The 72,089-nt window shown below is 39.4% G+C and overlaps 1 protein-coding gene and 1 non-coding gene across 2 annotated transcripts; one reads left to right on the forward strand and one right to left on the reverse strand.

The window, feature by feature from the left end:
• Positions 1-13,742: 13,742 nt before the first annotated feature.
• LOC127130310 (uncharacterized) lies at positions 13,743-32,522 on the reverse strand. The gene is made up of 4 exons (XM_051059342.1): positions 31,623-32,522; positions 28,422-29,208; positions 27,863-28,034; positions 13,743-13,809 (listed from the first exon to the last, which is right to left on the reverse strand). Exons 2-4 carry the CDS (start codon positions 29,161-29,163, stop codon positions 13,743-13,745), a joined length of 981 nt encoding a protein of 326 aa, XP_050915299.1. The 5' UTR covers positions 29,164-29,208; positions 31,623-32,522.
• A 34,762-nt stretch (positions 32,523-67,284) lies between these two features.
• Positions 67,285-67,391, forward strand: LOC127133947 (small nucleolar RNA R71). Its single transcript, XR_007807739.1, has one exon. It is a non-coding gene; the product is annotated as a small nucleolar RNA R71 (small nucleolar RNA).
• Positions 67,392-72,089: the final 4,698 nt, after the last annotated feature.

Below are 72,089 nucleotides of genomic sequence, written 5' to 3' on the forward strand. Positions count from 1 at the left end.
TAGCATACGTTGATCCTTAATTGGAAATAGGCGTAGTAGTAGACGGTGATCCTTAATTGGAAATAGACGTAGCATACGTTGATCCTTAATTGGAAATAGGCGTAGTAGTAGACGTTGATCCTTGAATGGAAATAGTGAAATTCTAGTTATCAGACTTTCGATGTCACACGGGTCGTTATGACATCCAATTCTGCACAGACAAGAATTATGCAGAACTTAAAAGTAAGTGCAGTAAATAACACAAGTAATTGTTTACCCAGTTCAGTCCAACATGACCTACGTCTGGGGGCTACCAAGCCAGGGAGGAAATCCACTATTAGTAGTATTAATTCAAAGCTAAACTCCCCCGTTTACAACTCTTCACTTAATCCCTACCCAATGCAATTTCAATCTTACACTAAGATCAGAGTTCCTACTCACTCCCCCTCAATCACCTCAGTGATTACCACCTTTAATCAATATTAAAGACAATTATGAAGTCACACTTTAAACAACTCTTGATTATGCTTAACATCTTTAATCAAGATACACATCACTCACGCTTAAAAGCTTAGAGTGACACAACACTTACAACTCAATGAACACCCTATACCAATGCAATCATCTACGTGATAATAGCTTGGCTTACAAGATACGTCTAATACAAGACACACAAAAATACAGCAGTGAAGTATGATGAACACACTAAATCTTCACGCCTAAAAATCCCCAGTTCTGAATGAAGGATTGCCATCCTTTTATATTGCAGCACTTGGGCCTTGTACTTGTATTCTCCTGAATTTTAGGTCACGCGAGTTCCCCTAAATTCCATATCTAGGTTACTAACAAATAGGCTATTTGTTAGGTTCATTAAATGTAGCTTGGTTGTTGGTTTCCTGGATTTTCTCTCAGCTGTTGAATCCCTGAAGAATAGCCTGAGAAAAATGCTGAAACAGAAAAACTAAACAACCTACAATATAGCATATGCTGTCAGGAATGAATGTCACAACATTCAGTTTGACATCCAAATCAAGGACCATATGCTAAGTCTGTTTTTCCTGAAAACAGACTGTACAATTTGTTGTACTGTACAGAATCAATCTGTCCATGCTTCAGTATCAGCGTACATTAATAAATGTCAAAACATCCAATTTTGACATTCACACATAGAGACTTACATCAGGTCTGTTATCCTCTTGATAAGCAGACTGACAATAAATACTGAGTTATAGTAGAACATCACCTGTTCTATTCCTCAGTATCTACTGACAGGGATGAATGTCATAACATCCAGTTTGACATTCAATAAATCCTGTATTAGCTAATCCTGCAGTACACTACTCAGAATGTCATGACATCAGCCAAGACATTAGAGTACAGCTAGATATTCTAACATATAATGCAGTCAAACAAACATCTCCACAGCATGTCATGACATCAGTCAAGACATTAGAATCCAGCTAGTGTTTTACCATACAATGCAACCAATTAAACACCTACAAACTCCCCCTTTGGCAAATTTTTGGCTAAAACACTTTGGTCTCACAACAGAGTCCATAGCAGCGGAAATCTCACATCTAGCAGGGAATTAACCTAGCTAATACACTCAGAGTGGCAGCACACTCACACACATGGAAGTTAAATAAAAACTTCACATATCAGCACACATACAGAAGTTAAATAAAAACTTCTAATTGCAGCACACACATACATACTCACACTCATTAGAAGTGGAACAACAGCTGCATAGTAGGGGATCTTGAATCTGTCACGAACATCTGTTTTAACAAAACATCTGTTTTAACACCCACTTGATCTTTCTTCATAGCTTTGATCTAGTAGTCACACATTCTTGCTTTACAGTAGGTACCACCATATCAGATGCCATGACTTTGTGTCTGACATCCAGAACCACTCCTGCATGAGCATTGTCCTTAAACTCCTGCAGGTGCATAGGCTGCCTCAAGTTAGGAAATCTCCTTAACCTCTTGTTGCCACACTTGTTGCAAGTGACAAAGCTATGATCTGTTGACCAATCAGAGCACACTTCCAATTGTTTAATAGGCAGAGATATTAAACAATACATCCCAAACATCATTGGTTGCTATAAGTTCTCAGAGAGACATATTCCCAATTTGCCCCTTAAGTTTTCAAACTGAGTAGCATCCAGAGCCTTTGTAAATATGTCAGCCAGTTGGAGTTCAGTGGCTACATGTTCCAAGGTAGTCACTTTGTCTTCCACCAGATCTCTGATGAAGTGATGTCTAATGTCAATATGTTTGGTCCTGCTGTGTTGGATGGGATTCTTGGAAATATTGATGGCATTGAGATTATCACAGAACAATGTCATGACATTTTGAGAGACATTGTACTCAGTGAGCATCTGTTTCATCCAAACCAATTGGGAACAACTGCTTCCAGCTGCTATGTATTCAGCCTCTGCAGTGGACAGGGATACACAACTCTGCTTCTTGTTGAACCATGATATGAGATTGTTTCCCAAGAAGAAACATCCTCCTGATGTGCTTTTTCTGTCATCAGCACTCCCAGCCCAGTCAGCATCACAGTACCCAGATAGGACAGGCTCAGAACCCTGTGAGTACAGCATCCCATAATCACAAGTCCCATTGATGTACTTGAGAATCCTCTTGACTTGATTCAAGTGGCTCACTTTGGGCTCTGCTTGGTATCTAGCACACACTCCAACTGCATAGGAAATGTCAGGTCTACTTGCAGTTAGGTATAGAAGACTACCTATCATGCTTCTATACAAGCATTGATCAACACTTGGCCCTCCATCATCTTTGGTTAACTTTAGAGGAGTAGGTGCAGGAGTTATCTTGTGCCTAGCATTATCCATACCAAACTTCTTAACTATGTTTTTGGCATACTTGCTTTGGGAGAGAAACATAAAATCCTCCATTTGGTTGACTTGCATTCCAAGAAAATAAGTCAGTTCCCCAACCAGACTCATTTCAAACTCAGATTGCATTTGGTGAACAAACTGTTGTACCATTTGCTCTGACATTCCACCAAAAACCATATCATCCACATAGATTTGAGTAATCATGATTTTGCCATCTTCATCCTTCACAAACAAGGTCTTATCTATCCCACCTTTTCTGTATCCATTTGAGGTCAGAAATTCAGTCAACCTTTCATACCAAGCTCTAGGTGCTTGCTTCAACCCATACAAGGCTTTCCTCAACTTGTACACATGTTTAGGTTGGTTAGGATCACAGAACCCTTTCGGTTGTTCCACATAGACTTCTTCATTTAAGTAGCCGTTTAAGAATGCACTCTTCACATCCATTTGGAACAATTTGAACTTTAGAATGCATGCTACACCTAACAACAATCTGATTGACTCAAGCCTAGCAACGGGTGCAAATGTCTCATCAAAATCAACCCCTTCAACTTGAGTGTATCCTTGAGCTACTAGTCTCGCTTTATTCCTAGTAATTACTCCTTTCTCATCCGACTTGTTTTTGTAGATCCACTTGGTACCAATGATGTTAGTCCCTTCAGGTCGTGGAACTAGCTCCCATACTTCATTCCTTTTAAACTGCTCCAGTTCATCTTGCATGGCATTGATCCAATATTCATCAGTCAGGGCTTCTTTCACATTTTTTGGTTCAACCTTGGATACAAAGCAGGAATTTGAGCTAATTTCCCTTGATCGGGTAGTCACACCACTATTGGGATCTCCTATGATAAGATCCTTAGGGTGGTCTTTCTGAATTCTGATAGATGGCATTTTGGTGGGTGCGTCTACCTCACATTCAGTAGGAGTCTCCTGTACTTCTTCAGACTTGACTGGTATGTCTGTTGTAGTATCAAGGAATGTTCCAACATCATCTATGACATCGATTCCTTCCTCTTTATCATCCACAATAACATTTATGGATTCCATCAAGACATTGGTCTTGTAGTTGAACACTCTGTAAGCTCTGTTGTTAGTTGAGTATCCTAGGAATATGCCCTCATCACTTTTGGGATCCATTTTCCTTCTCTGTTCACGATCCGTGAGAATGTAGCATTTACTTCCAAAGATATGAAAGTACTTCACAGTGGGTTTTCTGCCTTTCCATATTTCATACAGAGTGGAGGAGGTTCCTTTTCTCAAGGTGACTCTATTGTGAACATAGCAAGCGGTATTCATAGCTTCAGCCCAAAAGTGCATAGGGAGCTTTTTTGCATGAATCATAGCTCTGGCAGATTCTTGAATAGTTGTATTTTTCCTTTCAACTATCCCATTATGCTGAGGAGTTATAGGAGAGGAGAACTCATGACTTATTCCTTCAGACGAGCAGAACTCATCAAACTTGGAATTTTTGAACTCCGTACCATGATCACTCCTAATTCGGACAACACAACTGTCCTTTTCCCTTTGAAGTTTGATGCACAGGTCTTTGAAGACATCAAATGTATCTGACTTCTCTCTGATGAAGCTTATCCACGTGTATCTGGAATGGTCATCAACCACCACATATGCATATCTCTTTCCACCCAGACTTTCAACCTGCATAGGTCCCATTAAGTCCATGTGCAACAGTTCCAGAACTCTGGAAGTTGTAGGATGTCCCAGCTTCGTATGTGACATCTTGGTTTGCTTGCCCACCTGGCATTCTCCACAGACTCTTCCTTCAACAATAAGCAGCTTTGGGATTCCTCTAACTGCTTCCTTGGATATGATCTTTTTCATTCCCCTTAAGTGTAGATGACCAAGGCGTCTATGCCACAACTTCACCTCCTGTTCTTCCTTGGCAGAGGAGCACATTATGGAGAAGTTTGAGAGCTTAGGTTCCCACAGATAACAGTTATCTTTGGATCTGGATCCTCTCATAACTTCTTGATTATCTCCGTTTGTCACAACACATAGCTCCTTAGTGAACTGAACATAGTATCCTTGATCACACAACTGGCTTATGCTGATGAGGTTGGCCGTCAGTCCTTTTACTAACAGTACATTATTCAATTCTGGGACTCCAGAGCAGTCCAGCTTACCCACACCTTTTATTTTTCCTTTAGCACCATCACCAAAGGTCACATAACTGGTAGTGTGAGGTTGTATATCCACCAATATATTCTCCATACCAGTCATATGTCTTGAACAACCACTGTCAAAGTACCAGTCTTCTCTGGTAGATGTCCTTAGAGCTGTGTGAGCTAACCTAGCATACCATTGTCGCTTCTTGATGGGGACATAGTGCCTATAGGTCTTATGCTTAGGCCTGACATGAGGGGCTTGGTTAGGGTAACCATGAAGCCTGTAGCAGAAGGCTTTTATATGGCCAAGCCTCCCACAGTGGTGACATCTCCATTTCTGGAATTTCCTCTTCTGATGATTATTCATCCTGGTTCCCTGATGTTGAGACATTGGATGTGACCTCCGCTTGAATTTCTGAACTTTAGCCTTTGGGCGTTTGAGTTCAGCTGAGGATTTTTTCACAAAGCCTAAACCAGATATGGTTCCAGACTTCTGTCCCACCTTTAGGATCTCTTCCAAGGTGTCAGTTCCTTTATTCAACATTCTGATGGATTTAGTCATTTGATCCAGCTTGGAGGTCAGCAGGGTTAACTCACCATTTAGACCCTCTATGATTGTCAGATGCTTCTGTCTCTCATCTTCCAGCTCCTTGATGAGCTTCTTCTGCTTTTCTCCTTGTACACGCACTTCTGCACTGGTGACACATAACTTCTTATAAGCTGCAGCAAGTTCATCCAAGGTCAGCTCATCTGCACTTGAGTCATCATCAGTGGCACAAACACTCGTTAGTGCAGTGACATGTTTAGCAGATTCTCCTTCAGATTCACTTTCAGAATCTCCCTCAGACCATGTGATAGCTAGCCCCTTCTTTTGTATCTTGAGGTAAGTAGGGCATTCAGCTCTAATGTGTCCATAACCTTCACAACTATGACACTGGATTCCCTTGCCTTGGTTGAACTTTTCTTCAAATGTTGATCTTTTCCTGATGTCAGACGAGATGTTCTTGACATTAGGTCTACCTCTTTGATCAATCTTCTTCACGAACTTGTTGAACTGTCTCCCAAGCATGGCTATGGCTTCTGATATGCTTTCATCACCTCCAATATATCCTGCTTCTGACTCCTCTTCAGTATTTGATACAAAAGCTACGCTTTTGTTTTTCTTTTCAGCATTCTCACACAAGCCCATTTCAAAGGTTTGGAGAGAACCAATGAGCTCATCCACCTTCATATTGCAGATATCTTGAGCCTCTTCTATTACAGTGACCTTCATGGCAAATCTCTTAGGTAATGACTTGAGAATCTTTCTTACCAGTTTCTCTTTAGCCATTTTCTCCCCTAATCCACCAGAGGTGTTTGCAATCTCAAGAATATTCATGTGAAAGTCATGAATAGTCTCGTCCTCTTTCATCCTCAGATTTTCAAACTTGGTGGTCAGCATCTGAAGTTTAGACATCTTCACCTTGGAGGTACCTTCATGTGTTACCTTGAGGGTATCCCACACTTCCTTAGCCAGCTCACAATGGTGCACCAGTCTAAAGATGTTCTTATTGATTCCATTGAACAATGCATTCAAGGCCTTAGAATTTCTAAGGGCTAATGCCTCTTGCTCCTTGTCCCACTCTTCTTCAGGAATCTGCACACTGCCTCCATCTTCACCTGTCTTCGTTGGATGTTCCCATCCTTTGTTGACAGCTCTCTAGACTTTGCTATCTAGAGACCTTAAGAAGGCTATCATACGAGGCTTCCAGTCATCATAGTTAGAACCATCCAACATGGGTGGTCTATTTGAGTGTCCTATATCCTTGTCCATGGTACTAGAAAGTAACTTCCCTAGATCTCACCTAGAAATTAACAGGCAGGGTGCCTGCTCTGATGCCAATTGAAATTCTAGTTATCAGACTTTCGATGTCACACGGGTTGCTATGACATCCAATTCTGCACAGACAAGAATTATGCAGAACTTAAAAGTAAGTGCAGTAAATAACACAAGTAATTGTTTACCCAGTTCAGTCCAACATGACCTACGTCTGGGGGCTACCAAGCCAGGGAGGAAATCCACTATTAGTAGTATTAATTCAAAGCTAAACTCCCCCGTTTACAACTCTTCACTTAATCCCTACCCAATGCAATTTCAATCTTACACTAAGATCAGAATTCCTACTCACTCCCCCTCAATCACCTCAGTGGTTACTACCTTTAATCAATATTAAAGACAATTATGAAGTCACACTTCAAACAACTCTTGATTGTGCTTAACAACTTTAATCAAGATACACAACACTCACGCTTAAAAGCTTAGAGTGACACAACACTTACAACTCAATGAACACCCTATACCAATGCAATCATCTACGTGATAATAGCTTGGCTTACAAGATACGTCTAATACAAGACACACAAAAATACAGCAGTGAAGTATGATGAACACACTAAATCTTCACGCCTAAAAATCCCCAGTTCTGAATGAAGGATTGCCATCCTTTTATATTGCAGCACTTGGGCCTTGTACTTGTATTCTCCTGAATTTTAGGTCACGCGAGTTCCCCTAAATTCCATATCTAGGTTACTAACAAATAGGCTATTTGTTAGGTTCATTAAATGTAGCTTGGTTGTTGGTTTCCTGGATTTTCTCTCAGCTGTTGAATCCCTGAAGAATAGCCTGAGAAAAATGCTGAAACAGAAAAACTAAACAACCTACAATATAACATATGTTGTCAGGAATGAATGTCACAACATTCAGTTTGACATCCAAATCAAGGACCATATGCTAAGTCTGTTTTTCCTGAAAACAGACTATACAATTTGTTGTACTATACATAATCAATTTGTCCATGCTTCAGTATCAACGTACATTAATAAATGTCAAAACATCCAATTTTGACATTCACACATAGAGACTTACATCAGGTCTGTTATCCTCTTGATAAGCAGACTGACAATAAATACTGAGTTATAGTAGAACATCACCTATTCTATTCCTCAGTATCTACTGACAGGGATGAATGTCATAACATCCAGTTTGACATTCAATAAATCCTGTATTAGCTAATCCTGCAGTACACTACTCAGAATGTCATGACATCAGCCAAGACATTAGAGTACAGCTAGATATTCTAACATACAATGCAGTCAAACAAACATCTCCACAGCATGTCATGACATCAGTCAAGACATTAGAATCCAGCTAGTGTTTTACCATACAATGCAGCCAATTAAACACCTACAAATAGACGTAGCATACATTGATCCTTAATTGGAAATAGGCGTAGTAGTAGACGGTGATCCTTAATTGGAAATAGACGTAGCATACGTTGATCCTTAATTGGAAATAGGCGTAGTAGTAGACGGTGATCCTTAATTGGAAATAGACGTAGCATATGTTGATCCTTAATTGGAAATAGGCGTAGTAGACCTTGATTCTTAATTGGAAATAGACGTAGTGGCTTTGATCTTGTCCGGATCGGAAGCGTGGCTTGGATTCTAGATATTGAATCGGAAAGCGGTGAAACGTTGGGTTCACATTAAGGTACCGCATGCATAGAGTCACATGTCTTGCGTTGAGTCACATTAGAGTTATGTGATAATTGAGTGTATGAATTATTGTGATTGTGATGCGTGTATGAGATATGGTAATTGAATTTGATGATGTTTGGATACATAACTTGGCAAAGTATATGATTATGTGATAATTGTAGTTATGTGTATTTTTGGGAATATAAGATTGGATTTGAATATTATACTCCTTGAGGTTTATGTGTGCTTGAAACATGTGAAATAAATGTTGGTTAATATTATTTACATGGTTATATGAAGTGTTATGGATTCCTTTAATTGTTGATTTAATCATTGTGCTTTATTATACTTCTTCATAATAATTTGAATTCTCACCCTTCTGTTGGAATGATGCTTTACACGGCATCGTGCAGATACGCCAGAGTAGTATTGCTGAAGTAAGTGGACGGTAGCTCGCTCGAGATTAGCCGGAGAGTTTCCGTATTTTAGTTGAAGACTAGGTAATGAGTCAATGCTCTGGTCATGTAACACTGGGTAGATAAGTAGTATTGAACACATGTCTTATTTGGATATGGTTTTATTTTATCTTGAGAAGATTATTGAGAGATGATCATGGTATGGGACATGGATCATTTTATGAAATACGTGAGTATTCATTATTTTCCGTTGCGAACGCGTATGCTTGAATATTCATGATGAGTGAGATGTGTTATTTTAAATGACCAGGTGTATTGTATATTGATGATGAATGATGTTGATTTTTGAAAGCTTTTAGTTTTTGAAAATGTCGATGTGACGCCCTTTTGTTTATAGGCATGCTTATTTACTCTGATTATATGTTAAGTTATTTGGGGTAGAAAAAGGGGTGTTACAGTTTCTACTATAGACTCTCATAGAAGGAGAAATGTGAGATAGAAATTCATGGTGTTCAAACTGAACTTGATCAATTCATGAAATTAAATGCACAGATCAATTGCCTCTCACATGAGGACTTCAGAGGAACCAACAAACACAATAAATGAGCAAGATCCAGGGAGTTTCGAATCAAAACAGTTTAAACAACAACCTTTGAAGTGCAACTTTACAAGGCACGATCTCTTCCAATTCTTTGATGCAGTGTGATCTTGAGATTGCAATGGAGCAAGGCTAAGGAATTGAAGCTCAATAATCAACCAGTGTAGTTGAAAATTGAACTTGAAAACTGAAAGAGAAAAGCAAAAATTCCTTTGAGTGAAGGGTAAGGATTCAGTTATGCAGCAATTCAGGCGCCTAAAGGTTAGAATTGAATGAAGCCAAGCATGTGTATTTATAGCAAGAGGTGATGCAAGCAATGGCAAACTCGTGTGCATGTGGAATGAGGGCCTCCATGCATGGGCCTGTACAGGCTCATGGGAGGCCCAAACATGATGGAAAATGCAAGCTGAAGTATAATTGAAGTGTTTTGGACGTGCAAATTTCATAGCATTGGCTTGTGCACACAGTTTTCACACAGTTTCCATAAATGAACACAAATCTTCTCTTCTTCGAAAATACCATTTACCAAATTTAAACATAGGCATGTGGGTGATGGTTGGAAAGATCTTGACATGAGGAACAAATGTTATGTTGAACAAAAATCCATTTGGAGTAGGGAAATTTATGAAAACTGATCATGAAGTTCAAGGTGCTAAACATGTGTATGAGAATTTTACCAAAATGGATCAACTTCAACCCCTTTAGTTTCAATGATGCAAGCCTCAAATGACAAAACCGTAAACATCAATGTTTTAGGTCTTTTCAAGACAATCAATTTGGACTTAAATGTTGCATCATTTGGATTTTTAATGAGAACGTTATGGGCACTTGAAGTTGGACTTTTTCACATTTCAATGGCTTTGGTCCAAAGTGAGCTATAATGTTTTGTATTATCACATGTGTTCCTTTTAGGATTATGAAACTTTGTCCAACATAACAATTGTATTAGACATGTTAAAATTTCCAATAAATTTGATCCCACCTCAAAATCATGAAAACTGAGGGAGTTAGGTTCTTAGGAAGTTGACCCAAAGTTAGGGTTTCAGTCAAAATGACCTATAATGTTTTGAAATGGATAGTTACCTTCCATGCTTCAAATCAATTTTTAATGAACATTAAAGTTGTTCATATGGTTATTAAGAACATATTTTATCTTGGGGTCATCATCATTTGACAAACACATCAAAGGTTAGGTCTCAGTGGACTTCAAAATAGTCAGATGAATTGACTAATCAACTTCTCAAGTCCAAACTTCAAATCTTGATGAATTGATGGTTGAGGACACTCACATAAGCTCAAATATGCACTAAATGATGAATGAAAGAACTTCCCTTGGTTTTATTTGATTATGGGTTGAGGTTTCTTCATGAGCAAGGCACAGTCAATGCACAATTGAATTAGGGTTTCCATGGGAAACAATCCTCAAGACCTTTGGTTTATCTTGATCAAATTGACAAATTGAGATACTTGGGAGGCATATATGATGATTGAGAGCTTTGTGAACCATTTTCATGCTTGCTTTCAACTTCATCTGGCCACCTCAATGAGCATAGGGGTCTCCTAGGAGCCTTGGATCACATGATCGCTCAAGCTACAAAACAAACAAAGTTAGTGACATATTTTTGTGCTTTTGGTTAGTAAAGAAAATAAGAAAAGAAATAATATACAATTCAGGCATGCTTGGGGGTCTCAAACCAACTCACACAAGTCCCAAACCAAAGGTTAAGGAGCCAAGATGCTATGATCCTTGAGGCAAATGCAATGTGCAATAATATGATGCCATGAGAGATCTTAGGGTCAAAATTAGGGTCGTACGGATATGGCCATCTTTATTTGATGCCTTGCTCTTCAGGATAATATAATTGTGCATTTGTGTGTTGCTTGATTCTAAAAGTCCAAGGGAATTCTGGGTTTCTATTGATATTCTTGTCTATTTGATTGCTACCCATTTGGTCAGATCTTTTCAATTCTAAGCTTTTAATTTTGTACATAGGATAGTGTCTTCATCTTATCCCCATTTCTTTAATTTCAAAATCTCTCCCTCTATTTTTTTAAAATCTTCTTTGTGTGAACTACTTTTGTTCTAAACTTTTACCACTTTTTTCAAAAAGATAGAAACTTTGGCCTTATGCCATTGCATTTTCAAACTTCTTTTCTTAAATCAAACTTGTAAATTGACTTAACTATACTTGACTTAAACTTTCAAAAAAGCTAAAAAGAACTAACTCATTCAAACCATTTTAGGCCTTTGTTCCTTTCAAACTTAATTTTTGTTAAAAAGAATGCATCCACTTTGAAATTCGTATCACGAACTACGAGGTTTTGATCCCTCATTTTTATGTTGGTACGTAGGCACAAGTCCGAAGGTCTTGTCAAACACAAAAGTATAACTAATGAATTCTTTTCTCACCCCCACTCTATTTGTTTGTAAACATCACTTTATACAAAGTACATATGCACACAAAAAGGGCTCCCTGGGAGTACCTAGGACACTTTGGGTGCTAACACCTTCCCTATGTGTAACCAACCTCCTTACCTGTGATCTCTGACTTTTTATTAGTTTTGATTTGAAAACTTATTACTTTTGGGTTTTGTTCGTACTTTTTCCCTTTTCCCTTGGAAACAATAAAAGCGCGGTGGCGACTCTTGTTATTTGATCTCTAGGTTATTGTCGCATCCTGCGAAAAATCAACCGGCGAGCCTAAAAATAAAAACACACAGAGCCGCCACTAAACGTAATTTATCCCAAGATAGGGAAAGGAAACGCTCAGAGAAACCTGGAAAGACATGGTCTCGCGACCAGAGAGAAAAGGTTCGGGAGTCGGTTACGCGAGGGGAAGGTATTAGCACCCCTCACGTCCGTCGTACTCGACGGGATCCACGCTCTAGAAAGATAAGGTTGCTATAAACATACATCACACACACACGCTACCGGATCACACAGGTGGGGTTAAGAAGAAGGGGCTCGGTAAGGTATCGCACCTTATGCCTACATATCTTGTCTGGAACAAGAATCAGAGCCACTGTAGTTCGGCTTACGCCCGCCGAACAACACAAAACAATCATACAAACACGCAAGGGTGGCAAACATGGAGCCCGACCACCACTGGATGGAATTACGTCGGCATCCGAACCAAAACACACTCAAAAGGGCAAACGTGGAGCCCGACAGCCAATCCTGGGCTTACGTCAGCATCCGAGCCAAAACAAACAATCAGATAACAAGTTAACGCACGCAAAAAAGAAAAAGGTTGCCCGGAGTGGTCTCGCACGACCACCTGCCTACATACCTCGTCTGGAACGAGGATCAGGGCGATGTAGTTCCCCTGAAAGGGACTGAATTGCTAACCAGAAACCGGGGAAAGATACACAACTAGGGAGCTGAGACTCGAGCCTAATGTTGTCATGCATCGTTAACCCTAAGTTCGGTTTTCTATCCTACTTGCATAAGCAAACTAACCTAACCAGGAAAGAAGCTAGCACACAAGCATACAATCATATATCATCAAATGAGAACAGGTATCTCAAACAAGCATGTCAATCAGATATCCACATAACACGCACTATAGCCAAACAAGGGGCTCAATCAATCAGGTTTGACTGCCTAAGCAATCGTCTGTACAGGCTGTGTTTGCTCTTAACCTTGCCATTACGAGGCTAAGGTGAAGCAGATGATGGGATGAAGTGAGGATCAGACCTCACAGCTCTTATCCCTAACCAGGGAGAGCTGACAAATGAGCATGGGTCCAGAATAGGGGAACCCTTCTATACTCGATGACTCTGACTCAACAGATCTTGGGCTTTTGATCTCAATGCTACAACCATGTAATGGGAGCAAGGAGAAGACTCACTGAATAGTGGGGGACAGGTTGCTTGTCCCTACCTTCCACCAATTGCCTTACTTGAAGGGCTTTTCCTGCTTGGCTTAAAAATAAACATACACAAGCATTGCCTCTTAAGGAGGACTTCAGACAATTTATTTGCCCGGCCCGGTAACAGCCGGGTCTCCAGACTACATGAAGCTTAGGAAGTCCTACCTCAATGCAAGTTGCTTAAGCAACGCAAAGCAAAAGTTCGCAAGGAATTGAGCAACTAAAGGTACCTGTACAAAAGTCAAACAGAATCAGCATCTACTTTCACAAACAGACAACAATATAATGATCAATTAACCAAGTACAATTATACACATAATGAGGTGCATAGCACAAGGCTCACATGAACCAACATCCTACAAAACAAATACATTAGTCATATGTGTCGAGTAACACAATCCATAATGTGGAGCAAATCTCCTTAATCATTATCTTTAACCTGAAAAGGTACAATCACACTCAAAGGTAAGTACTATGACCACTAGGACTAGCCTAGGGTCAAAAAGATGGAAAAATCCTAAAACAGCAGCCAATTCATGATGAAAACCAAGTAATATCAAATACAAAGGGATCCCAATTGGTCCCATATTCAAACTATGTTCCTATTTTAAATTATGCAACCTAGAAGGCAAATGAAGCAATGTTGAGTCTCATACAAACAACCAGCAAGATCATATCCAACCACATGTCAAAAAGGATCCAAAAAATCCACAAAAATTCTATCCTAACCAGAAGGCATTCAACAAGTCACCTATTAAATTTCAAGTCATTTGGCCTAATAGATCAATAGGAATTAATTAAACGTGGTACAGCATGCAAAAACTACATCAAATGAAGTCAAAAATTATACACCAACTTCCATCTAATGGCAAACAGCAATTGTTACCTTCAAAATTCATGGGACCAAAGCCAAAAGCTACCTTAACATGTTAAGAACTATCCTACAAAGTTTCATGTCCATTGGATTAATTATGAGGATATGGCAATATAAATGCTAAAGGTTACACCAATGGAATTCTAACATGCTAGGCAGCAAGAAAAAATATGAATCAAATCGAAAATTGATTGTAAAAAATCCACAAAAATTATCAATGATAGCTAACATGTCAAATAAACTTCCTGCAAAAAAAATAGGGCCATCGGCCAATGGGAAGCATAGGAAAATATTTGGGGAATTCAGCATACCAAACTATGTCACATATATACATGTCCAACTTCAATAATTCACATGTATCAAACCATAGGCTAAAAAATTCCCAAACCTATGTCAAAAAATCCAGAAGGATGTCTAGAACAAGTGTCTCAATTTTCAATTATTTTGGATATAGCATGTAGTTTCTATAATTAAAATGATAAAGCATATGGAAATATGTATACATTAGAATATCTCTAGGTCAATTTACATTTTTTCCAAGCAACATTTCCTTTTTGATTTTTATAAAATAATAGGGAAAAAATTATGATTAACAAAAAAAATATGGTATTTTTCGGATTAATTTTGAGCATTATATGGATTTTGTAAGTTTGTTAGATTTATTGAAATTTATTTAATTTGTATGTGGATTAATTAATTAGTGGTACAGTAGATCAATTAGCAGCAACGTTATTACATAATGCCAAGCCAAAACGCAGTGTTTCGCTCATGTTGGATGGACGGTGGAGATTCGTTCTGGGAAAAAAACACGGATCAATTTCCAGATTCATCCTCTTCGCATGCGCCGCCGGTGTGTTCTTCAACGGCAAGGACGATTTCGAGCGATTCTCGGCGGAAATGCATGGACGACACACCGATCGGAGCGGTTTCGTCTCAGGAGCATGAATCCATACTCGATTTCAACAATAGATTACCACCTAATGCGAATCGAAGGAAAGAAACTGACGGCGTCGAAACTCAAATTCGCAAGAACTCACACAATGGCGACGAAAATCAACGAGTAGCATACCGGTCGAACCGGTTTCGCCTCAGGAACTCAAATATACAACCAATTTCATCAATGGATTCATAAACAACGCAAATCGAACGAAGAAGGAAATTGCTACAAAACCTAAATCCACAATAGCTCATACAGTTTCCAACAATTTTCGATTCTATCAATTGATATACACTCTACGAAGTATAATCTACAACAGCCATAACTCAATTGAAGCTACTGCGAATTTCGATTTCCAACCTTTTCTTGATGACGGCAATGGAGTTCGCGGTTGAGCTTCAATTTCGCATGAAACAGATATGGCAAATCGCTGTAGAAGGTGCGTGGAGTTGTTCTTGAAGCTCGAAAATCTCCTAATCCCACCAATTCTTGGACTGTTATAGGAGATGCCGATGGATTCTACAGTTGCGATTTGTCGATGATTCTTGCGTTTCTACCTGCAAACAGAAGCTCCAAAACATCTAATAATGATGATTATGCAGAGAGTTATCCAAGATCCATCCAAAAAAACTAATTGATGCAAAAAATGTTATTGAAGTTTCTTGAGCAAAAATTGAGAAAAGAAGAGAGAATTTCAGTTTGATTTTCTGTTATGATGAAAAGTGTGTTTGTTTGTGAGAGAGTGATTACAGAAAAAATGATTATGAGAATTGTGATTAACCAAAACAACCTGTTAGAGATTAACAATATATATGGACTCTTAATCCATTCCTTAATCAAGATTGATAAAAAATGAGCTTTTCTCCAAATTAAGCTTATGTGCATTTTGGACTTTAATTCTTTTTGATTTTAGAAGCATGACAGCAGAAAATTGACACTTTGAGCGAGTCAAAAATATCATTTGGGAGCTGTTGGTGTAGGCCTTATTTTCAAATTCCCAATATTTTCCAATTTCGCCATGTGATGGCTTATGTGTCCATTTTTTCCAATTCATTTTCAAACCCAATTCTCAAACCATAAGGCCTAGGCATGTTGTGAATATTCCAACAAATTTCAAATGCCATTTGTGAGGTGTTGCAAAAATCCCCTCTCAAAAATTCCAATTATTTCACAAGTTGGACGATTTTGCCCCTGGTTCAATTAACAGTCCAGTTGAAAAGTGACTTTTTGCATTGGCCATTTTTGGAAAAATCCAATGATGCACCCTTGAAGTACATGTCAAATGGAGTTTGTGCATATAAAGAACTTGCAATTTGGGCAAAGTATGTGGTAGTTATGGCCTCCTGATTACGGGTCTTTTCTGAAATTCACTGAGCCATATCTTGCAAACCGTACATTGGATTTTCAAGTTCTTGGACTTTTTGGAAAGGTGAGAACAAGATCTACATCTGTCATGTTGAACAATTTTTCATTTGAAGCTTCCTTGGACTTCTGTTTTTGAGGTCAAAAACTTTCCATTTTTGGAAACTTCAGTTACAAGTCACTTGCTATTTTTGGCAGTGTTTGTCCTGACCTGATTTTCTTCAATTTTAAGCTTTGAGATGTCATTTAACACTTGTTCCAACATGAATGAAGTGTGTCTAACTCATTTCCACCTCCAAATTCACCAGATCATGTACAGTTGACCACAGTTGACTTTTCAACTGACAGATGAATCAGGCAATGCACAGATCAATTTGAACCCCAATCTCCAACTGAAATGGCTCAAGGGTGAAACCCTAGCCTCAATAATCACCATATAATCACAAAATGATCCTCATCTCCTTCAGAAACCTCATCTCCTGATCCAGCCCTGATTGGCCCAATGCAACTGATTAGGGTTGACCAGTGGTCAAAACCCTAATCTCAAGGAATCTTCTTCAATCTTCTGATGACATCCAACCATGATGATGATGTATCAATTCAATCAATATGAAGACCAATACCCTTGAGAATCATGAAACCCTAATTCACGGCCCAATCCTCAGATGGCCATGATCAGTCAGTAACCTAGGCTTGCACTTTTGACTTCCTCATCTTCTGATCAAGACTTGGGAGAATGGCTTGCATAATGTAACCACATGATATGCAACATGAACTGCCTAATGTCCTAAAATGCAATGCAAATATGTTAATGCTAGTCCCAAGAGAGGAGGGCAAATTTTGAGGTGTTACAGCTGCCCCTATTCAATCCACTGTGAACCTGTCGATACGAAATAGCCTCGGCTTTCGGATGATCAGGATGAAGAGTGATTGAATACCAAGAACAGGCGAACAATTTGCACTCTGATGGGATAATAATTAACAACGCCTGTCAGCATCGGCGAAGAAACAAACTTTGAACAAAAATCCGTCTGGTACGGAGAAAATCGGTCTGAACACCGCACATCCCCTCGGGAGTATTATTCTTTCTTCTTATTCTTTTCTTGAACCCCGAAATATTCTTTATCTTTTTTCATTTTCTTGAACCCCGAAACTTTTGATAATTCTTGGTCTGAAAACCCCTTCGGTCTGAACACCAGGACATCGGCCTGATCGCCACTTCGGTCTGGATACCGCCTCGGTCTGAACTCCGGGAAATTGGCCTGATCGCCACTTCGGTCTGGATACCGCCTCGGTCTGAACTCCGGAAAACTGGCCTGAATACCACAAGTACATCAACCTGATCGTCGGAAGCTTCTTCGATCTGAGAATCGGAAACTGGGCCTGAACGCCACTTCGGTCTGGATACCGCCTCGGTCTGAACTCCGGAAAACTGGCCTGAATACCACAAGTACATCAACCTGATCGTCGGTAACTTCTTCGATCTGAGAATCGGAAACTGGGCCTGAATACCACAAGTACATCAACCTGATCGTCGGAAACTTCTTCGATCTGAGAATCGGAAACTGGGCCTGAACGCCACTTCGGTCTGGATACCGCCTCGGTCTGAACTCCGGAAAACTGCTAATCGCGTAACGTCCTCTGATTTTATTTCCCTCTCCGCCCGACGGAAACATTTCCTCCAATATCGCACTACTGGGGAACATTGCTGATCTGACGTTCTGATGCTAGACTCCTCAGAATAACACATTTATCTTTCAGCAAAACCACCCCTCAAACGGTAACCACGGTTTGGGACTAGCTTATGCTTGCAATGATGCATGATTGATTTTTCTGCGTAATGCCCCATAAACATGGAAATGCTACGCGATTATTCATTTTTTATGCAATATGCCATGCTATTTTTTCATGATGAATGCATAAAAAGAAATATTCCCCTCTGGGGAATCCTCTGGGGGACACGAGACTCTCTGCTGAGGCTCTCGTCACTGCTCCGATTTCCACCCTGCCGGGGAATAGTACTGCTGCTGGGAGAATGCCACCCTTGCTGGGGAATACCTCCTTTGCACCCAACCCTCTCGAGGACCTGCTGGGGCAGAAGAACCATCATCGTGCTCTGTGGGGATACCACAATCTCTTTGTCTTGCTGGGGATACACGTCCCAACTCTGCTTTGGGAACCCTCACCGATACTCCCGTTGAGGAAATGAGCAATCTTCAACCTACCGGGGATGACCATCCAGACCATGCTAGGAGAAACGACTGCTACTCCGCTGGGGATTACCCATGCAACCCATAGGTAGAATCGGCTCAGCTGGGGATGCAGAAATTTGTCCACTACGGGAACTTGTCCAATCCACTGGTAGGATGAACACTGTTGGAGATATATTTCTTTGAAAAAGACCCGCTCCACTCGGGGAATAACAACCTTCTGACCTGGCTGCTGAGGAAACACCATTATAAACCTGTCTGGGTATAACCATACTGACTCGGCTGAGGAGCTAGTCCCCGGATTCTGCTTAGGGACTTAGCTGGGAAATAAGAATTCCCGGACTCATCCGGACCTTTTCTGCTCCATCATCTTGTATTTCAAGCCGCTCCGTGCTCGACGAGAACGTACTCCTGGGATTTATACAGAAATCTCAATTTTCCGACTTTGAAGAGTCTTCTTGGTTAATTCCAAAGGTCGTCGGACGTCTCTCGTCGCCTCTTCGTCGCCCTCCTTTGTGCACTCGTCCCTGATCGAACTCTGTGGGGAATTACAAACTTTCAAATCTTCCGATTTTGAAGAGTCTTCTTGATTATCATCAAGGATCGTCGTACGCCTCAACGCCTTCGTCATCTTTCATACACTCGTCCCTGACCAGACTCTCTGGGGATTTCTCTTGTCAAAGCTTCCACATCACAACCTGCAAGTGAGTGAAAAGTATCTAACAGTTCCTGCAAAACAGATCGTTAGATAAAACCGTGCCCCAGGCGTGTCAAGATTTCAACACTTGGGTCACTCAACCTTCCAAATAAGATTTCAAGCTTTCAATCTTATAAACATGCATTGGAAGGAAACCCGTATGTTTTTAAAAATGCAAGATTCTTTATCAAAAATATCTGGATGTTTTTGCAATCAAAGCGGTTATGAAAAACAAAAACAAAATTATATGCATTTTATTGATTGGAAAAGTGTGGCTCAAATGAGCAATACAAAAGAAGCAATTCCTGAAAAGAGGTAATTGCGCAAAAGGAAAAATCTATCCTAATGGCAATGTGAAACCCGTGATCTCATCGAGTTCCAACTCGGTTACACCCCATATGTCCTCAGACTCTCCATGCTTTCTGCCTTCTGAACAAGACGCTTCTGATTGATCCCTACCGGGTATTATCCATGATGCTTTAACCAAAGCGCAAACGATCACGCTAGACGCAGTTGTTCGTTTCAATCCCTCTTTTGCCTGGACCGCCCTTTCAGGTTTTCAGTCCACCGGGATACCCTTTTTTGCCCAAGTCGCCTCTTCAGGTTTTCGACTTGCCGGGTGTACATTTTTCATCTTATCCCTAATTTTTGCCCGAACCTTTTTTCTGTTTTTCGGTTCGCCGGGATGCCCATTTTTGCCTGGACTATTTTGTTCTTTTCGTCCAGCGGGTCAATTTATACGAAGTATTTTTTAACTGCGTCCGCATTCACAGGGGATGGAAAATCCTCACCATCCATGGTCGTTAGCAACAAGGCTCCGCCAGAGAAAACCTTCTTGACCACGAATGGACCTTCATAATTCGGTGTCCATTTGCCCCTTCGATCGTTTTGAGGAGGAAGGATCCTTTTCAGCACCATATCACCTACGTGATACACCCGAGGTCGCACCTTCTTGTCAAAAGCACGCTTCATCCTCTGCTGGTACAACTGCCCATGACAGATGGCTGCTAGCCTCTTTTCCTCTATCAGGCTCAACTCTTCGTACCGGGTCCTTACCCATTCAGCCTCTTGCAATTTTACGTCCATCAGGACTCTCAAAGAGGGAATCTGAACCTCGACAGGTAGTACAGCCTCCATCCCATATACCAACGAGAACGGAGTTGCCCCAGTAGATGTGCGTACCGACGTTCGATACCCATGCAATGCGAACGGCAACATCTCATGCCAATCCTTGTAGGTTACCACCATTTTCTGCACAATCTTCTTTATATTCTTGTTGGCTGCCTCAACCGCCCCATTCATCTTCGGACGATAGGGAGAAGAATTGTGATGCTCAATCTTGAATTCCCGACACAGCTCTGCCATCATCTTATTATTCAAATTAGAACCATTATCAGTAATGATTCTCTCGGGAACCCCATATCTGCAAATGATGTCTCTCTTGAGAAATCTGGCTACAACCTGCTTCGTCACGTTCGTATAAGAGGCCGCTTCTACCCACTTGGTGAAGTAATCAATAGCCACTAATATGAACCGGTGCCCGTTCGAAGCCGTAGGCTCTATCTTTCCAATCATATCAATGCCCCACATAGCAAACGGTCATGGAGACGACATTAAGCTCAACGGATTTGGAGGCACGTGCACCTTATCAGCATAAATCTGGCATTTATGACACTTCCGCACGAAATTAAAACATTGGGCCTCCATTGTCATCCAATAATAACCTGCTCTCAGCAGCTTCTTCACCATTGCATTCCCACTGGCATGGGTACCGAACGATCCCTCATGAACCTCTTTCATCAATTGGCTTGCTTCTGCATCATCAACACATCTGAGCAAGACCCAATCAAAATTCCTCTTGTATAAAACTCCATCCTTATTCAGGTAGAACACCATGGCTAACCTCCGCAGAGTCTTTCTATCTTTCTTCGATGCTCCCTCAGGGTACTCTTGAGTCTCTAGATAGCGCTTGATATCATAATACCACGGTTTCTCATCATCAGAGGCCGTATCAACAGCAAACACATAAGCCGGTCTATCCAGACGTCCCACTTCAACATGGGGGAACTGATTCCACTTCTGCACCTTAATCAAGGCGGCCAGAGTAGCCAAAGCATCTGCCAAAGGATTCTCCTCTCTAGGCACATGATGCAACTTCACCTCGGTGAAAAACGTCAACAATCTCCTCGTATAATCTCGATACGGAACCAAATGAGATTGATGCGTATACCATTTCCCGTTAACCTGATTTATCACCAGAGCTGAATCTCCATATATCACAAGGTTCTTGATTCTCAAATCAATAGCCTCCTCAATACCCAATATGCATGCTTCATATTCAGCTACGTTGTTGGTACACTCAAATGTTAGCCGGGCAGCAAAAGGAATATGGGATCCTTTCGGCGTAACCAAAACAGCACCAACACCGCTTCCATTCACGTTAACGGCCCCATCAAACATCAGAATCCATTCGGGTTCAGGGTCAGGCCCCTCCTCTGGGATTGGTTCCTCGCAATCTTTCGATTTGAGAAACATGATGTCCTCATCAGGGAATTCAAACTTCATCGGTTGATAATCATCAATAGGTTGCTGGGCGAGGTAATCAGACAATACACTCCCCTTAATTGCTTTCTGAGAGGTGTACTGAATATCATATTCAGTCAAAATCATTTGCCACCTCGCAACCCGTCCGGTCAATGCTGGCTTCTCAAAAATGTACTTGATCGGATCCATCTTGGAAATCAACAAAGTGGTATGAACCAACATGTACTGCCTTAGTCGGCGAGCAGCCCAGACCAAAGCACAGCAAGTTTTCTCGAGCAGTGAATACCTTGTTTCACAGTCGGTAAACTTTTTGCTAAGGTAGTATATGGCATGCTCTTTTCGACCAGACTCGTCATGCTGCCCCAATACACACCCCATAGACCCCTCGAGGACTGTCAGGTACAGAATTAACGGTCTTCCCTCAACAGGAGGCATCAAAATCGGAGGCTCCTGCAAATACTCTTTTATCTTTTCAAATGCCGCTTGGCAATCATCATTCCACCTGACCGTTTGATCTTTTCTCAACAATTTGAATATCGGTTCACACGTGGCTGTTAAGTGAGATATGAACCGTGAAATGTAGTTCAATCTACCTAAGAAACCGCGAACCTCCTTCTCTGTTCTCGGTTCAGGCATTTCTTTTATCGCTTTTACTTTTGCAGGATCAACCTCGATTCCTTTCTCACTTACAATGAACCCCAGCAATTTACCGGACCGCACTCCGAACGTGCACTTGTTCGGATTCAACCTCAGTCTGAACTGTCTCAACCGGTCAAACAACTTGGCCAAATCTACCAAATGCCCCTCTTCTGTCTGGGACTTTGCTATCATGTCATCAACATAGCATTCAATTTCATGATGAATCATATCATGAAACAAAGTCACCATAGCTCTCTGATAAGTAGCCCCGGCGTTCTTGAGACCGAATGGCATCACCTTGTAACAAAAGGTACCCCACGGTGTAATGAACGTTGTTTTCTCCATATCATCTGGCGACATTTTGATTTGATTATAGCCAGAAAAGCCATCCATGAAGGAAAACACCGAGAATTGAGCTGTATTATCTACCAACACGTCAATATGAGGTAATGGAAAATCATCTTTCGGACTAGCTCTATTCAGATCTCGGTAGTCCACACACATTCTCACCTTCCCATCCTTCTTCGGGACTGGCACAATGTTCGCAACCCATGGCGGATAATTAGTGACAGCAAGGAAACCAGCATCCCACTGCTTCTGCACTTCTTCCTTAATCTTCATCGCCATATCAGGTCGAGTTCTGCGCAACTTCTGCTTCACTGGAGGACAATCTGTTCTCAACGGTAGCTTGTGCACAACAATATCGGTATCCAACCCTGGCATATCTTGATAAGACCAGGCAAAGATGTCGACATATTCTTTCAACAATGCCACCATTCTGCTCTTGACACTTTCCTCCAAAGCAGCCCCGATTTTCACTTCCTTCTTAGCCTCGTCGGTACCCAGATTTACAACCTCTATCTGTTCTTCATGCGGTTGAATCACCTTCTCCTCTTGTTTTAACAACCTGACTAATTCCCCTGGCAGTTCACAATCTTCTTCGTCTTCTTCTTCGGCAAGATAGATCGGATTGTCGAAGTCATACGAGGGTGTAACAGGATCGTTATCAATGAGATCCGGAGAGGAATCGCATTCTTCGAGGAGAGTGACCCGGATGATTTCTTCGGCCTTCCAGTTGTGGATTTCCATCCCTGGTTCGCACGGCGTTATCCACCGGTCCATGTCACAGTCGCTGTCAGTATCTTCACCCATCATGCAGATGTGGTCCGGATCCAGCATTCCGGCACTCGTGAAAGTTACAGACGTACGACCCCCTCTTCCTCGTCCCAAGCCTCGGCCCGGTTGATATCCAACCCCAAAACGGTCTTTTTTCTCAGGGACCTCCATTATTCTGCCCCAGCCTGGAGCCTCTCCGCTTTTGACTACCTCAGCAGCCTGCCTATATGAAGCGATGGATGGTTTCTCTTCTTCCTGCTTAGCGAACAGAGCATTCTCCACCTTGACGGTTTCAAATGCCTGGCTCGGCGTCTCCCAGATCTCTCCGTCCATCTCAACATACTTGAACGAAGACAGGTGACTGACAAAGATGTCCTCCTCTCCGCAGACAGTAACAACTTGGCCTCCCCAGACATATTTCAGCTTTTGGTGCAAAGTCGACGTAACTGCTCCCGCAGCATGAATCCATGGGCGACCCAACAGGCAACTGTAAGCTGGTTGGATGTCCATAACATAGAAGGTTGACTTAAACACCTCCGGGCCAATCTTTACTGGTAACTCCACCTCTCCAAACACGGCCCGTTTTGACCCATCAAAAGCACGCACGATTAAATCAGTCGGGGTCAAAATCAGTCCGTCACAATTCAGCTTTGCCAAGGCCTTCTTAGGCAACACATTCAAAGAGGAGCCGGTATCAACCAGCACATGCGAAAGCACGACTCCTTTACATTCCATTGCAATGTGTAAGGCTCGGTTATGATTCCTTCCATCTACGGTCAAATCCATATCAGTAAAGCCCAACCCATGGCTAGCATGCACGTTGGATACGACCGTCTCTAACTGGTTGATTGTGATCTCCTGAGGCACATAAGCTTTCTTCAATATTTTCAACAAAGCTTCCCTATGACCCTCAGAACTCAACAGCAGTGAAAGAATAGAGATCTTAGAAGGAGTCTGCTGCAAGTGATCAACCAGCTTGTACTCTGACTTCTTGATAATCCTCAGAAATTCCTCAGCTTCATCATCAAATTTACTATCCGACCCCGCAGGCGTCGGTGTCGTCACAGGAGTACCTTCATTATTCACCACAAATTTTCCTTTTGCCCTGGCTAAAGCCTCGGCCTTTTCTTTTTTCTCTTTTTCTTCCTCTCCCCTCCTCAACGCGTCGGGAGCAAACAGCCTTCCACTGCGAGTGACACCGCTGGGACCGGCATTATCCACTTTTAGCACGGTGGTTTCACTAGCAGTCTGTTCTTCAACCTTCTCACCGTTACAGTAGACCTCTCCCCCATAATGCCATGGCACGGCATCATCTTTGTCATATGGAATTGGCCCAGGTACCGTGATGGTAACTGGAGCCTCCTCCACCAGGTTAGACAAATCCACCGGATCATAGTATATAGTTATGGTGGAGACCTCTTCCTTCTTTCCTTCAGTCCTCTCGACCACAATCTCACCACCGTCCATCAGACCCTGGACATGCTTCCTCAGAAGCTCACAACCTTTCGTAGAAATAGTGCACTCAGCACACTCAAACCCACAGCCCGGGTAAACCCCATTCATCAGCAGTTGTCTTTTCAACTCAACCAAAGGCGTCTTCAACTGATCGACCTCAGACAGCCCCACTCTATCTTCCACAGAAATAGCGTTTACTCCCCTCTGACCATGCGCAGGCATGGGATTTGCATTTACGTTGGGAGAAGGCGCAAAGTTGATTGCTTTGGAATCCACTAGGTCCTGGACTACGTGCTTAAAAGCTTTGCAGTCCTCAACATTATGCCCGGGCGCACCCGAGTGGAATTCGCACTTAGCATTTTCATTGTAACTGGGCGGCCTCTGATCAGGTCTCAAAGGCGCCAGCGTCCTCAGTTGCACCAGCCCGAGATCCAGAAGCTTCTTCAACAGAAACGAATAAGTCACCGGAGGCCTGTCGAATTGTCTATCATTTGCTCTGCCCCTGACCTGGTATCCAGCCCTCTGGGGCCTCTGTTGGAACGGTTGTCTTTGTTGCTGCTGTTGTTGTTGCGGTTGTGCTGACTGAGACTCAGCAGGAATTGTTACTGCAGCATTGTGCTGGAAGTAACGGTCCCTACTGGGTCCGCGCTGTGTATAAACTGCACTGGTGTCTCCTTCCTTCTTTCTCTGACCGTTATTACCGAACGGTTTCTTCGTTCCTGAAGAAGACGCAGATGCACCACCCTGGATTTTACCCAGCTTCAACCAACTTTCAATTCTTTCTCCTGCCACCACAATGTCAGAGAAATTGGTGACAGGACAACCCACCATTCTTTCTGCAAACGGCCCCTGCAGGGTCCCCATGAACAAATCGGACATCTCTCTGTCCACCAGAGGAGGTTGCACCCTTGCAGCCAGTTCTCTCCACCTCTGCGCATACTCCTTGAATCCTTCGTTATGCTTTTGAGACATACCCTGCAGCTGGGTACGACTCGGAGCCATATCAGCATTAAATTGGTATTGCTTAAAGAAAGCATCTCCCAAATCTTGCCAGCTTTTGATATCGGACGATCTCAACTTGGTGTACCATTCCAAGGAGCCCCCAGACAGGCTGTCCTGGAAAAAGTACATCCACAGTTTTTGATCCGCGGTGTATGCCGAGATTTTGCGGACAAATGCCTGGAGATGAGTTTCCGGGCAAGAACTGCCATTGTATTTGTCGAACGCAGGCGCCTTGAACTTCTGAGGAATGACAATCCCCTCCACCAATCCCATGTTGGACATGTTAACCACCCCTGGCGTGGCATAACTTTCAAGCACTTTTATCTTCTCAGCCAGCAGCTGGATTTCCTTGTTCTGTGGAGGAACGTTGTAAGGCACAAACGGCTCATTCTGTATCGAGAATTGATCCGCCTCTCTATCCTCTTCCTGATCATCATCAAAGCCATAAAACGGAGGCACAAAGTTGTCTTTCATATTCTGACTAGGCCCAGGTTGACCAACAGCACCAGCATTATTCACCAGACCAACTGTTGTCCTCTTTCCACCATCACGAGATCCCTGCCCCTGGTTGGAGACTCCATCCAGGTTGACCCCACTGCTCACAGCAGAAACCCGCTCGAGTTTCTCAACCTTATCTGCGAGAGCCTTCTGACCAATGGCAAAACCTTGCATTATATTGATCAGTTCGTTCATTTTCTCCTTCAGTTCCAGCATATCAGCACTGGGAAGCTCCATGAGTCTGGGAGTGTTTCTTCTTGTGTAATATCGGTGAGGGCGAGTTGAGTGCAGGGGTACTATTCTTCGAGCGCGAGCAATGGTTCCTGTTTACAAACAAGCACGTTAGTAATAGTCACCTGCAAAATAAAACACAAGTTATCATGATTAATGCATGTATGCAGTGTCTATCCATATGAAGGACACTTTGTCTCTCGACCCTGGCATCATCGAGACAAATAATAAGCCGGCATTAACATTTTGATTAGCAGTGTTTGATTTTGTTGTGCAGATCGGAGATATGTGATTTAGCAAGAATACCCCCAACCATGTGTGTGCTTGTGTAAGTGCATACGGTAAAGCAAATAAAGCTTGTCAACCAATCACTGAATAGAAACCATCATATAGCAAAAGTGCACAATCAGTGCAATAGTCATACATCAACCAGATAAGGTCAGATACAATCCTCAAGAATAGGAAAGAAATACAGACAAGTGAATTCCGTCAACAAGCCTGACGGTAATTCACAACGAAAGAAAGATCTAACTGGATGAGGGTCCCGCAGATGGCCCTATCTCGCCCTCCATCCTCGCGAACTCTGCGGCGAACCCGAGCTCTATGTTCTCCTGCTGTAGTCTTCCAACTTCCTTCTGATGAATCTTCATCTGTCTGAAGTAGTGGTCTCTCTCTGCCATGTAATGATCTCTCTCGGCCCTGATCTTTGCTTTCTCCGCCTCCCACTCTGCAGCGAGGACTCTGGCTCTCTCATCCCTCTGATCCCTGACTAGGATTTGCCTCCTCTTCTCATCTTCTATCACCTTTGATGCTCTGAACAGCTTCTCCTTAGTGATATCATGCTCCTTTGCTGAAGATGCCAAAGCCTGACTAACCTTCCCATAGTAGGCTGTATCCATCTCAAATCGCTTGGTCTCCAAAGCATGCCGCTTATCCTGATCTTCCATCTTTGCTTTGAGCTCCTGATTAGCTCTCTGAACCCGAGCGACACTCATCTCCAATTCCGTCTTCTCTGCAAGTAGCTGATCTCGTTCCCGCTTCACCTCTAAGAACTCATCCATGCTGACAGAAGAACTTGGACCCTCAATCCTAGGACACACTGAGTCACCTCCAGGGAACGGTAGAAATGTAGACTCAATCCTCTTCCGCAACCAATCCTCAAATAGTGGAAAATACCGGCAGTTGGCTTTGCCATAAGGAACCTTACCCCTCCTCTGGATATCTCGCCATTCGTCCAATACCTGCCTCAACTTGGTCTGGTTACCATCAATCGGGAAATAGAAGGACTCCTGAATCTCTCGCCCGAGAGGAGGACCCTCTATAGCAAACCCCATCTGTCTCCGGAGAAGCATCGGGTTGTAATTAATGCAACCCTGAACTCCCACCAAAGGCACATTAGGTAAACTCCCACAACTACATATGAGGTCCTGACCAGCTAAACCATTATGAGTCCAAGCAATGTCATCAGCCCGCAGACCCATCAAGCGGAAGGACCACTTGACACTAGGGTCAATCTGAACAAACGCACCTCGGGAAGGCAAATACCCCATGAACCATCTAAAGAGCAACTGAGAGCAGCATCTAACCAGACCACCCCGCCTCTTCTCATTCCTGTTATGCACTGAGTAGTAGACATCTCCAATCAGGGTAGGAATAGGGTTTCTCTGCATAAACAATCTGATAGCATTATGGTCCACAAAATTCTTCTGGTTAGGAAACAGAACAATCCCATAAATGCTCACAGCAATCAGAGCACAAACCGTCTTCCAGTTACCCGCAGCAGCATGTTCCTTGGCATTAGCCTCCAAGAAACTCAAATGAAATCCAGGTAACTTTCCCTTCTCCTTCCAACCTTCCTTGACCATTTCCGGACTCAAATAAAGAGCACGTGAAATCCCAAGGACATCCGGCTCCGCCCTAGTGACATGGAAAGGAATCTGATCACGGATCTGAATACCCAGGATGCTGACATAATCCTCCATCAGAGGTCCCAACAGATAGTCTGGAAAAACGAAACACCTCAACCCAGGGTCATAGAACTGAAGAAGAGTGTGGATGGCGCTCCTGTCGCAGTCAGTGAGTCTGAAAACCATCTTCAGAATACCGCCGTATGACTCTCTAAACATTCCCACATGGTCAGGAGTAATCAATGCTATCATATCCTTGAGCACACCAATCTCTGGATCAAAGAAACTGTAGGCAACATTGTCTTTCAAACCGGTCCTCATATTTGAACAGAAATCTCTCAACCAGAATCTCGATCAAAAGTGTCCCTGCATATGGGTAAACATGGGTTAGATGCAATTAATGCAAAATGTAATGATGCTGATGAATGAATGCAATGCGTTGCCATCCTCCAAGCCATCTGATCATTTGCACTGAATCTGGGCTCTGAACTGATCATAACCATCTGAGGAATGTACAATCCCAATTCTGACCCACGGGTTCCGAAATAAACAGAAGACAGATACATCATCATCACCATCATCACCAAACCATATCCGAGTAGACACATCACCCTTATCTGAATCGGCCCGGGGAACCCGAAATAAACGGATCCCCACTGATAAAATATCTCGGCCCGGGGAATCCGAAATAAACGGATCCCCACTGATAAGTCACGGACAGCACTCCGGCGTCACAGCAATAAATGACCATAAATCCGACTTATAATCATGTCTCTGAATCACAGATCAAAAGTCACCATCTGAAGGCTATCTGAACAAACATCTGACAGAACAACCCTCCCCTCACAGGTAAGTTCTAATCAAGTCATCCTAAGGCGGATAATGGTCTCGACAATCGGGCAGAGATACTCAATGGGTTTGCCCTTTCGGGTGTGCCATTGTAGCTCCCTTAAGATCGTCTAAACCAAAAAATCCGGGAAAAGATCGGTCACCAGAGTCAACAACTCAAATGGAGTGACTCAAACAAAGCGGAATATCCACAGAGATGAGCACTATCAAGTGAGCCTCGTCCGGCTTGTGGCACATCACGCCGCCAGGCACATGTTGACTTAACATGAAAGAGGCAACGTGAGACCACACTAGTCCTAGGTGTATACTCGGGCCTGGGTTTTAGCCCCACTCAGAACACCCACCCCACACAACAGAACCACCTGCAGAGGACAACAACAACATGATAGTATGATGCATGCAAACATTTAATGCAAATATATACACACTGGTTAGAATAATAAATGCAATAAATAATACAAAATAAGCAACCCAAACCAATCCTAAAACGCTAGGAGAGACTCGCTTAGGGACGATGGACCAGCATAGGTCTACATCAGAATGTCCCCAGCAGAGTCGCCAGCTGTCGCATCCTGCGAAAAATCAACCGGCGAGCCTAAAAATAAAAACACACAGAGCCGCCACTAAACGTAATTTATCCCAAGATAGGGAAAGGAAACGCTCAGAGAAACCTGGAAAGACATGGTCTCGCGACCAGAAAGAAAAGGTTCGGGAGTCGGTTACGCGAGGGGAAGGTATTAGCACCCCTCACGTCCGTCGTACTCGACGGGATCCACGCTCTAGAAAGATAAGGTTGCTATAAACATACATCACACACACACGCTACCGGATCACACAGGTGGGGTTAAGAAGAAGGGGCTCGGTAAGGTATCGCACCTTATGCCTACATATCTTGTCTGGAACAAGAATCAGAGCCACTGTAGTTCGGCTTACGCCCGCCGAACAACACAAAACAATCATACAAACACGCAAGGGTGGCAAACATGGAGCCCGACCACCACTGGATGGAATTACGTCGGCATCCGAACCAAAACACACTCAAAAGGGCAAACGTGGAGCCCGACAGCCAATCCTGGGCTTACGTCAGCATCCGAGCCAAAACAAACAATCAGATAACAAGTTAACGCACGCAAAAAAGAAAAAGGTTGCCCGGAGTGGTCTCGCACGACCACCTGCCTACATACCTCGTCTGGAACGAGGATCAGGGCGATGTAGTTCCCCTGAAAGGGACTGAATTGCTAACCAGAAACCGGGGAAAGATACACAACTAGGGAGCTGAGACTCGAGCCTAATGTTGTCATGCATCGTTAACCCTAAGTTCGGTTTTCTATCCTACTTGCATAAGCAAACTAACCTAACCAGGAAAGAAGCTAGAACACAAGCATACAATCATATATCATCAAATGAGAACAGGTATCTCAAACAAGCATGTCAATCAGATATCCACATAACACGCACTATAGCCAAACAAGGGGCTCAATCAATCAGGTTTGACTGCCTAAGCAATCGTCTGTACAGGCTGTGTTTGCTCTTAACCTTGCCATTACGAGGCTAAGGTGAAGCAGATGATGGGATGAAGTGAGGATCAGACCTCACAGCTCTTATCCCTAACCAGGGAGAGCTGACAAATGAGCATGGGTCCAGAATAGGGGAACCCTTCTATACTCGATGACTCTGACTCAACAGATCTTGGGCTTTTGATCTCAATGCTACAACCATGTAATGGGAGCAAGGAGAAGACTCACTGAATAGTGGGGGACAGGTTGCTTGTCCCTACCTTCCACCAATTGCCTTACTTGAAGGGCTTTTCCTGCTTGGCTTAAAAATAAACATACACAAGCATTGCCTCTTAAGGAGGACTTCAGACAATTTATTTGCCCGGCCCGGTAACAGCCGGGTCTCCAGACTACATGAAGCTTAGGAAGTCCTACCTCAATGCAAGTTGCTTAAGCAACGCAAAGCAAAAGTTCGCAAGGAATTGAGCAACTAAAGGTACCTGTACAAAAGTCAAACAGAATCAGCATCTACTTTCACAAACAGACAACAATATAATGATCAATTAACCAAGTACAATTATACACATAATGAGGTGCATAGCACAAGGCTCACATGAACCAACATCCTACAAAACAAATACATTAGTCATATGTGTCGAGTAACACAATCCATAATGTGGAGCAAATCTCCTTAATCATTATCTTTAACCTGAAAAGGTACAATCACACTCAAAGGTAAGTACTATGACCACTAGGACTAGCCTAGGGTCAAAAAGATGGAAAAATCCTAAAACAGCAGCCAATTCATGATGAAAACCAAGTAATATCAAATACAAAGGGATCCCAATTGGTCCCATATTCAAACTATGTTCCTATTTTAAATTATGCAACCTAGAAGGCAAATGAAGCAATGTTGAGTCTCATACAAACAACCAGCAAGATCATATCCAACCACATGTCAAAAAGGATCCAAAAAATCCACAAAAATTCTATCCTAACCAGAAGGCATTCAACAAGTCACCTATTAAATTTCAAGTCATTTGGCCTAATAGATCAATAGGAATTAATTAAACGTGGTACAGCATGCAAAAACTACATCAAATGAAGTCAAAAATTATACACCAACTTCCATCTAATGGCAAACAGCAATTGTTACCTTCAAAATTCATGGGACCAAAGCCAAAAGCTACCTTAACATGTTAAGAACTATCCTACAAAGTTTCATGTCCATTGGATTAATTATGAGGATATGGCAATATAAATGCTAAAGGTTACACCAATGGAATTCTAACATGCTAGGCAGCAAGAAAAAATATGAATCAAATCGAAAATTGATTGTAAAAAATCCACAAAAATTATCAATGATAGCTAACATGTCAAATAAACTTCCTGCAAAAAAAATAGGGCCATCGGCCAATGGGAAGCATAGGAAAATATTTGGGGAATTCAGCATACCAAACTATGTCACATATATACATGTCCAACTTCAATAATTCACATGTATCAAACCATAGGCTAAAAAATTCCCAAACCTATGTCAAAAAATCCAGAAGGATGTCTAGAACAAGTGTCTCAATTTTCAATTATTTTGGATATAGCATGTAGTTTCTATAATTAAAATGATAAAGCATATGGAAATATGTATACATTAGAATATCTCTAGGTCAATTTACATTTTTTCCAAGCAACATTTCCTTTTTGATTTTTATAAAATAATAGGGAAAAAATTATGATTAACAAAAAAAATAGGGTATTTTTCGGATTAATTTTGAGCATTATATGGATTTTGTAAGTTTGTTAGATTTATTGAAATTTATTTAATTTGTATGTGGATTAATTAATTAGTGGTACAGTAGATCAATTAGCAGCAACGTTATTACATAATGCCAAGCCAAAACGCAGTGTTTCGCTCATGTTGGATGGACGGTGGAGATTCGTTCTGGGAAAAAAACACGGATCAATTTCCAGATTCATCCTCTTCGCATGCGCCGCCGGTGTGTTCTTCAACGGCAAGGACGATTTCGAGCGATTCTCGGCGGAAATGCATGGACGACACACCGATCGGAGCGGTTTCGTCTCAGGAGCATGAATCCATACTCGATTTCAACAATAGATTACCACCTAATGCGAATCGAAGGAAAGAAACTGACGGCGTCGAAACTCAAATTCGCAAGAACTCACACAATGGCGACGAAAATCAACGAGTAGCATACCGGTCGAACCGGTTTCGCCTCAGGAACTCAAATATACAACCAATTTCATCAATGGATTCATAAACAACGCAAATCGAACGAAGAAGGAAATTGCTACAAAACCTAAATCCACAATAGCTCATACAGTTTCCAACAATTTTCGATTCTATCAATTGATATACACTCTACGAAGTATAATCTACAACAGCCATAACTCAATTGAAGCTACTGCGAATTTCGATTTCCAACCTTTTCTTGATGACGGCAATGGAGTTCGCGGTTGAGCTTCAATTTCGCATGAAACAGATATGGCAAATCGCTGTAGAAGGTGCGTGGAGTTGTTCTTGAAGCTCGAAAATCTCCTAATCCCACCAATTCTTGGACTGTTATAGGAGATGCCGATGGATTCTACAGTTGCGATTTGTCGATGATTCTTGCGTTTCTACCTGCAAACAGAAGCTCCAAAACATCTAATAATGATGATTATGCAGAGAGTTATCCAAGATCCATCCAAAAAAACTAATTGATGCAAAAAATGTTATTGAAGTTTCTTGAGCAAAAATTGAGAAAAGAAGAGAGAATTTCAGTTTGATTTTCTGTTATGATGAAAAGTGTGTTTGTTTGTGAGAGAGTGATTACAGAAAAAATGATTATGAGAATTGTGATTAACCAAAACAACCTGTTAGAGATTAACAATATATATGGACTCTTAATCCATTCCTTAATCAAGATTGATAAAAAATGAGCTTTTCTCCAAATTAAGCTTATGTGCATTTTGGACTTTAATTCTTTTTGATTTTAGAAGCATGACAGCAGAAAATTGACACTTTGAGCGAGTCAAAAATATCATTTGGGAGCTGTTGGTGTAGGCCTTATTTTCAAATTCCCAATATTTTCCAATTTCGCCATGTGATGGCTTATGTGTCCATTTTTTCCAATTCATTTTCAAACCCAATTCTCAAACCATAAGGCCTAGGCATGTTGTGAATATTCCAACAAATTTCAAATGCCATTTGTGAGGTGTTGCAAAAATCCCCTCTCAAAAATTCCAATTATTTCACAAGTTGGACGATTTTGCCCCTGGTTCAATTAACAGTCCAGTTGAAAAGTGACTTTTTGCATTGGCCATTTTTGGAAAAATCCAATGATGCACCCTTGAAGTACATGTCAAATGGAGTTTGTGCATATAAAGAACTTGCAATTTGGGCAAAGTATGTGGTAGTTATGGCCTCCTGATTACGGGTCTTTTCTGAAATTCACTGAGCCATATCTTGCAAACCGTACATTGGATTTTCAAGTTCTTGGACTTTTTGGAAAGGTGAGAACAAGATCTACATCTGTCATGTTGAACAATTTTTCATTTGAAGCTTCCTTGGACTTCTGTTTTTGAGGTCAAAAACTTTCCATTTTTGGAAACTTCAGTTACAAGTCACTTGCTATTTTTGGCAGTGTTTGTCCTGACCTGATTTTCTTCAATTTTAAGCTTTGAGATGTCATTTAACACTTGTTCCAACATGAATGAAGTGTGTCTAACTCATTTCCACCTCCAAATTCACCAGATCATGTACAGTTGACCACAGTTGACTTTTCAACTGACAGATGAATCAGGCAATGCACAGATCAATTTGAACCCCAATCTCCAACTGAAATGGCTCAAGGGTGAAACCCTAGCCTCAATAATCACCATATAATCACAAAATGATCCTCATCTCCTTCAGAAACCTCATCTCCTGATCCAGCCCTGATTGGCCCAATGCAACTGATTAGGGTTGACCAGTGGTCAAAACCCTAATCTCAAGGAATCTTCTTCAATCTTCTGATGACATCCAACCATGATGATGATGTATCAATTCAATCAATATGAAGACCAATACCCTTGAGAATCATGAAACCCTAATTCACGGCCCAATCCTCAGATGGCCATGATCAGTCAGTAACCTAGGCTTGCACTTTTGACTTCCTCATCTTCTGATCAAGACTTGGGAGAATGGCTTGCATAATGTAACCACATGATATGCAACATGAACTGCCTAATGTCCTAAAATGCAATGCAAATATGTTAATGCTAGTCCCAAGAGAGGAGGGCAAATTTTGAGGTGTTACAGCTATCCATAGCTTGATGATCATGAATTTCCCACTACACATACCTCTTTCTTGTTGATGCCTCATCTCTTGTCAAACGTCCCTCTCGGACTCCTTCCTCAAGTCTCATCCCCATGTTTACCATTTCGGTAAAGTCACTAGGGGCACTAGAAATCATTCGTTCATAATAAAATGAACTCAGAGTTTTAAAGAAGATCTTTGGTCATCTCTTTTTCCTCCAAAGGAGGAGTGATCTGGGCAGCCAACTCCCTTCATCGCTGCACATACTCCTTGAATGTCTATTTGTCCTTCTGAGGCATAGACCTCAGCTAGTCTCTATCTGGTGCCATATCCACATTATACTTATACTTCTTGATAAAAGCCTCCCCTAAGTCATTGAAAGTGCGAATGCTGGCACTGTCCAATCCCATGTTCCAACGGAGCGCAGCGCGGATCAGACTATCTTGGAAGTAGTGAATAAGCAATTGATCATTGTCGGTCTGAGTAGACATCTTACGAGCATACATCACAAGATGACTGAGCGGACAAGAGTTTCCCTTATACTTTTCAAAGTCAGGTACTTTGGATTTCACCGGGATCTTGACTTTGGGCACCAAACACAACTCGACAGCATTCTTCCCAAACAGATCTTTACCTCATAGCGTCTTCAATTCCTTGCACAACTCAAGAAACTGATCTTTCATTTCATCCATTTTCTCGTAGACATCCGGACCCTCAGACAGCTCAGAGTGATAAATGGTGTCCTCTACACGAGGCAAAGTGTGCACAATGGGAGGTGGCACAGACATGACCGGGCTAGATGCCAACATGGAAGCAAAGGTAGGCGCAAAGCCTTCGGGAACAAAGTTGGACGACATTCCCCATGGGAATCTGGAAGGCATAGTAGGCGCAAAGTGGGCGGCAACAGAAGGCATGGTAGAGGTAGCTACCTCTGAAATAATAGTCCTTACAGGAGGAGTTGCAGGCGTTGGAGAAGATTGACTTTGAGCGAAAAGAACTAACTCCATCATGGTAGTCAGGCGGATGATTTCGTCCTTCAGCTCTCTTCTCTCTTCCTCTAAGTGTTCCATGATTCTCAGATGATTAGCTCGGGTATCATACCGGTGAGTCAGCTTGGCTAAAGCACATAATAAATACCAATCAGACATCTGGCGAAAACCTGCTTATGCAAATGATGCATGAGATGCAATGCTTGATTATTTATTTTTCAAGGAACTTACTATATCATTTGCAAATATATATATTTAAATACTAGTTGCAACAATTTGATCTGACCAAAGATCTCTTTTTATTTTTATAAAATAGAAGGATTACACTGAGTACAATTTCAGAAACCAAAATACAAGAGGAAAGGAGACTAGTCATCCTAAGGATCCCTAATAACAATGTCAGAAGATTTGGATGTAGGCGCGTACTTCCTTCGAATGTGACGGATCTCGGTCTCAAAAGAAGCCTTCATCTGTGTCTTCTCGAGGACAAGCTGATCTACAATCTTCTTCCAAGCAACGGAAGGCTGAGGCATGCTAGAAGATGAAACCTCTGGCTCTCTCTGTCTCTTCGTCACTCGGTCTTCAAGTAGCTTAATAAGTGCGTTTTTGTCCTTAGACTCCAACTGCAACTCTTCATGCTTCTTGCTAAAAGCACGGAAACGCTCTTCCAACATGTCCTTCTCTTGCTTCATCTTGATGAGTGCGTCTTCCAACTCCTCTACATCTTGGTTAGGGAGAGTTAATGGCTCAACCAGAACCATAGACATATGTCTTTCATAAGGATAAGGCATCTTCAACTCCAAAGCTCTCTTCTTCACCCAATGAGTGTAAGCTTCCAAAGCTACACAATTGCGCGGACCAAGCTCGGATCTTCCTTTCCTATGCACATGATGCCAAGCATGCACAATATTCTGCTTCAAATGTTGGGGATCTTTACCCTCTTGATAGAAAATACCCGCTAACAAAGTGTTATTAGGTTTATCTCTCAAGGGGAACCCAAGTTGACGACGAGCCAAAGCAGGGTTGTAGTTAATTCCTCCTTGTGTACCAATGAGAGGCACATTAGAGAATTCACCACAACTATCAATAATCTCCAAACTACTCAAAGACGGAGCATAGCAAACTATATCCTCATTAGTGAGAGACATAAGTCTCTGAGACCACCTTAGACATTGGTTGTTCTCCACAAAAGCAAGTGTCTGAGGCAAATGCAAAATAAACCACTTATACAGAAGAGGAATGCAACAGATAATAGTTCCACCACCCTTGGAATTCCTTAGATGCAAAGAGAAATACATATCACCCAATAAAGTGGGCACAAGATTCCCAATCAAGAAAAGTCTAATGGCGTTAACATCAACAAAACTGTCAATGTTAGGGAACAAAGCTAGTCCATAAATGAGCAACACAAAGATAGCTTCAAAAGCATCCACACCGTCGGCTTGAGCAAAAGCAGTAGCTTCCTTGATGAGGAAATCAAATGAGAACCTAAATAACCCTCCTTTCTTCACCTAATGAGCCTCTATCTCATACTTATTCAAGTGAAGAGCTTCAGCAATAAGATTAGATCGGGGAATCTCCTCCAATCCATTAAAAGGCACTCTACTAGAAACAGGTATCCCCAAGAGATGAGAATACTCTTCCAATGTAGGCACAAGCTGAAAATCTGCGAAAGTGAAACAACGGTAGAGAGGATCATAGAACTGCACTAGTACACTCATAAGTCCTTCAACCACATCAGCAGACAAGATAGATAGAGGCTTGTCATGACGTTGTTTGAAGTCCAAGGGATCTAATACAAAAGATGCTAGCTTCCTTAACTCTTTCAAGTCGGGACATCTAAAACTGTACCTCTTAGTGTTCCTTCGTCCACAGTCCATGGTCTGAAAATATTTGCAAATGATACCTCAGTTCCTTGAAATTTTCGTGTGATGAATGTTATGATGTGCATGAATGCAACAATCACAAATAAGGGATCACACACAAGGAAAACAAAGGTCAAGGGATGAATCAAGTCATTGTCAAGATCAATCATCCATTTTGGTGGATTATGGTTTACACCTTATCAACACCTAAGTTCCATTGATATTGACAAGACTTGATTGGATCAACCAAGGAATCAAGGGTTTGTTGTAAGTCACGAGCATGGAGTCTGGGTAAGAACCATCCTAAAGGAGTTATCTAAGGATAAAAACCTATAGATCATGTTCTAGAAGGTTCCCAGAGTCTTAATTCCATCTATCAGATATTACAGGTTAAGATGACTGACTCATCGACCCATAATAATCTCAAGAGAAACTCGTCTGAATGTAGTATCGCGTAATAACTGTTATCAAGTCTAAACTTGAACAGTTTCCGCACTACATCCTAAATAGGCCAAGAGGGGGTAAATGTTCTACAGTCCTCAGCTTCTCAGACCCAAATTAGAGATAGTAATGTGTAACCACAAATACTTGTGTGACATTTCAAAATCCGAAAGAGTCTCCACTGAGAAGATCTCAAGCAAACTTGTTAAAGACTACTCCACACAAGTCGAACATGACTATACCATCTTCCTATCTTAATTGCACTCAAGTTCAGGTTAGAACTTATCTCACCACTGTCATACCCCAATTTTGTTCGGGCATATTTAAATTTTCATACAATTGATTTCATTTTTATTTTGCATCATATGCATAAAATGACATACATTCCATCATGAATAATACCTAAAATATAAGTCAGAATAAATTTATTGAGAATACAGACAAATCGGTTAAATTGTTTCTCAAGAATGTCCAAAATCAGCGGGTAAAAAGTTTCAAAATTAAAATTGCAGACGCCAATATTATTAACCTATGCCTCACGTAGTTTAAGTTGGTGTGCTCGTTATATTTTTCAGTGGCTGTTTCGGTTGCGTTTTGACCCGCTTGAGCCTTTTAGTCGGTGAAAACTTATTTCTAAATTAGAAGAAACGCTGTACTTTTTCAATAAATATATTTTGTGCTGGTCATTTTAACGCATCCGATTTAATTTTTTGAGTAAATTTCCGCTCGGCTTTTTTATTTTATTTTATTTTTTAATCCATCATTGACCCATTTATTTTTATCCTTTATCCAAAATAAACATTTCATTTTAATTTTTCAAAATCATCTCATTTTAATTTTAGTCGCATTTTTATTCTTATTTAATTATATCATCTCATGTTTTTAGTAACTATTTCTCATGCTCATTTAATTTAATTTCATATATAAATACATCATTCTCATTTAAATAACTCTTTTATATTGTATAACTATTAGAGAAACTAAAAATTGCATTAGTAAGTGCAAACCAAAAAAATAGAGTTACATCATTAAAAACATTACATTCAGTAGAAATAATTATTTGTCTCAAATAATTATTCAGCAACCACTTTTCATATAAAAAAATCAGAGCCAAAGTAGACCTGAGGGTTTTGTTCATGTTGAAGAAAATTACTAAAGTCTGCTGAAAAATCTTCTCCAAACGTCTTCCATCAAAGCTCCTCAAGAGACCTTTAGAGCTTCACATTGAAGCTCTAAATGGCCAGAGTTAAAACCTATTCACCTACAAACAGAAGAACAATCATAGCCCAACGATTTCGAACCAGAAAAATTCTAGATGAAGGGAGTAACATAAGGAAAAGTGATTAAAGAAAGCTTACCTGAGACATTGCCGAAAGTTGCAGAACGTCGGACTAACTCCGACAAGGTTAGCCTCTGTTCTTTTCTTGATTTTCTTGTTAGAATTGTGTTCCTCGTGTTGCATTTATCAATACTCTCATGATAATTGTTTGAAACTATGTTTCATGGCTATTTAATTTCACTTTGAATATTTAAGGTTTATATGTAGATTTTGAAATTAATTGATTTTGATTTGGAGTTTGGAAATTTTAAGACCGGATTCATAATAAAGGAAAATAGACTGTTAGGATGGTATCGTCATTTTTCATTTTCGACCATCCCTTGTCGGAATCCGAGGCGGAGGTGGCGGTTGTTGTTGTTGTTACGTAGAGGGAGAGATACTGAACAAAGAATAGAAAGAATGAGGACTCTGCTTCTAATTTATTTTCCTTTCCCATTAATTTATTATTCATTCATTTTTTTGTTTTTTTTTTATATGGATGTGCCACATGTCACCTCCTCGTTGGAGGCTTTTATTCTACTTTGGTTTAGTCTTTTTTTATATAATGTTTAATTTTTTTGTATGAAATCAATACAGAAAAAGAGTAATGCCCTTTCCCACGTTTCCTTGTATTTTTTTTAATTTTTAGTTTATTAAATTAATTTAGTTTTAATTAATTAATTAACTAATTAGAATTTTGATAAATTGGGCTTTTGAGCAAGTTATGTTGTTATTCTCTCTCTCATTTTGAAATTAAACCTCTCCCTCTATTTCTATTTTTATTTTCATTTTATTCTCAAAATTCAATTAATAATTTTTGTTTTAATTAGTAAATATTAATAGATTAAATATTATTTTAGTTAGTTAAATTTATTAATCAATTGAAATAAGTTTTAATCCATTACTCTTGATGATTAAGTCTAATTAGTTTAATCAATTGATTTAACCAATTTTAACCGATAAATTTTTCTAATTAAATGTACTTTCTCCCAATTAATTCAAATTTACTTAATTAAGCAACTTGACATTTATAAAATCAATTCTTTCAAGATAAATACTCTCGATCCAACATCGAGCAACTTTGTCAAAAAAAACCATTTCTCACTTTTCATTCACAATTATTTCAAATCTTTTTCCTAATCAATATAACTTCTAAAAAATTTCTTTTTTATAATTTAAATATTGGATGAAAAAGAGTATAGGAGGCGTCCGCTTCACTATCTCTCGAGTATTCGAATGATTGGCGTTCGCCACATTGGTCGAATTCTTGTCACCCGATCAAATCATCACTATAGCAATTTTAAATAATTTTTCTAAACAACTTAATTTCTAAAGAATTTTCTCTTTTAACATTAATTTTTGGATGAAAAAGATATAGGAAGCGTTCGCTTCACTATTTCTCAAGTACTTGAATGATTGGCGCACGCCATATTGCTCGGGTTCTTGTCACCCAATTAAAACATCAAACAATGATATTTCAAATCATTTCTTTCCAATCAACTACAAATTCTAAATCCTAAATTCTAAATTTCCGATAATAAGAGGATGGGAGGCGTTCGCCTCACTATCCTTCGATTATTCGAATAATTGGCGTACGCCATATTGATCAAATTCTCGTCGTCAAATTAAAATACAATCGAGCAAATTCAAATCACAAATTCACAAAATAAACTTTAACTTAAACTTCAATTTAGAATGGGAGGCGTTCGCCTTACCATCCTGTGATTATTTGAACGAGTGGCGCACGCCATAATGCTCAAATCATCGACTTTTCAAAACCTACAAATCCAAAATTCAAACTATTTTCGCAAATCAAATACAACATCTAAAAACATATCTTTTATAAATTAAACTTCAGATGATAAAATATGGGAGGCGTTCGCCTCACCGTCTCTCGATTATTTGAATTATTGGCGCTCGCCATATTGCTCAAGTTATCGACTTCCGATTAAAATACATTAAATAAACTTGGATAAAGGAATAAGTGGCGCAGGCCTCATTATTCTTTGAATAAGCAAGTAGGAGGCGTACGCCTCACTACCGTGCATATTCAACATCCACAAACAAACTTTCAAAATAATTCGAAAGAAAAAAGGAGTAAAAGGCGTTCGCCTTGTTATTCCTCGAAAGAATTAAACGATTGGTGTGCACCACATTGCTCAATTTTTTGTCGTCCTGCAAAACATCTCAAACAAATCAAACCTAACTTCTCGTCCCCGAGCTATCGAAACCAATCAAACACATCAATCCAACTTGTCACCCCCGCGTGACCAAAACCCTTTCAAAAAGAACACTGTTAATCCTTTCTAATGTGCACAACAAACCAGTGCTAGAGCCTCCACCGAGAGTAGACAAGCCAGCGTTTAGCCGTTAGAACGCCGACCTACATAGTCGTTCATCAAACAAAACACACCAATTATTCGTAGTAGCCCGAACTACGAATGCTCTGATTTCCTTATTGCACCATAAGGATACGTAGGCAGAAGATTGTTGTATCTTCGCGAGCACACTAATAAAAAACTCCCATTTCACCTCTCGAGGTCTTCATCCATATCTATCATCAATTTTAATTACTCGAAGCAAGCAAATAACAGTCAATTAACAGTCAAATAGAAAATCAGACTAAAAGGTTCCCGTTGAGTACAACGGACGTGAGGGGTGCTAATACCTTCCCCTTGCGTAATCGACTCCCGAACCCGAATATGGTTGCGACGACCATTATTCCATTTTCTTAAAGGTTTTCTCGATATTTTCCTATTCCTTCATTGGAATAAATAAAGTTCGGTGGCGAATCTGTTCAAACATTTTTTCCGCGTTCCATCACGAGGGATCGCATTTTTTTTTGAGGTGCGACAGACTGGCGACTCTACTGAGGACCCTGCTCCAAGCAAGAGAGAGTCTAGCCTAAATTAGTCTGATTTTGCTAAGACTGTTGGAGGATATTCTTTTCTTCCATATGTAATATGCCTTGGTACTTTGATATGGGACTTGGTGTATGCTGTGAGATAAGCTCCATACCCGAGCTTCGTGAAGAACTTAGAACCCGGAGTTGTGTAGTATTGAACCGAGGGGTGTACACCTCATTGGGACAATACGAAGACTCCATCTATAGTAGACTTCTTTGGAGTTTCCATCAAAATATGGCTAGCCCATTATTGTGGGGAAACTTTAAATACGATACGTGACTCGGGGAACCTCGCCTTAAACCCCAAGTTTTATTTTCATGATTGGTGATTATGTAGTATTGAACCGAAGGGTCTACACCCAGTTCGAACAACACAAGAGTCCCACTTAGATTAGATCATTTCAAAACTCCCATCACGATGTGTCTATCCCACCATTGCGAGGAAGTTTTTAACCTGATTCGTGAGTCTAAGTTCCTTCCTTGAAAACATAACTTTAGAACCTACCTTTGGGATTTCTAGTAATCAGAGAAACCCAGGCTTCTTCCTATTATCCTGACGTACCCAATGTATGAATGATCTTGAGTATTTGTATTCCTTTGCGAAAACATGGAAAAATGTCATGCATTTGCATATCATCAACATGCATTGCATATCATCTTCAAGAAACAAAAAAAAACTCACACCATATTCTACCTTTTGTCCAGTAACACTGATTACTCAACACCGGTACGAGACATGCCGTAATTATAGGATCACACTCGTACAACTTGAAGCAAACCAGGTTTCGATGAGAACAGACATTGACTCCATGCAGGCAAAGATGGACCGTTTGCTTGAAACTATGCTGCTCTTAGCCCAAAAGGAGTAGGACGCCGAGACTAGCGCCGAAGCTAGAAACGTTGCTACCCAGTTTGGATCGCCATCGCTTAGCATCCCTGGAGTAACTGACTTTGATGGTAACCATGCCCAGCCTAGAGGAGGGTCGATCCCTATTCCGATCCCCATGGTCAACATGAACCCCCATGGGCATTCTGCTACATCTGCTCGACATGGATCAATGATGGGTGATGAAGATCCGTATGACGCTTTCTTCACCAGCCTGAGCAAGCATAAAAATCCCAATGAAGAATCAAGAGATGAAGGCCTGTTTCTTTGAATGAAGGCAATCATTATGCCATTTTTATTGTTTCGCACTTTTGTAATTTGTTTTGGTTGTTTAAGTACTGTATGCTTTAAACATTGTTGTTTGTACTTGGTTTTATTAATGGGATAATTATGCATGCTTTGAATCAATCTTTCATAATTCACTCATCTATCACATTTGCAAATCATAAACACATACTTTTCCACTTCACCTTATTTATCACACTATTGTTAGTAAATGTTGGAAGGAGGATGACGAAAACAAAATACTCATAATTGTTGATTGTATGCTTTCGGATAAAATCCTGCTAATGATGTACATGCATTGTTTCAAATCCCCAGACACTGGAGAGATAAGGAGTTAATCCCTAGTCAACCACTTTGAGCCTAGAAGTAGGAGTTTCTTTCAGATATAAAAAACCCTTACGCTTAACCTGGGGCAGGGTAGTGTTCAGTTGGTCTAACTACACTTTCGAATTATAAGATGAAATATCCCATACAAGGATCGATCACGTGATATTCTTCGCACACACCCCGAAGTTTCGAAGGAACCATACAAATCCAAATTTTATGTTGGTTGTTCTTTAATGACCAATGACTTGGCAATCACAATTTCCCAAAAAAAAGTCAAAGAAAGAGCCAGCTAAGTCTAACACCCTGAAAGGAGACTTAAGCAAAAACAGGGGCAATCCCGATGGATTAAAGCTTCAAACAAAGCGGTCCATGCAAAAGTTAGGGATCAAAACAAAAATCGAAAGAGATAGTGAAAGTCTCCAACGAAACAAAACTAGATTCAGTGACCACCATACCAAAATCAAAGGGTCACCGACATCCAAAAAACGAAATAAGGTGGCTGCCATTCCAAGAGACCTTGAATCACCATCTGTATCCTTACACGTGCAAAAAATGAATGTGTGTGAATTAACTGAATGTAGGATTGGAGATCCTCATGAAGAAGGGGTGGGTTAAAATAAACTTTGAGTCTTATATCCTTTTGATTAAATAACCATGAACCAAGCCACGTTACAACCTTCAAAAGACCTAATTGAAGTAAGGTTTGTTCTGAAATCATACTATAGCAAGGTTGAGTAAACTGGCTCCTAAAGATTTGCTAATATTTTATCTCACCATATCACTCACACGCTAGCTAAATCAACACCGCGTTTGGACTCATGATCCACTCGCCACACACTACCACGACACTCCCAAGTGAATGATTGTTTTTTAAAACTTGCATAACTATTGCATTAAAATCACCATTTCTTGGATAATAATTCTTAAGTGTCAGTCAGTACTTGACATCGAGAAAATTCCAACAAGGGGCAATTCAAGGGGTACTTGATCGTTGGTGCTGACACGAATCAAGACCATCTCATAAATCAGGGGCAGAGCATCTTTTGATAATGTTGACTAAAGAAGTAGTCAGTGTAAGACAAATCCCCAAGCATCGGTTGATCAAGGAGGAAAAACACTTCAATACTCAGTACGTCTAGGGCAAGTCCCCCAAAGGCTAATCAGGGGTAGACTATTGCAAGATTCAAGAGCTAGGAAAAAAAGACTCAGACCACGTCATCGGATAACCACTCCCAAGGTTTCCTTTCAGGGAGAATGCCATTTGGTACCCTACTGTTTGGGGCAAGACAAGTTGCATGGGACAAGTTCCCTTCATATCTTCAAGACAATCAAGAGGATTGCGTCAGACACTAGTAACTGCTAGAATTCACAACCAAGATGTCGAAAGTCCATACTAGTACAACAAGAATCCTTAGGGCACGTCAAAAGCACAATCATCATGCGTTGATCACGTCGCTATGCTCAGTCACAAGTTGGCCAAACACTTCAGAAGAAGAACTGAGATCTTCTCGAAGACAAATACACAATATATTAGCAAGAGATCAAACTTGGGGCACCAAGAGTATCCTCATCTATTGCGTGTTCATCACATCATCAACTACCGAGTGTCGGGAAGTCAGATCCTTCCGCCAACCAACAGTCCAATCTACATCGACAATTACCCAGAAAAGTCAAAGCCCACCTTGCTGGCATTCCACACAAAAACAAATGCAACCAACACTGGTTTCCAGAAAACACATTGCCTTTGAAAAGGGGGGCCAATCCCAAACAAACCAATCATCCTTTGCATTCAAACATGCGACACATATATTAAATTCATCATCTCATACATCTTTGCATGCATATCATTTACACATATAGCACAAATAAAAATCCAAGGTTTAGTAGTAGGCATCCAGGCCAACCCTCAGTTGAGTCATTGTTTTTCTCTGAGTAAGTTCCTACCCTGCTATCGGGCGTTCCCCATTGAGTTACATCTTTCAACCTTTTGTTGATAAGATTTTATCCTCATCTAAACCAAGAAATGTTTCTTTAAAACACCTACTTTGTTTCGCGTTGAGCGTCCCTCAATGAGTCGTTTAATGTAACCTTTTGTTGATGGAAATTACATCTCTCCAGAGAATATTGGTTTTGCAACCTTTTGTTGTTGATACCCCAAGCATGTCTTACCCAATAATGTTCCCATACTACCCAACAAATCATGTTTACTGAACTTTGACAGTAGCCTTGTTTTTCCAATATTTTTCTCACTAACATCCTTTTGGTGAAAGTCCATTGAGGAATAATATTAATCATCACCCTGTTTACGATAACCGTTATCCTTTTGGTAATGGTAAATCCTTGATGTTTGTTCTTACCGTCATCCTTTTGGTGTCGGCGGTCCTTGAAATTTTTTGCTTAACCTTCATCCTTTTGGTAAATGGTGACCTCTACAATTATTACAGCCTACTGTCATCCTTTTGGTGTCGGCAATCCTTATGGTGATAAGGATCCTTGTCATTTTGGTTCAACCATCATCCTTTTTTTAATGGTGGTCTTTGTTATTACGTTTAACTATCATCCTTTTGGTGGTGACGTCTAGTTCGACTTGATTATCATCCTTTTGGTGATAACCGGTTTGTTGTTTAATCTTACTATCATCCTTTTGGTGTCAGCAGTATTTGAAATTATTATAACTTATTATCATCCTTTTGGTGGTAACAAGTTTCGAAGTTATGATCTTACCTTCATCCTTTTGGTGATGGTGATTGTTGATTCATTATCATCCTTTTGCTGATAACGAGTCCTGTTGTTTGTAGTACCTTCATCCTTTTGGTGATGGTGACTGTCGACTTATTATCATCCTTTTGGTGATAACGAGTTTTGTGGTTCGATCCTACCTTCATCCTTTTGGTGACGGTGATCCGTAAAAGTTATCGACTTATTATCATCCTTTTGGTGGTAACAAGTTTTGTTGTTCGATCCTACCTTCATCCTTTTGGTGACGGTGACCAATAAAAGTTATCGACTTATTATCATCCTTTTGGTGGTAACGAGTTTTGTTGTTTAATCCTACCTTCATCCTTTTGATGACGGTGACCATTTGAGTTATGAACTTATTATCATCCTTTTGGTGGTAATAATTTTTGTTTTTGATCTTACCTTCATCCTTTTGGTGATGGTGATCATTCGAGTTGTTGACTTATTATCATCCTTTTGGTGGTAACAAGTTTCGTCTTTTATCTGACCTTCATCCTTTTGGTGATGGTGATCATTTGAGTTGTGTGCTTATTGTCATCCTTTTGGTGATAACAAGTTTTAAATTTTTGTTCTTACCTTCATCCTTTTGGTAATGGTTATCATTTAAGGTTATTGACTTATTATCATCCTTTTGGTGGAAACAAGTTTTGTTGTTGATATTACCTTCATCCTTTTGGTGATGGTGATCGTTTGAGTTTATTTCGACTTATTGTCGTCCTTTTGGCGATAACAAGTCTTGTCTTTTAATTATACCTTCATACTTTTGGTGATGGCGATTATTGACTTATTATCATCCTTTTGGTGATAACAAGTTTTGATATTAGGCCTTACCTTCATCCTTTTGGTGATGGTGACCATTGAAGTTATTGACTTATTATCATCCTTTTGGTGGTAACAAGTTTTGTTTTTGATCTTACCTTCATCCTTTTGGTGATGGTGATCATTTGAGTTGTTGACTTATTATCATCCTTTTGGTGGTAACAAGTTTCGTCTTTTATCTGACCTTCATCCTTTTGTTGATGGTGATCGTTTGAGTTGTGTGTTTATTGTCATCCTTTTGGTGATAACAAGTTTTAATGTTTTGTTCTTACCTTCATCCTTTTGGTTATGGTTATCATTTAAGGTTATTGACTTATTATCATCCTTTTGGTGGTAACAAGTTCTGTTGTTGATCTTACCTTCATCCTTTTGGTGATGGTGATTGTTTTGACTTATTATCATCCTTTTAGTGGTAACAAGTTTTGTCTTGTAACTTACCTTCATCCTTTTGTTGATGGTGATCATTGAGTTTCGACTTATTATCATCCTTTTGGTGATAACAAGTTTGTTGTGTGACTTTAACTTCATCCTTTTGGTGACGGTGATTATTGTTGATCGTTGACTTATTATCATCCTTTTGGTGATAACAAGTTTTGTTGTTAGATCTTACCCTCATCCTTTTGGTGATGGAGATCTTTGAAATTGATGAGTTAACTATCATCCTTTTGGTGATAGCCTTGATACTATACTCTCGGTAATGGGAAACGTTATCAGAATAACCATCATCCTTTTGGGGTGACGGACATCATCCTTTTGGTGATGGAAATCTTTGGATTATGTCTAACTATCATCCTTTTGGTGATAGAGAGATTTGTGGTTGATCTTACCATCATCCTTTTGGGTGATGGCGATCTTTGTTGTGACACAGTAACCATTATCCTTTTGGTGATGACTACTTTTGATGCTCGGTTTATCCATCATCCTTTTGGTGATGACGACCCTAGAAACCATGGTGAATTACTATCATCCTTTTGGTGATGAAAATTAACTCTACTGTCGTCCTTTTGTCTCCAGGAAGCCTGTTCAGTTTTAGTCCCACATTGGTCTTTACATCAATACGACCTATGCAAGATCGAGTGTCGACTCGAGGGTTGGCATTAATTTGGCATTCTACCCCTATTACCTTGGTGTTGTTAGAATCCATTGCATTTTCTTTATGCATTTCTCCATTGCATTCCAAAAGGACAAAATTTGGGTCTTTTCGTATTTAATTACCTTCCACCACGAATGTATGAAGACTGTCGTCATTCTGACTTTCTAGTTCAAGATAATTAAATAGGGGCAACTGTCATACCCCAATTTTGTTCGGGCATATTTAAATTTTCATACAATTGATTTCATTTTTATTTTGCATCATATGCATAGCATGACATACATTCCATCATGAATAATACCTAAAATATCAGTCAGAATAAATTTATTGAGAATACAGACAAATCGGTTAAATTGTTTCTCAAGAATGTGCAAAATCAGCGGGTAAAGAGTTTCAAAATTAAAATTGCAGACGCCAATATTGTTAACCTACGACTCACGTAGTTTAAGCTGGTGTGCCCGTTATATTTTTCAGTGGCTGTTTCGGTTGCGTTTTGACCCGCTTGAGCCTTTTAACCGGTGAAAATTTATTTCGAAATTAGAAGAAACGCTGTATTTTTTCAATAAATATATTTTGTGCTGGTCATTTTAACGCATCCGATTTAATTTTTTGAGCAAATTTCCGCCAGAATTTTTTATTTTATTTTATTTTTTAATCCATCATTGACCCATTTATTTTTATCCTTTATCCAAAATAACCATTTCATTTTAATTTTTCAAAATCATCTCATTTTAATTTTAGTCGCATTTTTATTCTTATTTAATTATATCATCTCATGTTTTTAGTAACTATTTCTCATGCTCATTTAATTTAATTTCATATATAAATACATCATTCTCATTTAAATAACTCTTTTATATTGTATAACTATTAGAGAAACTAAAAATTGTATTAGTAAGTGCAAACCAAAAAAAAAAAGTTACATCATTAAAAACATTACATTCAGTAGAAATAATTATTTGCCTCAAATTAACTTGTACCAATAATTGTTTTAACCATTCATATCAGTGAGAAATTTACACGGGAAAAATTAAGTTTACAGTGAGGGATTACAACACTAAAAGAAATCACAGTGGAGAGGGATAAGCTTTTGAGAGAAAAATATTTGATGGAAATTCCCTTTACAGTTGGCACAACATCTTCATTCCATTGAAAATCCCACAAAATTAGGGTAACTCCTTTACAAATCTAACAGTTTTTCATCATCCATATCCTTCACATGATTTCCACCCACATCACCACACGATTTGCTCATAAAAAATCACACACTTGAGAAACTCACACACTCACAATCAACCCTTTTTATTTTCCTATTTAAACCTAAAAATTCTACACATTCAGCAACCACTATTCATATAAAAAAATCAGAGCCAAAGTAGACCTGAGGGTTTTCTTCATGTTGAAGAAAATTACTAAAGTCTCCAGAAGAATCTCCTCCAAACGACTTCCATCAAAGCTCCTCAAGAGACCTTTAGAGCTTCACATTGAAGCTCTAAATGGCCTGAGTTAAAACCTATTCACCTACAAACAGAAGAACAATCATAGCTCAACGATTTCGAACCAGAAAAATTCCAGATGAAGGGAGTAACATAAGGAAAAGTGATTAAAGAAAGCTTACCTGAGACATTGCCGAAAGCTGCAGAACGTCGGACTAGCTCCGACAAGGTTAGCCTGTCTTCTTTTCTTGATTTTCTTGTTAGAATTGTGTTCCTCGTGTTGCATTTATCAATAATCTCATGATAATTGTTTGAAACTATGTTTCATGGCTATTTAATTTCACTTTGAATATTTAGGGTTTATATGTAGATTTTGAAATTAATTGATTTTGATTTGGAGTTTGGAAATTTGAAGACCAGATTCATAATAAAGGAAAATAGAATGTTAGGATGGTATCGTCATTTTTCATTTTCGACCATCCCTTGTCGGAATCCGAGGCGGAGGTGGCGGTTGTTGTTGTTGTTACGTAGAGGGAGAGATACTGAACAAAGAATAGAAAGAATGAGGACTCTGCTTCTAATTTATTTTCCTTTCCCATTACTTTATTATTCATTCAATTTTTTTGTTTGTTTATTATATGGATGTGCCACATGTCACCTCCTCGTTGGAGGCTTTTATTCTACTTTGATTTAGTCTTTTTTTTATATAATGTTTAATTTTTTTTTATGAAATCAATACAGGAAAAGAGTAATGCCCCTTCCCACGTTTCCTTGTATTTTTTTTAATTTTTAGTTTATTAATTTAATTTAGTTTTAATTAATTAATTAACTAATTAGAATTTTGATAAATTGGGCTTTTGAGCAAGTTATGTTGTTATTCTCTCTCTCATTTTGAAATTAAACCTCTCCCTCTATTTCTATTTTTATTTTCATTTTATTCTCAAAATTCAATTAATAATTTTTGTTTTAATTATTAAATATTAATAGATTAAATATTGTTTTAGTTATTTAAATTTATTAATTAAATTTAATTAACTTGATTAATCAATTGAAATAAATTTTAATCAATTATTCTTGATGATTAATTCTAATTAGTTTAATTAATTGATTTAACCAGTTTTAACCGATAAATTTTTCTAATTAAATGTATTTTCTCCCAATTAATTTAAATTGACTTAATTAAGCAACTTGACATTTATAAAATCAATTCTTTCAAGATAAATACTCTCGATCCAACATCGAGCAACTTTGTCAAAAAAAAACATTTCTCACCTTTCATTCACAATTATTTCAAATATTTTTCCTAATCAATATAACTTCTAAAAAATTTCTTTTTTATAATTTAAATATTGGATGAAAAAGAGTATAGGAGGAGTCCGCTTCACTATCTCTCGAGTATTCGAATGATTGGCATTCACCACATTGGTCGAATTCTTGTCACCCGATCAAATCATCACTATAGCAATTTCAAATCATTTTTCTAAACAACTTAACTTCTAAAGAATTTTCTCTTTGAACATAAATTTTGGGATGAAAAAGATATATGAAGCGTTCGCTTCACTATTTTTCAAGTACTTGAATAATTGACGCACGCCATATTGCTCAGGTTCTTGTCACCCGATTAAAACATCAAACAATGATATTTCAAATCATTTCTTTCTAATCAACTACAAATTCTAAATCCTAAATTCTAAATTTCCGATAATAAGAGGAAGGGAGGCGTTCGCCTCACTATCCTTCGATTATTCGAATAATTGGCGTACGCCATATTGATCGAATTCTCGTCGTCAAATTCAAATACAATCGAGCAAATTCAAATCACCTCTTAGATCAAACACAAATTCACAAAATAATCTTTAACTTAAACTTCAATTGAGAATGGGAGGCGTTCGCCTCATCATCTTGTGATTATTTGAACGAGTGGTGCACGCCACAGTGCTCAAATCATCGACTTTTCAAAACCTACAAAATCCAAAATTCAAACTATTTTCGCAAATCAAATACAACGTCTAAAAACATATCTTTTATAAATTAAACTTCGGATGATAAAAGATGGGAGGCGTTTGCCTCACCATCTCTCGATTATTTGAATAATTGGCGCTCACCATATTGCTCAAGTTATCGACTTCCGATTAAAATACTTTAAATAAACTTGGATAAAGGAATAAGTGGCGCACACCTCATTATTCTTTGAATAAGAAAGTAGGAGGCGTACGCCTCACTACCGTGCATATTCAACATCCACAAACAAACTTTTAAAATAATTCAAACGAAAAAAGGAGTAAAAGGCGTTCGCCTTGTTATTCCTCGAAAGAATTGAACGATTGGTGTGCACCACATTGCTCAATCTTTCGTCGTCCTTCAATACATCTCAAACAAATCAAACCTAACTTCTCGCCCCCGAGCGATCGAAACTAATCAAACATCAAACACATCAATCAAACTTGTCACCCCGCATGACCAAAAACCTTTCAAAAAGAACACTGTTAATCCTTTCTAATGCGCACAACAAACCCTTGCTAGAGCCTCCACCGAGAGTAGACAAGCCAGCGTTTAGCCTTTAGAACGCCAACCTACACAATCGTTCATCAAACAAAACACACCAATTATTCGTAGTAGCCCAAACTACGAATGCTCTGATTTCCTTATTGAACCATAAGGATACGTAGGCAGGAGATTGATGTATCTTCGCGAGCACACTAATAAAAAACTCCCATTTCCCCTCCCGAGGTCTTCATCTATATCTATCATCAATCCTAATTACTCGAAGCAAGCAAATAACATTCAATTAACAATCAAATAGCAAATCAGACTAAAAGGTTCCCGTTGAGTACAACGGACGTGAGGGGTGCTAATACCTTTCCCTTGCGTAATCGACTCCCGAACCCGAATATGGTTGCGACGACCATTATTCCATTTTTTTAAAGGTTTTCTCGATATTTTCCTATTCCTTCATTGGAATAAATAAAGTTCGGTGGCGAATCTGTTCAAACATTTTTCCGCGTTCCATCGTGAGGGATCGCATTTTTCTTTGAGGTGCTACAACCACTCAGAGATCACCAAGCCCACAAGCAGATTATATCACACATACATATATACAAACATAACATATATACAAATATATACACACAAAAAGTAGGCTAAACCCATTGGAGATCAAATAAGAAGAGTCGCCACCGTGCTTTTATTGTTTCCAAGGGAAAAGTGAAAAAGTACGAACAAAACCAAAAAGTAAGAATTTTTCAAATCAAAACTAATAAAATGTTAGAGATTACAGGTAAGGGGGTTGGTTACATAGAGGGAAGGTGTTAGCACCCAGAGTGTCCTAGGTACTCCTAGGGAGCCCTTTTTCTGTGCATATGTATTTTGTACAAAGTGATGTTTACAAACAAATAAAATGGGTGGATGAGAAAAGAATTCATTATATAAATTTTTGTTTTTGGCAAGACTTTTGGTCTTTTGAAAGTTTAAGTCAAGTATAGTTAAGTCTATTTACAAGTTTGATTTAGAAAAGAAGTTTGAAAATGAAATGGCATAAGGCCAAAGTTTCTATCATTTTTTGCAAAAATGGTCAAAGTTTAGAACAAAATAAGTTCAATCAAAGAAGATTTTGAAAAAGGAGGGAGATAGTTTGAAATTAAAGAAATGGGGAGAAGATGAAGAGATTAATCCTATGTACAAAATTAAAACTTTAGAGTTGAAAAGATCTGACCAAATGGGTAGCAACACACAAATGCCCAATTATTATCTTGAAGTGTAAGGCATCAAATAAAGATGGCCACATCCAAGCTTATCCATTCCATGATCTTCTTCAAGGTAGCCCATGTAACAGATGAATTCCACAAGTCACAGGTTCAAAATAACAACTTCACAATGATCATGTAGCAAATGAACTTAGAGAGATCTTAAATGATGTGTCAAATGAAGTTTCAAATTGCACGCACTTGGTTAAATTCTAAGTCCATTTGTCCAAGATCAAGCCAACAGTCCACACAATTTTTTTTAGGGTTTTTGTTGTTATTATGTACATTAATGGTTGTAGAGGGGTATTCGTTACCATTAGAGATATTGACTAAATCCAAGGTAAATCATACAAGTCGAGTCGCCATCGCACTTCTATTTATCCAAAGGAATGGTTAGAAAGTGAACAAAAACCTAATAGTTTTAACAAAAAAACTAGTAGAAGAGAAACAGAGATCTGGGTAAGGGGGTTGGTTATGTAATGGGAAGGTGTTAGGCACCCAAAACATCCTAGGTACTCCTAGGGATCCCTTTTCACACTTGTTGTAAAGGTTGTTACTTTGTGAAAATTTGTTTGTGCAAACATGATTGAAGGGACGAGAAGAGAATATACAAGTCATTTACATTTTGTGTTTGAATGGATGAACCCATTGCCTACGTACCATCTTAAAAAGATTAGGATCAAAACCTCGTTGTTCGGGGTAAAAAACTCAAAATGAGTTGGTGAATTGATTGGTCCAAAAGCCTTAAGGTCTTTTGTTATCCAAGGGAGAAAACTCAACCTAAAACCACAAATCCACCATGTGAGGATAACTTCAACATGCTAGTGAGGGGTTAACCCTATAATAAGCATGGAAGACTCATTGTCCATCACTAAGGATATAGGTGAGCATTACATCTACCACAAAGATAACTCAAACCTAATAACTAAAGGTTATAAAAAATTGATTAAGGAAGTGGCCATTGAAACCACAAAAAGACATCTGAATGGGTTATATTTACCAATTAGAAGTATGTACAAAATGGTCAAAGTGGACTTAAAGATTCAATTCAAAATGAGTATTATGAAAAGAAAGTTTGAAAATCAAAAGCATAAAGCTTAGGTTTCTAATGTTGAAAACAAAGGTTAAATGTTTGCACAAAAGTTTTGGCTTGGGTTAGAGTGGAGAGAAGAAGAAGAATGGCTAAGTCCTAAGTAAAGCAAAAAGGTGAGGGATAAAGAAACAAAACCATAATGGAGTTCCTCTCTTGAGATCATATTGATGATCCAAGTAGCTCCCATCCTTTGGAATAAGCAATCACACAAAGCATAAACTCAAGCAAGCAACAATCAAATGAAGCTCTTGGACAAGGCTCCTCAGTGTATCTTGGATCTCTCTCTCTTAGAAGCTCATGGTAATGATTCCTCAATTTGGATCAAGTTGGAATCCCTAGCACAAAGAAACACACATCAAAAAGTTCTATTAACAATCAAAGAATGGACAAGAGGGAGTTTAGAATATGGTCCTTTCAATATTCATCCTTAAGCTTTAAGCATTCTAAAGGCATGGGGCCTAGTTTCTCTTTGACATTTAAGCACTCTAAAGGCATGAGGCCTAGTTGCTCTTCAAATTCCATTTTGCTTGGGTAAGGTCCTATAATCTAAGTCCATTTTTGTCCAATTCTTTGCATTTGATTTACAACAAACAGACAAACACAAGCACAAAAGATATATACACAATTATATACCCAATTGGGCAAAAGGCAGAATGGAATTAACATAAACATGTGCTCCAATGAGCAAAGGAAAAAGCAAATGAATAATATGTACAAGAATGATAAATTGCATAAAAGTAAAGTGCAAAAAGTAAATGTTAATGGTTAGTGGTTAATAGTTAGTGTGCCATAAGGCAAATTTAGCGCTATGTTAAGCAATCGTAATTGGACTTATGTAGAAGTCACAACTATCTGAGGCCGGTCAATAGTAATGTAGGCAACAACGCAAGTTAGAAGTCTTGATTAGTGAACCAAGTTCCAACAACTTGCCATGCCAAAAAGAAGAAGAGAATTGATCTTGTATTGGTTTAAGTCTTTGGAATGATTTAGGAAACAACCTATCCTTAATGCAAAGCCATTCACTTGATCAATTGATCACGATGAATTAGATTTGAATCAAGGAAGATTAAGTCTCCCTAATCAATGCCAACTTATCAACCTTTAACTCATTCATCAAAAAGAAAAAGGAAAAAGGAGAAGAAGAAAATGAATAATAGAAATGGATAATGGAAAGATCAAAAATGAATAAGATGAAATAAAAATGTACCACTCCATGTGTATTGACTAAATGACATTGAAAGTCAAAGTCAAACAATGAGAAATCAGAAATGAGATGAAGATTGGAGATCTGATGCGGTGCTTTTCGCAAGTATACGAACGCGTCAGAGTAATATAAAAGATTGTCGAATCCACAGAGACCAAGTGTCAATCTATCGTTATCTATTGTTATGGGGTTTATCAAAGGCAATTGAAATAGGTGTTTTTGTAGTGTGCAATGAAAAGTAAAGTGTTGAATAAAGATTAATTAATAAAGACAGGGTCGAATGTAATTCACGTAATCAATTAATAATCCAAGTACTTACTGATAGAACTACTTACGGGCAGTGTTTCCTACTTTGAAAAGAACTAATTTAATGGGAATTGTCGCTTTCGCGTATTAAGAACCGAGTTCTACTCCCTAATCAAACCCTCTTATTGTCACTTATAAAAAGGCGTGCCTTGCGTTAGAGTAGTAAACCTATTTTTAAGAAATATAGTATTTTGACTAAGTTGAAAAGTATTATAACCTCGATTTCTTAACCAAAAGAGGTTCTTACGAACCAGACTCTAAACTTATAAACGCGTCTGAAAATAGTTTTAAACTCTCTTTTCTTTTTAATGTTAAAATCTCCTAATGAACTAAACAAAGCGCTTTTGCTGTTTTTGAAATAGTTAAACACAATTAAGTTTAGATAGACGTTGGACGGCTTTCGATCTTACCCAACGGAATTGAAGTGCGGGAAAACTTAAGTTGAAAGTTAAAATAGCCCTTAAGTGTTTCTACGAACAATTGTACGGATTACTGGTTCAATTACGATCCTTACATTCTAACCTTGTAGATTTAGTTAGACATGGTAAAGTAAAAGTGCATTAAAATAAATAAAAGTAGTGCGAGTGTGGAAAGTAAATAAAAGTAGTGGGAGTGCGAGGAAAGTAAATAATTTAAAGCGAGTGCGAGGAAATAAATAAAGTAAAGCGAGTGCGAGAAATAAATAAAGTAAAGCGAGTGCGAGAAATAAATAAAGTAAAGCGAGTGCGAGAAATAAATAAAGTAAAGCGAGTGCGAGAAATAAATAAAGTAAAGAGAGTGCGGGAAAATAAATAAGATAAAGACAAGTAATAAAAACCTGCTCCAATCGGAGGGTTTGAATAAATTGCAAAGCAGAAATGAAAATGGCGGCAGGATTAACTTCCTTCCAAAGTGCTCCAAACTCGATTACAAACTATATCACAGACTTAATTACACAATTGTGGTAACACTCCAATGCGAAGCGATTACCACTATAAAATACTGAATATATGCCTAAGTGAAACAAAGTTGCTTCTGAGTTTTCCTCTGTTCTAAGTTTGGATGATTGTAAAAGTGAATTCGAGTTTCTATTTATAAGCAAGTAAAAAGATGGAAATGACTTGGATGCCCTTCAACTTGAAAATGGGAGGGAAACTACTTTCCTCTTGTGGCACCCGCCACAAGGCCATGGCGCCCGCCACAAGGCCAAAGTGAAGCGCCTTAGTGGAGGTAGTGGAGAACGTGGGAGTTGAGGGAAGTTGAGCTTGGACACATCATGGCAGGGTCTGTGGCGCCCGCCATGGGGTAGGCCATAAGTACAAAATGCTGATTTTTAGGGTTTTTGGCTCTTTTCGCTCCTTTTCTTGATCGGGGCTCCGATTAAAGTAAAAACCTGAAAACAAAGGAAAACATAGAAATAACACAACAAAATGATAATAAAACAACTAGAATGCATGTGAAATCGGAGTCGAAAATACGGTAAATTTCAGTGTGATCAAACTCTCCCACACTTAAACCTTTGCTTGTCCTCAAGCAAAACATTAAAAGGCTCATAAAAGAAAATTTGTGTAAACGAGTGCTTCAGGTAAAATTTCCAGGTTCAAGTCGGGATGCAGTGATAGGTACTAACTGAGTAAACTAAGGGTATCATGATGACACTAATCCGCAAATACGGACATAAACTTCATTCTTATATTAACCAACCCATATTATCCCACAATACCTAGGCCTGCCTCTTCATCTCTTTTTATGTCCTTTTCATTCAGGTGCAATCACATTAAGCCCGTTATCCGTACATGCTTCATAGTAGAGTGGCCTGTTAGTGATTATGATCTGAGCATGGGTTTTCTGGCACATAAATACGAGTAAACCCTTTTATTGGACCTAACTGTAGTTGTGGGGGATCAGATCATGATCCGCCCTACCGAGTTCAGTGCCAGATACCTCTGAACCAACTAAGAGTGGGTAAGCTTTTTTTCTTTTTCTTTTTCTCTTTTTCTTTTTGTAGCAATTTTTTACAATTCTTTGGTTTAAATGACTTTGTGAGGGTCACCTATACCGGAGTTGCCTTTTTGCTTATTTTTTTGTTTTTCTGGATCATTCACTTATTTGCATCGGTCCCCTACGTAGAGGATGCGTAGGCCGGAGCTGACTGCTGAGATAAACTACTAAGGACTTATACAGAAATGATGATTAAGGCCGTGGTATATGGGGTTTCAAGAATGTGTTGCTGGTGGTAGTGTTGTTGATGGGCTTGTGTATTGGTAATCGTAAGCAGAGACTGTAAAACAGTGTCATAGGACCTGTCTGTCCTCCGCTGCGACTCTTGCATGAAGCTCATGTTATCCTCCATTTGTTGCTGGATGGTAGAGAGTAGGTCATCACGCCTCTGCTCTCTAGCCATGTGGTCACGCCACATCTCCTCTGTATTATAGAAGCCAGGAGTGGTACCTGCAGAAGAAGAAGATGGTGCGGTGTGTGGTGGTGAAGGATGATGGGGGGACACATGGGGTACGGGAGATCTCTCTCGCCAATCATATTCATCATCAATGTCATGTCCCGCCTCATCAGGCATGTTAGGAGGAAGAGGACCCAAAACAGGTGGAGCATCTAAATCGTAGGTCCAATTCCTTTCATCTCGTACGTCTGTACGTCTAGTGCACGGTAAAACAATAGACGGGATGGCTACACCATGAACCATAAGCATATAGCCTCCTTCTCTCCTCGAGCGGCACAGTTTCATGTCTCTCAGAAATTTTAGGTTAATTGTGTGAGGAGATAAGGGGTCTAGGGTAGCCATCTCATCGTTCAGGTTAAGCGCCCGAGCAATAAATATAATCAATCCACCAAAAGAAATCGGTCCCACTTTATTCAAAGTTAAAATCATATGAGCGAGCATGAACGGGACCGAATTAATACGTCTATTTATGAGGCTTCCTTGTAAATATAGAAGCTCTCTAGCATTAACCTTATTTGGATTCTCCCGGCCAAAAATAGTGCATGCCAACAAATATCTAAAAACTCTAATGGCCGGGTTATGGATAGTTGAGGCAAGAACTCCTTCAAAATAGTTTATGGAAGTGTTTGATAAACGCTCCTAGAAGGAAAATACCTCAACAGACCATTCAGAATCCAAAGGGGCCTCACAAATAGCATCGTCCCCATGAGGGATTCCTAACAAGCTGGCTAGTTCGTCGGTACTGAATTGGTATTCAACAGCAAACATTCTAAATTTGACAATACCAACTGTGCTAGCAGTGTTAGGGTTGACAATATAAATTAGGGAACTCAAAAATTCAATTATCAACCGCTCATAGGTAGGTTCTTTATTGGAAAAGAAATTATGCAAACCTAAATTATCTAATAAATGAAATATGCTATGATAGATACCTAAAGTGTAGAGACAGTCTTCGTCAACATACCTTGTCGGGAGGATTTCCTGATTTTGCAACCGTTCAATAATTTTTCTTTGTCTATCCCCCGGTTTCCCTCCTTGAAGAATGAATCCGTTAAACTCCATCTGAATGCTCTTGAAAAGTGATGAAGAAGATGAAGTGGTTTGTGAAAAGGTTGGATTTTTTACAAAATCCGACGGATGAAATCGAAAATGGAAAGTGGAATAATGATTTGTGTGGTGTGGTGGTTAGAAAAATATAAGCTTTTTGTGGGTTCAAGGATGTTTTTCCAAGGTGAAAAAATGGGTTTGGAAGGTTGTAAGTTGCAAAAATGGTGAAGAAAGGGGTTCTGCCCCAACCTTTTACAGACGCTGTGGCGGGCGCCACAGGGTCTATGGCGGGCGCCACAAGGCAAAATCTGGCTGGGCCAGATTTTGGTCCTTTGGTTTGGGCTTCTCTTGTCTTTTGGCTTTGAGGGGTCTGGATAGCATTTGTCTTGTGATTCTCCTAGTATCTTTGACTTCCATAATTTTATAAAAGTAAAAACAAAAATAAAAGTGAAACTGAAACAAAAACAAAAATTAAATATAAATAAATAAATAACTGAAAAATTAAAATGCAAATAAAATAAACATAAAACACATATAGATAAAAAATAGAAATACTAATGTATAGTAGTAGTTTATATAATATTCCAAATGCGATAGTATAAAATGAGTTATGTAAATACGAGAAAAATAAAATAAAATAAAATAAAAGAGCGATAAAATAAGATGGAATGGTGAGATCATATAGTAGGGATGTCATCTTCCTGAGTGGATCCACAGAGCGCGGCGATCTCCTGATATAGACAATCGGCTTCAGTAGCATGGGTGAGATCAGACACTCCCATCTGTAAAGTGAGGTCAGCCACCTCCTGTCTAAGCTTTGTGATCTCTCTACGACACTCAACAATCTGAGTGCGGATGTCGGGTGTCTGCAATGAAAGATTATTAGAGAAAACAGTGATTCTGGGATATGGTGGTGTAGGCGTGTATTCAGCAATGGGTGGTGATCTTGGTTCCTCAACGGTCTCTCCCTGGCCCTCCAGAGCATAACTCCAATTCGCTGGATCATGCACACTAGTCATCATAGGATTTGGCAGTGTGAAGTAATGGATAGCCTCGCTGTTGACTAGCAATCGGAACTGATATGGGTGGAAAGAGGCTCTCCTCATCAATCCTCTGGTCAAACAGAAGTCAATGTCCATGGTAGTGTACCCACAGTAGGTCCGAAGATGTAACAGCTTGCGAGACAGACCTAAAGCGACAACAATTTGCGTGATGATTCCACCAACATGGATGACTCCTTCGGTAGAGCTGGAGATACCGCTGAGACTGTATAATAAAAAGTTCCCACATGCTACTGGGCGAGACTGGGATACACAAAATAATAGGAAGATCTCCTCTTCACTCAGTAGTGTCTCTGCATCCGGCTTTCCCAGGAAGGAATGTGCTGATATCATCTGAAAGTATCTGAAGGCGGGGTTATGTATGACATGAGACAGCTGCATAGACGGATCCTGGCTTCCTCCACCCAATATATCACTCCAAAACTTCTCAACCTCCTTACCCAGGAAATATCACATAGGTGTCTCCGGGATAGCATCAGGAGTGGTCTGGAAACCCAATAAGTCGCCGAACTCTTTCTGGCTGAAGGAGTACTCAACTCTGAAAAGTCTGAAAGAAGGATACCCATCTGGTCCAGAATAGGGGTCATGGTCGAATGAACTCAGGAAATCCAAAGTCAGGTTCCTATATGTGTTACTCAAGTCATCAACAAACTCATCCCAGTGAAGTTGGTGGCTAAGGAATCGGATACTCGGCTCGATACCCAGTGCCTCCATACAGTGCTGATCAGGATAACGTGTGGGTGCCATAGGGCGCTGATACAAAGCAATGTAGCGCTCCCTCTGAGCATTATCTCTATAGGCCACGTGCATGTCATCAAAATCCTGCATCCTGTAAAAGTTAAGAAAGTGATCCTGAAAATACAAACCATTCAAATCTTAGTCTCAATGCAAAATATGATAAAATAAAATAAAAAAATAAAATTAAATAAATGTGAAAAAGTAAAATGAAAGAAAAACCATGGGTTGCCTCCCATGCAGCGCTTGTTTAACGTCATTAGCTTGACGATTAGAATTTATAAACCTGTAGTTGTAGGAATTGGTGGATCAATCAGGGTGTGGCTTGAGTAGTATGCTGGAATGTCTCCTCCTTCGTAGAGCTTCAGTCTTTGTCCATTTACAATGAATGGACTACATGTTTCGTTCTTGATTTCTACGGCTCCGGATCTCAGAATCTTGGATACTTCAAAAGGACCAGTCCATCTTGAACGTAGCTTTCCAGGGAAGAGTCGTAACCTAGTGTTGAAAAGGAGAACAGAATCGCCTATATTGAAATTTTTCTTTACTATTCTTTTGTCGTGATAGGATTTTGTCCTCTCTTTATATATTTTTGCATTCTCGTACGCCGATTGCCTAAGTTCTTCTAATTTATGAATGTCTAGGGTACGCTTTTCTCCAGCGGCTAGGTAGTCTAAATTCAAAGTTTTAATGGCCCAATAGGCCTTATGCTCTAATTCGAAAGGTAAGTGACATGATTTTCCATAAACTAGTTGATAAGGAGTAGTTCCTATAGGGGTTTTGAAAGCGGTTCTATTGGCCCATAATGCTTCTTGAAGCTTCTGAGACCAGTCTCTCCTAGAAATAGAAACAGTTTTCTCTAGGATTTGTTTTATCTCCCTATTAGATACTTCTACTTTGCCACTAGTCTGTGGGTGGTATGGTGTTACTACTCTATGCCTAACTCCATATTTTCTTAAAAGTTTGTCAAATATTCTCGATATAAAGTGTGATCCTCCATCGCTTATGACTAAACATGGTGTTCCAAATCTAGGGAATATATAGTTTTTAAATAGTTTGATTACTACCCTAGTGTCGTTTGTGGGTGCAACTAGCTTCAATCCACTTAGACACATAGTCTACAGCTACTAAGATATACCTATTTCCTAAGGATGGTAGGAAAGGTCCCATGAAATCTATACCCCGTACGTCAAAGAGTTCTACTTCTTGAATGTTTCTTAGAGGCATTTCATCACGCCTTGAAATGTTTCCAGTGCGTTGGCATCTATCACACGTGACAATGCAAGCATAGACATCGTGCCACATGGTAGGCCAGAATAGGCTAGCTTGAAGAATCTTGGCGTATGTCTTAGAGGTGCTCGCATGTCCACCATAAGGTGCAGAATGACAATGCTCGATAATACTATTTACCTCTTCTTCTGGAACACAACGGCAAAAAATGCCATCTTTACCCCTTTTGAAAAGGAGCGGTTCGTCCCAATAGAAATTTCTCACATCGTGGAAGAACTTCTTCTTGCGGTGGTAGTCAAGATCAGGGGGTAATATATCAGTAGCTAAGTAATTAACGAGATCTGCATACCAGAGTATGTTACTTATTGCTAAGGAATTTTTGGGGTGCTCATGAGGATCTAGGTTATTATCTTCAATGGTTTTTACTCTAGCGATCAGTCTATCATAGGCGAAATCATCATTTATGGGTACTAGTTCTGGTTTTAGATGTTCTAGCCTAGAAAGGTGATCGGCTACTACATTTTTAGTGCCTTTTTTACTTAATCAAACTCTTGTAGTAATAGAATCCCTCAGAGTAATCTGGGCTTGGCATCTTTTTTTACTTAATAGGTAACGAATGGCAGCATGATCGGTGTAAACTATAATTTTTGCTCCTACTAGATAAGATCTAAATTTGTCTATAGCAAAAACTACAGCGAGTAATTCTTTTTCAGTTGTTGCATAGTTAAGTTGGGCAACATCTAGGGTTCTACTGGCATAATAAATGACATGTAATTTTTATCTTTCCTTTGTCCTAGAACGGCTCCAACTGCATAATCACTAGCATCGCACATTATCTCAAAAGGTTCCGACCAATCGGGCGGTTTCATAATAGGTGCAGAGATTAATGCTTGCTTTAAAAGATTAAATGCGTCATTACATTTTTCATCAAAAATGAATTCAGCATCTTTCATTAAAAGTCCAGTTAAAGGTTTTGTGATCTTGGAGAAGTCCTTAATAAAACGCCGGTAGAATCCAGCGTGTCCAAGAAAGCTTCGGACTTCTCTGATTGTTTTTGGTGGTTTTAGGTTTTCTATAACTTCTATTTTAGCTTTATCTACCTCTATACCTTTTTCGGAAACTATATGTCCTAAAACTATTCCTTCGGTCACCATGAAATGACACTTTTCCCAGTTTAGCACGAGGTTTACCTCCACGCATCTCTCCAGGATTTTCTCAAGGTTAGCAAGGCAATTGTGGAAATCAAATCCGTAAACCGAGAAATCATCCATAAACACTTCCATGATACCATCTAGGTAATCTGTGAAGATTGACATCATGCAACGTTGGAAAGTAGCTGGGGCATTACAGAGGCCGAACGACATTCGTCTGTAGGCAAAAGTTCCATAAGGGCATGTAAAGGTAGTTTTTTCTTGATCTTCGGGGTGAATAGGTATTTGGAAGAATCCAGAGTATCCATCTAGATAGCAGAAGTAAGAGTGTCTGTCTAGACGCTCCAACATCTGGTCTATAAATGGTAAAGGGAAATGATCCTTCCTAGTTGCTTTATTTAATTTTCTATAGTCTATACACATCCGCCATCCTCCTTCTAAACGTTTTGCTACATGTTCGCCTTTATCATTTTGTACGACTGTGATGCCTCCCTTTTTAGGTACTACATGCACAGGGCTCACCCATTTACTATCCGAGATTTGGTAGATGATACCTACCTCAAGTAACTTAAGAACTTCCTTCTTAACAACATCACTTATTATAGGGTTTATTCTTCTCTGATGTTCCCTAGAGGGTTTTGAATCTTCTCCGAGCGAAATCCGATGCATGCATACGGATGGACTTATACCTTTCAGGTCAGAGATATTATATCCTAAGGCTGAGGGATATCTTCGTAAAACATCTAAAAGTTGGTTTGTTTCCTCTTGGCTCAAGGTAGAACTGACTATAACTGGACGGTTCATCTTTTCATCGAGGAACTCATATCTCAGGTTCTTAGGCAGTTCCTTAAGTTCTAAGGTTGGTTTCTTAGGGCATGGCATAGGATCTGGGGTAAGGGATAAACATTCGTAAAGGTTATCATCGATGTAGGGTTTTTTAAAGTCATCATCTTCCTTTATGAGGGTTGATGGTAACTTAATTATTTTTATAATTTCGTTTTTTTATAATTCTCTAACACATTCATCAATGATATCTAAGGCATAACATGAATCTCCCATCACAGGTGCCATAAGAAATTTCGAAAGTATAAATTCTATTTTCTCGTCACCTACCTCAAATGTCAACTTTCCTTTCTTGACATCTATTATGGCTCCTGCAGTCGATAAGAATGGTCTACCTAGAAGGATTGGTATATCATTGTCCTCTTTGATGTCCATGACAACAAAGTCAGTAGCGATAAATAACTGACCTATCCTAATAGGGACATCTTCTAAAATGCCTATCGGATATTTAACAGATCTATCGGCTAACTGAAGTGACATCTTAGTGGGTTGTAATTCTCCTAAGTTTAACCTCTCACAAACTGCTAAAGGCATTAGGCTCACACTAGCTCCTAAGTCTAGAAAAGCTTTTTCGATGACATGATTACCCAAAAGGCACGGAATGGAGAAATTTCCAGGATCTTTATATTTCTTTGCTAATTTGTCCTCGGAAATAGCATTACATTCCAAAGGCTTCAAATCGTCAAGTCTACGTTTGTTGGTAAGGATGTCTTTGAGAAACTTTGCGTAAGAAGGTATTTGGGTGATGGCTTCTGTGAAAAGGATTTCTACATGAAGTTTTTCTATAACTTTAATAAATTTTTGATACTGTTTATTGATCTGGGTTTGTTTGAGTCTTTACGGATATGGTATAGGTGGTTTATATGGCGGGGGTGGTACGTAAGTTTTATCTTTAGGTTCTTTTCCTTTTTCTTGACCTTCCTGGTTTTCAGATTCCTCTGGTTCCTTTACTTCGTCAGTGGGTTTGGTACATTCCTTAGAAGTTTCGGGTTCACTTAATCTAGGGTTTGGTGGCTCATCATAAGCGTTCCCACTTCGTAGGGTAATGGCATTGGCTTGCCCTCTCGGATTTTGTTGAGGTTGTCCAGGGAATTGTCCTCCAGGTGTAGTCTGAGGGGCTTGGTTTAAAGCTACCTGGGAGATCTGGGTTTCAAGCATCTTGGTATGAGTAACTATTTGGTCAACCTTGGTTCCTAACTGAGTAATCAATTTGTTAACATGAATGTTTTGGTTCATGAACTCCTTGTTTTGTTGGGTTTGAGCGGTGATAAAATTTTCCATAATTTTCTCAAGGCTCGACTTTGGTGGTACAGGTTGCATAGGTTGATTTGATCTTGGGGCTTGATAACTAGGTCTCGGAGGTGCATTATTTTGGATAGGGTTATTGTTTTTATAGGAGAAGTTCGGGTGATTCCTCCATCTAGGGTTATAGGTATTCGAATATGGGTTCCCTTGGGTGTAGTTCACTTGCTCAGAGTGGGTTTCGTTTAATAGACTGCAATCTGCAGATTGGTGTCCTTGGGTTCCACATATCTCACAATCCGACGAAACTACGGCTACAGTATTCGGGTTTATGTACATATGCTCGACCTTGAGGGCTAATGCGTCCATTTTAGCTTGCATCATGTCTATAGAGCTTAGTTCATGCACTCCTCCTTGGGCTTCCTTCTTCTCCACTGTCGCTCATTCGACTCCCCATGATTGATGGTTTTGAGCCATATCTTCGATGAGGGCACTAGCTTCAGGATAAGGTTTGTTCATCAGAGCACCGCCTGCGGCAGCGTCGATGGTCATCTTTGTGTTGTAATGAATTCCATTATAGAAGGTTTGAATGATTAACCAATTTTCTAAACCATGAGGTGGGCATGCTCGTAACAACTCTTTATATCTCTCCCAAGCTTCGAACAACGATTCTCCTTGGTTTTGGGTAAATTAAGTTATATGGTTTCGAAGAACGGCGGTCTTATTCGGGAGAAAATATCTAGCAAGAAAAACTCTTCTAAGGTTATCCCAAGTCGTAATGGAATTGGGTGGAAGGGAATCTAACCATGATAGGGCTTTATCTCTGAGGGAAAAAGGAAATAATCTTAAACGTATTGCCTCAGGAGAAGCTCCATTGGTTTTAAAAGTATTTTCTAATTGAAGAAATATTTTTAAATGTTGGTTTGGGTTTTCAGTAGCGAGACCTGCGAATTGTCTCTGTTGCACTAGTTGCAACAGAGATGGTTTAAGTTCAAAATTATTAGCTGGGATAGTTGGGTTTACTATACTAGAACTAGGTTCTTCATTTGATGGTTAAGCGAAGTCCTTAAGAGGTCTTTGGTTTTGATCTTCGACCATAGCTCTCTTAATTCTATGAAAGAATAAACGTGCGCGAGCGTAACGTTCAGGTTCCGCTAGAGGGTATACTGAGCTTAAACTTCCGGTGCTGCGAGTTCTTCGCATTGACGAAATTGGTCCCCGGTAACGGCGCCAAAAACTTGATGCGGTGCTTTTCGCAAGTATACGAACGCGTCAGAGTAATATAAAAGATTGTCGAATCCATAGAGACCAAGTGTCAATCTATCGTTATCTATTGTTATGGTGTTTATCAAAGGCAATTGAAATAGGTGTTTTTGTAGTGTGCAATGAAAATTAAAGTGTTGAATAAAGATTAATTAATAAAGACAGGGTCGAATGTAATTCACGTAATCAATTAATAATCCAAGTACTTGCTGATAGAACTACTTACGGGCAGTGTTTCCTACTTTGAAAAGAACTAATTTAACGGGAACTGTCGCTTTCGCGTATTCAGAACCGAGTTGTACTCCCTAATCAAACCCTCTTAGTGTCACTTATAAAAAGGCGCGCATTGCGTTAGAGTAGTAAACCTATTTTTAAGAAATATAGTATTTTGACTAAGTTGAAAAGTATTATAACCTGGATTTCTTAACCAAAAGAGGTTCTTATGAACCAGCCTCTAAACTTATAAACGCGTCCGAAAATAGTTTTAAAATCTCTTTTCTTTTTAATGTTAAAATCTCCTAATGAACTAAATAAAACGCTTTCGCTGTTTTTGAAATAGTTAAAAACAATTAAGTTTAGATAGATGTTGGACGGCTTTCGATCTTACCCAACGGAATTGAAGTGCGGGAAAACTTAAGTTGAAAGTTAAAATAGCCCTTAAGTGTTTCTATGAACAATTGTACAGATTACTGGTTCAATTACGATCCTTACATTTTAACCTTATAGATTTAGTTAGACATGGTAAAGTAAAAGTGCATTAAAAGCGAGTGCGAGTAAATAAATAAAGTAAAGCGAGTGCGAGGAAATAAATAAAGTAAAGCGAGTGCGAGAAATAAATAAAGTAAAGCGAGTGCGAGAAATAAATAAAGTAAAGCGAGTTCGGGAAAATAAATAAGATAAAGACAAGTAATAAAAACCTGCTCCAATCGAAGGGTTTGAATAAATTGCAAAGCGGAAATGAAAATGGCGGCAGGATTAACTTCCTTCCAAAGTGCTCCAAACTCGATTACAGACTCTACCACAGACTTGATTACACAATTGTGGTAACACTCCAATGCGAAGCGATTACCACTATAAAATACTGAATATATGCCTAAGTGAAACAAAGTTGCTTCTGAGTTTGCCTCTGTTCTAAGTTTGGATGATTGTAAAAGTGAATTCGAGTTTCTAGTTATAAGCAAGTAAAAAGATGGAAATTACTTGGATGCCCTTCAACTTGAAAATGGGAGGGAAACTATTTTCCTCTTGTGGCGCCCGCCACAAGGCCATGGCGCACGCCACAAGTCCAAAGTGAAGCGCCTTAGTGGAGGTAGTGGAGAACGTGGGAGTTGAGGGAAGTTGAGCTTGGACACATCATGGCAGGGTCTGTGGCGCCCGCCATGGGGTAGGCCATAAGTACAAAATGCTGATTTTTAGGGTTTTTGGCTCTTTTCGCTCCTTTTCTTGATCGGGGCTCCGATTAAAGTAAAAACTTGAAAACAAAGGAAAACATAGAAATAACACAACAAAATGATAATAAAACAACTAGAATGCATGTGAAATCGCAGTCGAAAATACGGTAAATTTCAGTGTGATCTAGATCAAACAATAAACAAAATATTTTTGAAATTTTTAATATTAAAATAAACTTGAATTAAAAATAAAAGAAAGGTCAAACTTCAAAATCACTTCAAATAAACCTTGAAATGTCCAAGTGATTTATCCCAAGTTCAACAAGGTCAAACAAAGTTTGACAAAAAATTTCAGCATTTTTAAAAAGTCAAAAACTATTTTTAATCAATAAAAAAATGAATAAAAATAACCTAATTGAACTCAAATCTCAAATAAATCTAAAATCCATTAAAAATTGATGAGAATATTCTTCATAGATTCATCATCATTCAAATAGGTTAGGAAAATATTTTTGTATTTTTTGAATATCAAAAACTATTTAAAATGAATTAAAAATAACCAGAAAAGAGAAAATTCACAAAAAATATCAAATCATGAAATAAAAAATATTAAAAATCAACATTAGAAAATAGAAATTATTTGGAGAATAATGCAATTGGTCCCATATTTTTTGGAATTAAAATGAAGAAGATATGAATTTTTGAAAATAATGGAAATAAAAGAAATTAAATCAGAAATTAAAAAATTCCAAAAATCCAGAGGCGTCAGATTTGGATTCATTAATTGACGTGGCACATCTGAAGGCCGGGAGACGTGCGCGCATGGTGTACTTATGTCAACAGTGTCACACATGGCCTTTAAAAAACTCATAACATTGGATGCATGAGATTCAATCTGGAAATGGAGATGGACGCTCCTGATTGAATCTGGAGACCGGACGGTGGCCAGCGCCACCGTCTTCTCCGGCCAACCTCCGGCCATGTCCAAAATTTGCAGAGCTTCAAATGGAAACCAAAATCCACGATCCATACATCTTTGGAAAGCTGGGATGATGTACATCATCCCTGTGCCACTCAATTCCACTCTAGATCTCTATATTGAGAGAAATCAGAGATGGAAGTTCTGTGGTGTTCATCATGAACTTAATGGATTTCAAAAATTAAATGCACAGTCATGACGCCTCTATTGAGAGGACTTCAGCCAACACAAGATCCAAGCAAATAGATCAATAGATGATGAGTTTCGAAGAAAATACCAGTTGAAGAACAAACTTGGATTCTGGAGATTTGAGCTTGGTTCCTTGCTTTCTTTATCAAAACAGAAGATCAATGAACTGAAGGGTGATGGTTTAGAAGCTTTAGATCCAAAGATTCAACCAGATGTAATTGAATTTTAGATCTGAAAAATTTGAAGAAAAGTGAAATAGCTTCTTTGGTGAGAGGTTGGGTTTTGATTTCTGCAGCAATTCAGGTTGATTCCAGGATCAAATTTGAATGGAGTGAGGTCCTTATTTATAGAGGGAATGACAAGGAGAGGGTGATTCAATCCGTGTGCATGAACTTGGACAATTCTTGCATGGGCTTGCATGATCATGCACAAGGCCTAACACCAAAGCCAAATGCAATATGAAATCATACCAAAGTGAAATGGACGTGTAATTTGAATGGTAATTGCTTGTGCATGGAATTTTAAGGTGTTATGCATAATTGAACCAAAAACTTCTCCTCTTCGAAAATACCATTTGCCAAATCCAAACATGAGCATGTGAGTAATGGTTGGAAAGGTTTTGATGTAAGGAACAATTGTTATGTTGGGAAAAAATCCATTTGAAGTATGGAAATTGGTGAAATTGGAGTTTAAAGTGTAAGGTGCAAGACATGAAAAGGCAAAGTTTCTAAATTTGGCCAATGTTCAAGCCCCTCTATTTCAATGATGCAAACCTCAAATGAGAAAACCTCCAACATAAAAGTTGTATATCTTCTCAAGACAATCAAAATGGACTTAAAGTTATGGGCACTTGAAGTTGGACTTTTTTGCCTTTTAATGCATTTGGTAAAAAAGGACCTATAATGTATTGCATTATCACATGTATTTCCTTTGAGATTTTGAAATTTTGTTCAACATAACATTTGAAGTAGACATCTTAAGATTTCCAATCCATTTTATCTCACCTCAAAATCATAAAAAATGAATGAGTTATGTCCTTGGGAACTTGACCCAGAATTAGGGTTTCAGTCAAAATGACCTATAATGTCTTGGAATGGATGATGACCTTACAAGCTTCAAATCAATTTTTGATGAACGTGATAGTTTTTCATATTGTCTTTAAGAATGTTTTTTCTTTTGGAATCATCTCCATTTGACCAACACATAAAACGTTAGGTCTCAGTGCATTTCAAAATAGTCAGATGAATTGACTGCTCAACTTCTCAAGTCCACAACTCATATCTTGATGAATTGATGATTGAAGACACTCAAATAATTTCAAATATGCATGAAATGAAGAATTAAAGAACTTCCCTTGATTATATTTGATCATGGGCTGAGGTTGCTTCAAGAGCAAGGCATTATAGTGCACAAATGAATTAGGGTTTCTTTGGGGAACCAACCTCAAACCCCTTGACTTGCTTTGATCAAAATGATGAATTGAGACACTAGGGAGGCATATTTGATGGATGAGAGGTTTGATAACCATTACCATGCTTGCTTTCATCTTCACTTGGCCATATCTTTGTACCAATGATCTCCTTGAAGGTT

This window comes from Lathyrus oleraceus, chromosome 3 (genome assembly GCF_024323335.1).
Source record: "Lathyrus oleraceus cultivar Zhongwan6 chromosome 3, CAAS_Psat_ZW6_1.0, whole genome shotgun sequence".
Taxonomy (NCBI): Eukaryota; Viridiplantae; Streptophyta; class Magnoliopsida; order Fabales; family Fabaceae; genus Lathyrus; species Lathyrus oleraceus.

Excerpts from the sequence above, each read along its gene's own strand:
- LOC127130310 (XM_051059342.1), bottom strand. The coding sequence starts at position 29,163 with ATGAGGACCGGTTTGAAAGACAATGTTGCCTACAGTTTCTTTGATCCA. Across the intron at positions 28,035-28,421 it reads TAGTGTCAAGTGGTCCTTCC|TGTGTCCTAGGATTGAGGGT; the intron begins GCTTGATGGGTC and ends GAGGTGACTCAG. Across the intron at positions 13,810-27,862 it reads ATGGAAGATCAGGATAAGCG|GTTAAAGATAATGATTAAGG; the intron begins GCATGCTTTGGA and ends GTACCTTTTCAG.